Below are 72,089 nucleotides of genomic sequence, written 5' to 3'. Positions count from 1 at the left end.
ATGATGTAGTTAAGAGCTTGATTCTTAAGGCCTATGAGCTTGTTCCTGAAGCCTATAGAGTAAAATTTAGGACAACTTACAAGCAAGATCAGCAGTCCCATGTTGAGTATGCAAAAATCAAAGAAGATCTGTTAGAGCAGTGGTTAAATTCTAAGAATGTGGATTCTGATTTTGGTAAATTTAAGCAGATGATATTGCTGGAGGACTTCAAGAGGTGTGTTAATAAAGATGTAAGCCTATATCTTGACGAGAGAAGAATAGATAATTTGTCTGATGCTGCAGGTTTAGCTGATGAATATGTTCTCACTCACAAGAGATATTCTAAAGAAAAAGGGAAAGCTGAGAGTAAGTACGTTGCCTCTACTCAGAGTACAGGTAACATGAAAGAGAATAAAGATGATGTTTCTCAGGAAGTAAATACCAGCTTCACCTCTAGATTTCAGAAAAGTAAATGTACTTATTGTAGTAAGCTTGGTCATACTACGGAGAGATGTTTCAGGAGACAGCGTGATGTGAACAAAAAGGAGTCTTTAAATATTCAGTCAATTGGTCTAGTGTCCACTCTTGAGAGTTCCCAGAATTCTTTAACTGAGTTAACTGAACCTGCTTTGAGGGGTAAATTAAATTCTCATGATGAAGCTCCTCTTTTGAGCAGTAACGTGGGTGACACTCTCAAGAGTTCATGTGCTAATTTCCTGTCTGATGGTTTTGTCAGTCCTCTGGACAGTAATGACAGGAAATCAGTTAAAATATATCGTGATACAGGTGCTTGCCAATCCCTTGTGCTGACCAGTGTTCTAGGCTCTATTGTTAATTCCTCTGATGAAACTGTAATCTTACAAGGTGTAGGGAATAATTACTTCTCTGTCCCTCTGTGCAGAGTGAATTTAGAGTCTGGTTTTGTTAATGGTTCCGTTATGGTTGGGTTCGTTGAGACACTCCCAATGTCAGGTGTAACTTTCTTACTTGGAAATGATATTGGTGGAAGTCAAGTGTGTCCAGCTCCTCAGTTGTCTAGTGAGCCAGTGGCTGCGACCCAGGATTGTGATGTCCCTGATGTGTTCCCTGCATGTGCTGTTACTAGGGCTAAGTCTAAAGTTACTGGTGATTTAGAGGATAATGATGATGATGATGTTATCCTAGCTGACACTTTTGCTAATTTGGACCACTCACCAGATGAGGCAGTACCCCGTAGTGTTGATAATTTGTCTCGTCAAGAGTTGGTTGAGTTGCAGGTTGCTGACCCTGAGTTGAAAGATCTAGCTAACTCTGCTTACAGTGAAGAAGAGTCAACCGGTGCTTCTACTTGTTATTATGTAAAGTCAGGAGTACTTATGAGGAAGTGGAGACCCCCAACAGCATCAGCCGACTGTGAATGGGAGGTTGTACATCAAGTTGTCATCCCTCGTGTTTGTAGGCAGGATATCATTAGAGTGGTTCATGATTCCAGCTTGGCAGGACACCTTGGAGTGAGGAAGACTGTGGCACGCATTTTGAAACACTTCTACTGGCCAGGTATCTTCAGAGATGTTTCCTGGTATTGTAAGTCTTGTCACACCTGTCAAGTTGTGGGGAAGTGTAATCAGACCGAAAACGTTGCACCTCTAGTTCCCATTCCTCCTTTTGAGGCGCCATTCACCCGTGTGTTGGTGGATATTGTGGGCCCTCTTCCTAAGACTTCTTCAGGATTTTCTTATGTGTTGACCCTGATTGATATGGCTACTCGTTATCCTGAAGCCATTCCACTTAGAAATATCTCAGCAAAGAACGTGGTTAAGGAAATGCTAGGGTTCTTCACAAAGTTTGGTCTACCCAAGGAGGTACAGTCAGACCGGGGAAGTAATTTCATGTCAAATGTTTTCAAGCAGTCTCTGAAAGAGTTGGGCATCACTCAGATCACGTCTTCAGCTTACCATCCCCAGACCCAAGGAGCGTTGGAGAGATATCATCAAACACTCAAATCGATGCTCATGAAATACTGTTTGGAACATCAGAAAGACTGGGATAAAGGTCTTCCATTTGTTGTATTTGCCGCAAGAGAATCTCCAAAAAGAATCACTGGGCTTCTCACCTTTTGAACTACTGTTTGGCCATGAAGTAAGAGGACCCCTTAAGTTACTCAAGGAATGCTGGCTGTCGGAGGAAGATGACGTCAACCCTCTGGGGTATGTGATGAAATTCAAAGAACGGCTGTCCACTGCTTTACAGCTGGCGAGAGAGAGAATTTAGGAGCTGCTCAGGAGAAGATGAAGACTTGGTATGATAAGAAGTCCAGGTTACGCCACTTTCAGCCAGGAGATCAGGTTTTGATTCTGCTACCAGTTCATGGGCAACCTCTTCAAGCCAAGTTTAGTGGTCCTTATTTCGTGGAGAAGAAACTCAGTGATGTCAACTATGTCATCGCCACACAAGATCGTAGAAAGAACAAGCAACTATGTCACATCAACATGCTAAAGTTATATCACAGGCGGGACGAAAATAATCCAGTCTGCACTGTAGCTGTTCCACCCGAGTCTGCAAGTGAAGCTCTCCCATGCAGTATGAGCCTGAGTGATAGTTTGGGGAAGAATCCTGATATCATGAATGATCTCCAGACTAAGCTTTCTCATCTAGCTCCCGAGGAAAGGCAGGAGTTTTCGGCATTACTGCAGGAGTACCCGCAAGTGTTCCGTGCCACTCCAGGAAGAACTACTGTGTTGATGCATGATGTCGATGTTGGAGACGCAAAGCCAATTAAACTGCCTCCTTACCGTGTGAACCCAGTGAAAGTTCCTCTCATCGAGAAGGAGCTTGGCTACCTGTTGGACCACAAGATGATTGAGCCCTGTCAGAGCGAGTGGAGTTCTCCTGTCACTCTGGTCCCTAAGCCGGGTGGGTCACAGCGGCTTTGCATTGACTACAGACGTGTTAATCAGATAACCAAAACAGACACTTACCCTCTCCCTCGTGTGGAAGATTGCATAGACAAGATCGGAAAGGCTAGGTACATAAGTAAGTTTGATTTGTTAAAGGGATACTGGCAAGTACCTATGACTGAACGTGCTAGGGAGATCTCATGTTTTGTAACACTAGGAAAGAAAATGTTATTGCAGATTGCTTATCTAGACTTTAGACAGATTGTTTTAGAGTAATAAGAAATTTCCTTTGTAAATTTCTTTTTCTTTGTGGGGAGGTGTTACATAGCCTATGATTTCATCATCCTTTGTGTAATATTAACGCACAGTTGCTGCATGTTTGATCACGAGCGTGTTCTGCCTCACTCCCCCCTTCTACCGTTATAGTAAAGTCGTTCTTTCTGTTGTACAGAGCAGGATTTTCAGCTCTTTGTCCCCATGGCTTCATTTGCGCGTCCTTCTTACAAGTTGTATCAAGCTCTCCTGGCCCCTATATAATGAGCTCAGTCTCTGCATCATTGCCACTTAGATCTACTCCTCATTTTGTTCACATCTCTGTCCTCCCCTGTACAGTTATTATTGAGTGCTCAGGAAGTCTCCAACCATCTAGCAGCTGTGTAATTTGAGTATAACTGTTATTGCATTTTTTTCTTGTACTGTGTAGCGTAAGGTGTTGATTTGTAGGCCTAGTGAGTTTTTGTAAATCATGTAAGGTTTTTTATGTCAGTCATCATTAATAATATTTTGTATCAGTAATAATTTAGCTTGCATTAACTGAGCATTATCCAGTGTATTGTCATTTTATCAGGGCTGACTTAGATAACTTTACTCATGCTAATTTCCTGTTAATAGAGGCTATTGCAGTTAACCATATATTTAACCTGTTTTTTGCCATTACATTATCCTTATGAGTCCTGAATGTTTTGTTGTTTGTTTGAGCATTAAACTTTAACTTGTAATTTTACCTAACTCTTTTGTTTTGAACCTGGAACTTTACGGGACAGTAGTGATTTTTAATATTCTCACTTAAAGTGTACATTATCTTTCGCTGTTCCGTAACATAAATTTGGTGACCTCGCCAGGATATTCAGGATATTATCATAAGGATATTGCTTCATTTTTTGTGACTGTTACTTATTCATGATGTCTACTATTACTACACTTGATGAAGCCAAAGATTTTTTGTCAAATGTGCAAACAGTGTGTGATGTAGAAAACAGAACAAAGAATGAACTTAAGCTTGTTGCTCAACAATTGGGAATTGCTGTTCGCTCTCATCATTCTAAAGATCAAATTGTTGACATGATTAATGAAAGCTTGTTTAATGTAACTCCTCCAAATGAGCAAACGCAGATTGAATTAGCTAAGTTACAGCTAGCCCTGCAGGAGGCTCAGGCTAAATAGGCGGAGTCTCGTGTTAAGGAGGCTGAATTTCAAGCACGTGCTAAGGAGGCTGAGTCTCAGGCTCGTATTCAGGAGGCTGAATTTCAGGCAAATGCTAAGGAGGCGGAGTCTCAGGCTCGTATTCAGGAGGCACAGATACAGGCACAAATTGAACTTGCAAGGATTCAGGCAGACCATGAGTATCGCATGAAACGAGGTGGAACTGGATCATCTAGCTCTGATGATTTTGATGTGGCTAAAAATGTTAAACTTGTCCTTCCTTTTAATGAATCTGATTTAACCAAGTATTTTCAGTTGTTTGAGAGGGTAGCTACAGGTTTTAATTGGCCCAAGGAGTATTGGCCAGTACTCCTTCAAACTGTTCTCACCGGTAAAGCTCAAGTAACCTATGCATCTTTGCCTCAGGATCAATGTGATAATTATGATGTAGTTAAGAGCTTGATTCTTAAGGCCTATGAGCTTGTTCCTGAAGCCTATAGAGTAAAATTTAGGACAACTTACAAGCAAGATCAGCAGTCCCATGTTGAGTATGCAAAAATCAAAGAAGATCTGTTAGAGCAGTGGTTAAATTCTAAGAATGTGGATTCTGATTTTGGTAAATTTAAGCAGATGATATTGCTGGAGGACTTCAAGAGGTGTGTTAATAAAGATGTAAGCCTATATCTTGACGAGAGAAGAATAGATAATTTGTCTGATGCTGCAGGTTTAGCTGATGAATATGTTCTCACTCACAAGAGATATTCTAAAGAAAAAGGGAAAGCTGAGAGTAAGTACGTTGCCTCTACTCAGAGTACAGGTAACATGAAAGAGAATAAAGATGATGTTTCTCAGGAAGTAAATACCAGCTTCACCTCTAGATTTCAGAAAAGTAAATGTACTTATTGTAGTAAGCTTGGTCATACTACGGAGAGATGTTTCAGGAGACAGCGTGATGTGAACAAAAAGGAGTCTTTAAATATTCAGTCAATTGGTCTAGTGTCCACTCTTGAGAGTTCCCAGAATTCTTTAACTGAGTTAACTGAACCTGCTTTGAGGGGTAAATTAAATTCTCATGATGAAGCTCCTCTTTTGAGCAGTAACGTGGGTGACACTCTCAAGAGTTCATGTGCTAATTTCCTGTCTGATGGTTTTGTCAGTCCTCTGGACAGTAATGACAGGAAATCAGTTAAAATATATCGTGATACAGGTGCTTGCCAATCCCTTGTGCTGACCAGTGTTCTAGGCTCTATTGTTAATTCCTCTGATGAAACTGTAATCTTACAAGGTGTAGGGAATAATTACTTCTCTGTCCCTCTGTGCAGAGTGAATTTAGAGTCTGGTTTTGTTAATGGTTCCGTTATGGTTGGGTTCGTTGAGACACTCCCAATGTCAGGTGTAACTTTCTTACTTGGAAATGATATTGGTGGAAGTCAAGTGTGTCCAGCTCCTCAGTTGTCTAGTGAGCCAGTGGCTGCGACCCAGGATTGTGATGTCCCTGATGTGTTCCCTGCATGTGCTGTTACTAGGGCTAAGTCTAAAGTTACTGGTGATTTAGAGGATAATGATGATGATGATGTTATCCTAGCTGACACTTTTTTTGCTAATTTGGACCACTCACCAGATGAGGCAGTACCCCGTAGTGTTGATAATTTGTCTCGTCAAGAGTTGGTTGAGTTGCAGGTTGCTGACCCTGAGTTGAAAGATCTAGCTAACTCTGCTTACAGTGAAGAAGAGTCAACCGGTGCTTCTACTTGTTATTATGTAAAGTCAGGAGTACTTATGAGGGAAGTGGAGACCCCCAACAGCATCAGCCGACTGTGAATGGGAGGTTGTACATCAAGTTGTCATCCCTCGTGTTTGTAGGCAGGATATCATTAGAGTGGTTCATGATTCCAGCTTGGCAGGACACCTTGGAGTGAGGAAGACTGTGGCACGCATTTTGAAACACTTCTACTGGCCAGGTATCTTCAGAGATGTTTCCTGGTATTGTAAGTCTTGTCACACCTGTCAAGTTGTGGGGAAGTGTAATCAGACCGAAAACGTTGCACCTCTAGTTCCCATTCCTCCTTTTGAGGCGCCATTCACCCGTGTGTTGGTGGATATTGTGGGCCCTCTTCCTAAGACTTCTTCAGGATTTTCTTATGTGTTGACCCTGATTGATATGGCTACTCGTTATCCTGAAGCCATTCCACTTAGAAATATCTCAGCAAAGAACGTGGTTAAGGAAATGCTAGGGTTCTTCACAAAGTTTGGTCTACCCAAGGAGGTACAGTCAGACCGGGGAAGTAATTTCATGTCAAATGTTTTCAAGCAGTCTCTGAAAGAGTTGGGCATCACTCAGATCACGTCTTCAGCTTACCATCCCCAGACCCAAGGAGCGTTGGAGAGATATCATCAAACACTCAAATCGATGCTCATGAAATACTGTTTGGAACATCAGAAAGACTGGGATAAAGGTCTTCCATTTGTTGTATTTGCCGCAAGAGAATCTCCAAAAAGAATCACTGGGCTTCTCACCTTTTGAACTACTGTTTGGCCATGAAGTAAGAGGACCCCTTAAGTTACTCAAGGAATGCTGGCTGTCGGAGGAAGATGACGTCAACCCTCTGGGGTATGTGATGAAATTCAAAGAACGGCTGTCCACTGCTTTACAGCTGGCGAGAGAGAGAATTTAGGAGCTGCTCAGGAGAAGATGAAGACTTGGTATGATAAGAAGTCCAGGTTACGCCACTTTCAGCCAGGAGATCAGGTTTTGATTCTGCTACCAGTTCATGGGCAACCTCTTCAAGCCAAGTTTAGTGGTCCTTATTTCGTGGAGAAGAAACTCAGTGATGTCAACTATGTCATCGCCACACAAGATCGTAGAAAGAACAAGCAACTATGTCACATCAACATGCTAAAGTTATATCACAGGCGGGACGAAAATAATCCAGTCTGCACTGTAGCTGTTCCACCCGAGTCTGCAAGTGAAGCTCTCCCATGCAGTATGAGCCTGAGTGATAGTTTGGGGAAGAATCCTGATATCATGAATGATCTCCAGACTAAGCTTTCTCATCTAGCTCCCGAGGAAAGGCAGGAGTTTTCGGCATTACTGCAGGAGTACCCGCAAGTGTTCCGTGCCACTCCAGGAAGAACTACTGTGTTGATGCATGATGTCGATGTTGGAGACGCAAAGCCAATTAAACTGCCTCCTTACCGTGTGAACCCAGTGAAAGTTCCTCTCATCGAGAAGGAGCTTGGCTACCTGTTGGACCACAAGATGATTGAGCCCTGTCAGAGCGAGTGGAGTTCTCCTGTCACTCTGGTCCCTAAGCCGGGTGGGTCACAGCGGCTTTGCATTGACTACAGACGTGTTAATCAGATAACCAAAACAGACACTTACCCTCTCCCTCGTGTGGAAGATTGCATAGACAAGATCGGAAAGGCTAGGTACATAAGTAAGTTTGATTTGTTAAAGGGATACTGGCAAGTACCTATGACTGAACGTGCTAGGAAGATCTCATGTTTTGTAACACTAGGAAAGAAAATGTTATTGCAGATTGCTTATCTAGACTTTAGACAGATTGTTTTAGAGTAATAAGAAATTTCCTTTGTAAATTTCTTTTTCTTTGTGGGGAGGTATTACATAGCCTATGATTTCATCATCCTTTGTGTAATATTAACGCACAGTTGCTGCATGTTTGATCACGAGCGTGTTCTGCCTCACTCCCCCCTTCTACCGTTATAGTAAAGTCGTTCTTTCTGTTGTACAGAGCAGGATTTTCAGCTCTTTGTCCCCATGGCTTCATTTGCGCGTCCTTCTTACAAGTTGTATCAAGCTCTCCTGGCCCCTATATAATGAGCTCAGTCTCTGCATCATTGCCACTTAGATCTACTCCTCATTTTGTTCACATCTCTGTCCTCCCCTGTACAGTTATTATTGAGTGCTCAGGGAAGTCTCCAACCATCTAGCAGCTGTGTAATTTGAGTATAACTGTTATTGCATTTTTTTCTTTGTACTGTGTAGCGTAAGGTGTTGATTTGTAGGCCTAGTGAGTTTTTGTAAATCATGTAAGGTTTTTTATGTCAGTCATCATTAATAATATTTTGTATCAGTAATAATTTAGCTTGCATTAACTGAGCATTATCCAGTGTATTGTCATTTTATCAGGGCTGACTTAGATAAGTTTACTCATGCTAATTTCCTGTTAATAGAGGCTATTGCAGTTAACCATATATTTAACCTGTTTTTTGCCATTACATTATCCTTATGAGTCCTGAATGTTTTGTTGTTAGTTTGAGCATTAAACTTTAACTTGTAATTTTACCTAACTCTTTTGTTTTGAACCTGGAACTTTACGGGACAGTAGTGATTTTTAATATTCTCACTTAAAGTGTACATTATCTTTCGCTGTTCCGTAACAATATATATATATATATATATATATATATATATATATATATATATATATATATATATATATATATATATATATATATATCACTAACATAACCTGTAACGGAAAATTTACGTTATCTGAAAGACTGCTGTTGTATTCTCCATGATCTGGAAGAGAGGAAAAGTCATGTAGCCATGTTAATTATACAGCCATGAACGCATTAAATGGGGATTCGAAGCCAGATATCGATACTCGTCCAGTCGATTTTTTAACGTTATAATTGTATTAGCCTACAGCATTTCTAGGCAATTTGTTCTTTATGTTGACAACTCCACTGAAGAAAAAAATGTTTTGCTTCATTAGACTGTAAATGTTTGTCAGTGCATTTATAAACATTAGTTCTAGTGTAATTTGGTCAAATGTGACGTACTTGTCTACTATGAAATTGTCATGTTCCTTCAAAATTGTGTACAGTATACTTCAATCAGATCCTCTCGTAATCTGCGTTTTGATAAGTTAAACAACTTTAGCTCTTCTTATACTGTTTTGTTCCTTGATTTGTGTCTCATTTTTGTGACTCTTCACTTGTCTGTAATTTCTCCAAATCATTCTTGTAATAAGTTGACCAATACCGAACACATTAGGCGACTCCGGGTGGGACTGTACTAAGGAGCTGTACATGGAGAATGATGTTCTCCAGTTTTAATTCCAATGCTCTGCTTATCAATCCAACTAGTTTATTTGCTTTTTTACTGCTTCTGTGCACTATCAACTTGGTTTCAGAGCATTTTTTATGATTCGTCAAAATACTCTTTTTGGTTCACATTCTCGAGATGATTATTATTCCTTTGTATTTTTCATTTTTACTTCCAATATTTAAAGCTTTTCATTTGTCAGTATTTAAGTTCATGTGCCATACTTGATCCTGGCAATTAAAAAAAAAATCTGAGCCATCAGCCTATGTTTGGGTGTATTCGCTTTATTACCTGGATTGTATCAATAGGTATGGAGATATTGCAACACGTTGCAGTATCTCCATATCGTCAATATACACTGAGAACAGAACAGTATCGTCAATATACACTGAGAACAGAACAGGGCCCAAAACTCATCTATGTAAATTACTTCTGATACCATAAATTTTAAGCTTCTCAAGAAGATGTTCATTGGGAACTTTGTTGAACAGCATCTGGAAGTTAAGATAGATTACATCAACTGATATAATTTCGTCGCATTTGTCAGTTAAAACATTGAAAAGGTCAAGGAGATAAGTGAGACATGATTATTTCGGAGTCAGTGCTGAGTCGTCAGAAAATTTTTGCACTTTTCTGACAAGAGTTAGTCTAACAACAACAAATGTTAAATTTAAATAATAGAAGTATCTTAGGAAATTATGGCATAATTAATACTGTTAACTCACCAGTAATTATCTCCTTATATCCTGGCTAGTCCCCCCAATTTGAGGACGGTGTACACCTACGGACTGAAATATCTCAGCAAAGAACGTGGTTAAGGAAATGCTAGGGTTCTTCACAAAGTTTGGTCTACCCAAGGAGGTACAGTCAGACCGGGGAAGTAATTTCATGTCAAATGTTTTCAAGCAGTCTCTGAAAGAGTTGGGCATCACTCAGATCACGTCTTCAGCTTACCATCCCCAGACCCAAGGAGCGTTGGAGAGATATCATCAAACACTCAAATCGATGCTCATGAAATACTGTTTGGAACATCAGAAAGACTGGGATAAAGGTCTTCCATTTGTTGTATTTGCCGCAAGAGAATCTCCAAAAAGAATCACTGGGCTTCTCACCTTTTGAACTACTGTTTGGCCATGAAGTAAGAGGACCCCTTAAGTTACTCAAGGAATGCTGGCTGTCGGAGGAAGATGACGTCAACCCTCTGGGGTATGTGATGAAATTCAAAGAACGGCTGTCCACTGCTATACAGCTGGCGAGAGAGAGAATTTAGGAGCTGCTCAGGAGAAGATGAAGACTTGGTATGATAAGAAGTCCAGGTTACGCCACTTTCAGCCAGGAGATCAGGTTTTGATTCTGCTACCAGTTCATGGGCAACCTCTTCAAGCCAAGTTTAGTGGTCCTTATTTCGTGGAGAAGAAACTCAGTGATGTCAACTATGTCATCGCCACACAAGATCGTAGAAAGAACAAGCAACTATGTCACATCAACATGCTAAAGTTATATCACAGGCTGGACGAAAATAATCCAGTCTGCACTGTAGCTGTTCCACCCGAGTCTGCAAGTGAAGCTCTCCCATGCAGTATGAGCCTGAGTGATAGTTTGGGGAAGAATCCTGATATCATGAATGATCTCCAGACTAAGCTTTCTCATCTAGCTCCCGAGGAAAGGCAGGAGTTTTCGGCATTACTGCAGGAGTACCCGCAAGTGTTCCGTGCCACTCCAGGAAGAACTACTGTGTTGATGCATGATGTCGATGTTGGAGACGCAAAGCCAATTAAACTGCCTCCTTACCGTGTGAACCCAGTGAAAGTTCCTCTCATCGAGAAGGAGCTTGGCTACCTGTTGGACCACAAGATGATTGAGCCCTGTCAGAGCGAGTGGAGTTCTCCTGTCACTCTGGTCCCTAAGCCGGGTGGGTCACAGCGGCTTTGCATTGACTACAGACGTGTTAATCAGATAACCAAAACAGACACTTACCCTCTCCCTCGTGTGGAAGATTGCATAGACAAGATCGGAAAGGCTAGGTACATAAGTAAGTTTGATTTGTTAAAGGGATACTGGCAAGTACCTATGACTGAACGTGCTAGGGAGATCTCATGTTTTGTAACACTAGGAAAGAAAATGTTATTGCAGATTGCTTATCTAGACTTTAGACAGATTGTTTTAGAGTAATAAGAAATTTCCTTTGTAAATTTCTTTTTCTTTGTGGGGAGGTGTTACATAGCCTATGATTTCATCATCCTTTGTGTAATATTAACGCACAGTTGCTGCATGTTTGATCACGAGCGTGTTCTGCCTCACTCCCCCCTTCTACCGTTATAGTAAAGTCGTTCTTTCTGTTGTACAGAGCAGGATTTTCAGCTCTTTGTCCCCATGGCTTCATTTGCGCGTCCTTCTTACAAGTTGTATCAAGCTCTCCTGGCCCCTATATAATGAGCTCAGTCTCTGCATCATTGCCACTTAGATCTACTCCTCATTTTGTTCACATCTCTGTCCTCCCCTGTACAGTTATTATTGAGTGCTCAGGAAGTCTCCAACCATCTAGCAGCTGTGTAATTTGAGTATAACTGTTATTGCATTTTTTCTTGTACTGTGTAGCGTAAGGTGTTGATTTGTAGGCCTAGTGAGTTTTTGTAAATCATGTAAGGTTTTTTATGTCAGTCATCATTAATAATATTTTGTATCAGTAATAATTTAGCTTGCATTAACTGAGCATTATCCAGTGTATTGTCATTTTATCAGGGCTGACTTAGATAAGTTTACTCATGCTAATTTCCTGTTAATAGAGGCTATTGCAGTTAACCATATATTTAACCTGTTTTTTGCCATTACATTATCCTTATGAGTCCTGAATGTTTTGTTGTTAGTTTGAGCATTAAACTTTAACTTGTAATTTTACCTAACTCTTTTGTTTTGAACCTGGAACTTTACGGGACAGTAGTGATTTTTAATATTCTCACTTAAAGTGTACATTATCTTTCGCTGTTCCGTAACAATATATATATATATATATATATATATATATATATATATATATATATATATATATATATATATATATATATATATATATATATATATATCACTAACATAACCTGTAACGGAAAATTTACGTTATCTGAAAGACTGCTGTTGTATTCTCCATGATCTGGAAGAGAGGAAAAGTCATGTAGCCATGTTAATTATACAGCCATGAACGCATTAAATGGGGATTCGAAGCCAGATATCGATACTCGTCCAGTCGATTTTTTAACGTTATAATTGTATTAGCCTACAGCATTTCTAGGCAATTTGTTCTTTATGTTGACAACTTCACTGAAGAAAAAAAATGTTTTGCTTCATTAGACTGTAAATGTTTGTCAGTGCATTTATAAACATTAGTTCTAGTGTAATTTGGTCAAATGTGACGTACTTGTCTACTATGAAATTGTCATGTTCCTTCAAAATTGTGTACAGTATACTTCAATCAGATCCTCTCGTAATCTGCGTTTTGATAAGTTAAACAACTTTAGCTCTTCTTATACTGTTTGTTCCTTGATTTGTGTCTCATTTTTGTGACTCTTCACTTGTCTGTAATTTCTCCAAATCATTCTTGTAATAAGTTGACCAATACCGAACACATTAGGCGACTCCGGGTGGGACTGTACTAAGGAGCTGTACATGGAGAATGATGTTCTCCAGTTTTAATTCCAATGCTCTGCTTATCAATCCAACTAGTTTATTTGCTTTTTTACTACTTCTGTGCACTATCAACTTGGTTTCAGAGCATTTTTTATGATTCGTCAAAATACTCTTTTTGGTTCACATTCTCGAGATGATTATTATTCCTTTGTATTTTTCATTTTTACTTCCAATATTTAAAACTTTTCATTTGTCAGTATTTAAGTTCATGTGCCATACTTGATCCTGGCAATTAAAAAAAAAATCTGAGCCATCAGCCTATGTTTGGGTGTATTCGCTTTATTACCTGGATTGTATCAATAGGTATGGAGATATTGCAACACGTTGCAATATCTCCATATCGTCAATATACACTGAGAACAGAACAGTATCGTCAATATACACTGAGAACAGAACAGGGCCCAAAACTCATCTATGTAAATTACTTCTGATACCATAAATTTTAAGCTTCTCAAGAAGATGTTCATTGGGAACTTTGTTGAACAGCATCTGGAAGTTAAGATAGATTACATCAACTGATATAATTTCGTCGCATTTGTCAGTTAAAACATTGAAAAGGTCAAGGAGATAAGTGAGACATGATTATTTCGGAGTCAGTGCTGAGTCGTCAGAAAATTTTTGCACTTTTCTGACAAGAGTTAGTCTAACAACAACAAATGTTAAATTTAAATAATAGAAGTATCTTAGGAAATTATGGCATAATTAATACTGTTAACTCACCAGTAATTATCTCCTTATATCCTGGCTAGTCCCCCCAATTTGAGGACGGTGTACACCTACGGACTTTGATGCATGGTTGCAGGGAGTAAAGACGTGTTTTCTGAGCTCTCCTCTAGCATAGGGCTGCATCACCGGCATTAGTTTTTTTTCTCTCCGCCACTAGGGCGTTTTTTAAATAAAGTTAGGATTAGTTAGTACTCATTTTCCTCCCCTCTCTGTTAGAGATACAGTAGGTGTTTGTATCTTTTCCTTAGTTTACCTTTGCTTATCGCCAAGAAGGTTCCCCCCCCATTGATCACTCCAGGGCGTGAACTGACACGGTCGGGCCTCTCTGGAGTGGTTTGAGAGGGCAACCTCAGATTTAGGTGTTTTGCCCCTGGTTGTTTGTCCCTTGTTTGTCTTCTCACCTTCTTCCCTCTTCCCCCGTTAGGGGGGAGTGGTACTATGGAGGACGCCCCTACTGCCTCCTCCCCCATCAGGGGGGGAGGTAGTCCTGACCGACCCCCGACTGACCAACGGACGGACTGTCCCCCAACTGAACGGCCCCGGACCCGAACACTTGATATCAGTGTACAAAATGCCTCATTCGTCCTCATTCATGCAGTTAGTTCTACTCCCCTGTCCAGCCTCAATCCCTTCATCATCAAGAAGGTGATTGATGGGTGTGCAGGTGAAGTGGAACAAGTAAAAAACTTGCAAGTGGAGATCTCTTGATAAAGACTGCAAATTCTGCCCAGGTCAAGGATTGGCTGAAACTGAGGAAGTTCCACAGTTACGATGTCCAGACAACGATTCAGCATGCCATGAATTCCTGCAAGGGTGTTATCACCTGCAGGGATCTTATGCTTATGGAGGAGGAAGAAATCGTTCAGGAACTTGCTTAGCAAGATGTAAAAGAGGCCAGATTCATCACAAGATTTTCGGAAGGCATAAGGACGAAGACTGCTACAGTTGTTTTGACTTTTGGAAAAGTATCTCTTCCAACCAATGTGAAAGTTGGATACGAAATAGTAAATGTCAGCCCATACATCCCGAACCCCCTTCGTTGTGCAAAGTGTCAACTCTATGGACACCACGAAAAAGCTTGTCGGGCTTCCAACTTCGTGTGTGGCAAGTGCGCGACTGTGGAACATTGTAGTATCCTGAGTGTGACAGATTTTTTGCAGTTTGTTCATATAATGTATTGTCAGTTTCGCTGGACTGAGCTGGTGGGCGATAAATCAGTCAGAGAGTCACCTTAGGATGTGATTCTTTTCTAAACTGATCATAGATTGCATTATCGATGGAAAGATTTGGAGTTAGTACTGGATGAAGATTTGTTTTAATTTATAGCAACAGTCTCACATTTCTCTCGCTACTGAAAATCGTCTCCAACCATTCTCACTTCAAGAGGTTCCTCTTCTACATCTGCAGGTATCTGAAATTTGTTATATGTTGTTACTGGTATGATTGGCTGCATCTTCTCTGCCTGATAAGTAACATCAGAGGCAGAAGGGGAAGAGATAACAGAACTCCTTTTCAGACTGATTCTGTGGGACACTGGAACAGGGACGGTAGGCTTAGCAGTGATAACGTTATCTGAATCCCCATGAGACGTTGTTAGAAACTACTCAGGCAAATAAAGTCTATGAGAAAGAATTAAATTCTGGTTATTAGCTTCGGCCAACTTCTCCAGTTGGCGTCGCTGTTTGCACGTTCTGCAAACAGGATACAGTGAGTTAGCAAATAATAATAATAATAATAATAAGTCCAGGACAAGTGGTACAGGTGATGGCCGGCATTTAGGAATGAAACTTTTATATGTAAATGAGAATAATACAGTAAATGTAAACAGATAATTAGTGCTAGGAGCTGCAACTACTTGGAGATAATACTGTGTCACTGCTTGACTGTTAAATCTTATAGTGAGATAGCAGATTTATTAGATATATTCTGGAAAAGTAAATAAATGGATAAATAAATTTTCCTGTAGCAAATCACAGAAGACCAGTTATTGACCAATACATGTATGGAAACATGGTCAAACTATGTTAAAGTTAGTAAAATGAAAAAAAAAAAGTTTAAGAAGCGGGAATTATAGTACTGTACATAACTCTAATATTGTTACCTGTATGAAGGTATTTTTACAAACAACTATTCTCATAGAATTAGAAAAAATCAAGTTAAGCTTCATGTCAAAAAAGAAAATAGTTTGTCAGAACAATAATCCAAAATGAAATAGCAAGTTCAGTGCACATAAAACAGAGAATACTGCTCCCCGTAATATATCAGCCCACGGGACTAGCTCCTGCCCATCCCTCTTTGCTGAACTTTTTCATTGTCTCAGTAACACTGAGAGTAGGCCAGCATGCTCCAGTACAAATTCCTCTGTCAGCATTAAACTGCATGCACATTACACATTACACTTCCTATTCAAAATTTTACAAAAGTGGCATCATTTCACCAAGCCTCGGAGTTCTGTTGGGGGAGCATCAAAGCCCTTGCCATGCACCCCTTTCCCGGTGATGACCAAGCGAGGTGCCTGTAGCCACTGTCTGACTCACTTCATTTCTGAAACATTTGAGACCTTCCTTCTAACTTTCTGTTGAACACCACCTCTTCTCCTCCAAACCTTACTCTCTCTTCCTCTCTGAGACCCAGCTGTCTGAGGCGGCTGAAGGCAAACCCTTCTTCTTATCCTCCTACTTTCTTTACACTCATTTTAAAGCAAAAGCTGGTTGTCGTGTTTATATACGCAACGACATATCTTGCTTCCACATTGCTGAACTTGAATCTTCTGAATTTTCTATTTTCTGGCTTCGGCTATCCTGTCATTCTCTGACTAAATATATCTGTGTTATTTGCTTATCCCCTAATTCTTCGACTATCTTACAATAATATGGAACACATCCTATCAATTTCTCCATTCCCTGAAATCTCCCATTCTAGATGATTTCAATGTTCACCATCACCTTCGGCTCTCCCCTCCTTTCACTGATCAACCTGGTGAACAAGCTTACCTTTTACATCTTTTCTATCCTTAATGACATAGATCATCTTGTACAGCACCCTGCTCGTATCCCTGACCGCCTTGGAGAGAGTTCCAACATACGTGACCTCTTCCTTGTCTCTAATCCTTCAGCTTACGCTGTTAATCTTTTCTCTTCATTGGGCTCCTCCGATCACAACCTTATCACATTAATCTGTCCTATTGCTCCATTAATTAAGGTCTGTGGAAACCTCCCAAGAAGCGGCAGCTGTAGCACTTTGGAGATGTCGATTGGAAGGCACTCAGGCAGTGCTTCATTGATTTTCCCTGGAATGATTATTGCTCCATGGTCTAGAGCCATCTGAGTGTGCCTTGTGCATTACAGAGGTTATTCGCTCGGCATGGAAGCATATATTCCTTTCTCATATCCTGTGATTAATGCAGAAAAAAAAAAAAAAAAAAGTTTAACCACGCTTGTTGTAATTCTGTCCACCATAAGGAGAAGGCCTACAAAAGGTACTGGAGCCACCCCCCCCCCCCCCCAAGAAACTCATCTCCTCTATGTTCCTGCCTGGAATCGTGCAAAGTGCGTTCTTCGTGCTGCTAAAGATAATTTCATTCGTACTAAATGTTCTGATCATTCCAACTCAAATTCTTCCCACCCCTTCTGGCGCCTTGCCAAAAACCTTTCTAGCAACTTTACCTCATCATCCTTCCCTCCACTTTTCCACTTTGATGGCTTTGTAGCTATTTCTTCTACTGATGAAGCAGAACTCTTCACCCAGACTTCCTCCTCCAGTTCCACCTAAGACGATTCCGGTGCTGTTCCTCCATCACTTTCCCCCTCTGATTTCCTAATGGCCGACATTAAAATGTCAACTGATCTATTTTCTGCCATCACTGGCCTCAATACTAACAAGACACATGGACCCAGTGGGGTCGCACCTCTTGTACTCAAGAACTTGCTTTGTGCTTACACATTTTTTTTTTTATGTCCGACTCTGGGCATAGGCTTCACAGCCTGCTCCCAAGGCCCAATAGTCCACCTACGTCCATGCACCTTCACATGTCACTACTTCGGCGCTATCACCCACCGTCCATATTGAATACATGCTAGGGTTGTCTCATACAGTACTGATGTACCGGTATTGGCAGGAGTATTTTTACGACATGTCGACAGGTCTCCTGGTAGATCGGTAAAGTCTGATTTTATGAAATTCAAATCCTTAAACTGTTCCCTTTCCCAGCGGGGATTTGAACCTGGGTCCGGTAGGACTGCAGGCCACCTCTCTACCGATTGAGCCACCACCTTTCACCTTTATCTGTCAATTTGTACCTTTCCTTCATGCTGGAAGTTGGTTCTTCTTAAGCCTTTCCCAAAGAAGAGTGACCAGTCCCAGTCCTCTAACTATCGCCCAATTGCCTTAACATCCTGTGTTTCAAATGTTTGTGAGTCTGCTCTTAATTTTAAAACATTTTAAGCACCTTTCCTATCACAATCTTCTTCCAGCTCGTCAGTATGGATTCTGTCAGGGACATTCCACTGGAGATCTCACCTTTCAGACTCCTGGTCATCATCTTTCCGGGACTGTAGCGAAATGTTGCCATTGCACCTGACGTCTTGAAGACTTTCGATCGAGTCTGACATAAATCTAATTCCAAACTCCCCTTTTGTGGTTTCTATCTTTCTATCTGTGCCGTTATCTCTAGTTTCCTTTCTGGTCGTTCTATAGCTGCTGTTGTAGATGGCCATCGTTCTTCTCCTAGAGGTACCAATAGTGTTGCTCCTCAGGGCTCTGTTCTATCACCAACTTTCTTCCTTTTATTCATCAGTGACCTAAGCTGTACATCTAACCCTATCTACTTATACGCTCATGACTCCACCTTTTACCTTTCCATTCGCTTCCCACAGCGTCCAGCTCAGCAGTTACTACAACACGCAAGGCACACCTAATGTCTGACTTGGCTCATATCTTTGACTGGGGTAAAAGTAATCTTGTTGTTTTTAATGCAGCCTATTATATATATCTTTCAACCCAACAAAATCTTCTGCATGAGTATCCTAAAATTTTAAACATCTAATTCAAATCTCCATCATTAAACATACTTGGGGTTTCATTGTCTCGGCATTTACCTTGAAAAGATCATAATACATCTCTTCTAAAATTTGCTTCCAAGAGATTAGGTGTGCTGAGGCGACTCTGTGCCTTCTTTATCCCTGCACAGTTGATGACTTTATATACGGGTTAAATTCACCCCTGTGTAGAGTGCAACTCTCATGTGTGGGAAGGCTCCCCACATACAGCTCTTCTCAGTAAGGTGAAATCAAATGCTTTTCATCTCATTAACTCTCCTCCTTTTATTGGCTCCCTTCAACCTCTGTCTCTTCGCCTCAGTGTTGTATTTTAATCTCTTTTCTCGCGCTCCTTCAATGGTCACTGCTCCTCTGAAGTGTCTTCTTGCATCTCTCCACCATCAAGGCGTGCGCATAGCACCCGTCAGGCAACAAACTCTCATCCATTTTCTGTCCAGCTATCTAATACAAGAGTTATCTGTTACTCCCAGACCTTCACATATGCAACAAGTCAGCTCTGGTACTGTCTCCCTCTGTCTGTATTACTTGCTGCTTATGATCTCCAGTCTTTCAAGCAGAGTGCATCGAGGCATCTCGATTTGAACGGATCTTGAATTATGCTCCGTTATCTTGTTTTTGTTTTTGCTTGGCAGGAACAATCTTGCAAGCTCCTGGCCTTTGGTTCCTTATTTACTACATAAAAAATCTGAAGAAATATCACAGAAATATACTGGAAATGGGATTTTATCACAATTTAGATATTAACCTCGAAACCTCGGTGGCCTTACAAGCTAAGACCTTCTTGTATTTTTTTTTTTTTTTTTTTTTTTCCCGAGAAGTAGGCGGTACTCAGAGAGTCAAACTCCGTAACTACAGCACATAGAACTTCCAGATAAAGACCAGAATACTCAGCAATTCTTCATCTCTCCACTACAAGTTCCCCAGCTCCCAAGGAGGAGGCGTTCTGGTGTTAGGTGGTGATGAATGGAGGTAGTTTGGAGTGTTGCACAAGGCTGTGTTCATTTCAGTGAGTGAGTCAGTGGCTACGGCACACAGCCCACGTGCCTGCCTGGGCCGAAGACGGGATCCCCTGCTGGCACTCGCTCACGCTTCCTCTTGCCCCAGTTGATCTTGACAGTCCCCTCCACTGCCCGTACCATTGATGCATGAATGAATCACCAGCCCTTGTACTTGTACCTAGCTCAGTTTATTCATCCATTTTTTTTTATTTTTTTTTGAGGGGGGGGGATTCCCATAGTGATACTGCGCACTATGGTGTATGGGATGGGAGAGAGAAAAGAAATTTCAAGGTTTATTGCACATTGCTTGTAATAAAAGATTACATGCACCAGTACTTTTTCTGTGTCACGTTAAGATCACGAGTTATCCCTGAGGTCATTTTCTTTTCATACCTCTGTAATTTTCTTATTACCTTAAGCATTTACTCGGGTATATCATTGCACCAGTGGAACTGCACAAAATACATACTACTATAGTTCACTATCACAGGATAGCCAGTTTACACATATATTGCACTTTATTACCACAGCACTCTGTGGCACTTGAATTGAGAGTTGACTTTCACTGTATCATGAGATAGCTTCCTTGTACCTGAAAGTTGCCTTATATTCTAAATTCTTGTGTTGTAAAATCACATACATGACTATTTCTTAGTGTACTTGAGGAGCCACACATGATAAATACTAATTCATTGTCACAGCAAAACCAATTTGGGTGTATGGTGCACTATATTACCACAACACTTATTGGTACTTGTACTGCGAGATCACACTCACTGTATCTTCATATGAATAGCTTTTCTTGCATTCTACGTTTTTATGTTGTAAAATCACTTACCTGGCAAAGTTCTTACTGCATGGGAGGAACTGCTCAAAATATTTTCTAGTTTACCCTCACAGCCAAACTAATTTGCATGAATATTGCACTGTAATACTGTATTACTAGTGGTAGGTGGGGACGCTCACCATCCACTCACTCGATGTAGTGCTGCTCTCTGGTGTCTGCCCTTTCTGCTTCATCCTTCTTTCCTTCCATCTTCTTCTGTCTTTCTTTCCTTCAGTCTTTCCTCGTCTTTCTGCCTACGGGTGACTTTACACTCCCTCTTCTGTCTTTCATTCCTTCATTCTTTCCTCGTCCTTCTGCCTGTGGGTGACTCTACACTGAGTGACAAGCCAAATGGTTTCCTGTACACCAGGAAACCATTTACTACGCTGGGTGGTAACCATATAACCAAATTTTGGCGCCTGGTGGTTTAGTGGGTAATTACTGTGCTCCAATCGGATTGAGCCGGTGAAGGTTTATATCCAAGGGGTGGTTAGGGTCTATTGCTCACGTAATGCCACTCAGGGATGAGTGAGGTTGGTCATTCTCATCTTAAATGTCAGGACCAACTGCCTAGCCCCGGGCTCCTACGCTCCTCATGGGGCATCGTAGGATTGGACGATGATGAATGGATGAATACTGTAATACCGTACTTATTTGCAACTTTACTGAGTTCACTTACTCTGGAACATGAGAATATTGACTTATTCCCATACTTTTCCTTAAATTCAAAATTCTTATGTAGTAATATTATTACGTACGCTACACATTCCCCACACATCAGTGCCCATTACCTCGCCTCAGTGTGGTAATTGGAGAAGTAGTGCACAAGACCACCTTGTACTCACTGCACCCGTAATGCATTTCCTCGTGAACTTGCTGCGGTTGCTGTTTACGGAGATATGGCACCATCTCAACAGATTTTTCCTGCAGGTGTGTACCCAATGCTCACCATGCGGTGAAGCAAGATGTAGTCTCCCTGGACGACCCTGTCACCAGCACTTGACTCCTTGGTGCTGTTGGTTGAACACATCCATATTCTGCCAGCAGCTCATGCACAAGCTCTTTCCCAACTCATGTAGAGAAAGATCTGTGCCAACAGCCTACGCAAATAGTTTGAATGCACTCAGCACTAATATCAAGAAGGTGTAGAAATGCTTTTTTGTACCACATGCAGTTTGTTCCTGAGACAGTTGACACAAATCTGTATATCAGATTTATCGATGAGCCACACGGTTATATTGTAATCATTGACTGGATCAGGCTTGATCATGAGTCCTTTGGTCCTGTGGTGCTGCATCCCAGTGGCCTGCATCTCACTCTTGTGAACTGTGGTAAGCCTATTGACCTTCTGCTTGTCATGCCAGAGAATGGCCAGCTTGTTACCACATTTCCCTGTGTGTAAAACTCCCTTCTCGATCTTGGCAGGGAAGACAGGGTAGTGCATCGTATTGGGCCTTACAGTGCCACAGGTTCCTGTCCCATGTTCAAGGTCAAGCTTCGTCATCGCCAGGGTTGTGTAAAAGTCACTGATGAATAGAAAGTAGTTAGCCCTGAAGTAATTGCCCATTAGCATTTACACAATGGCACTTAAGAAGCTGTTTAGACTATTACTTACGACATCCGCATCTGATGCTGAGTACACCACAAAACCCAGCACATCTCTAGTCTTGCAGTCACGTGACAAAGAATTTGATGCCAGAACGATGACGTTTGGATGACATGTACTAGATAAATGCTAGTCATCCCCAGAACAAAACAAGTGACTCGTCCACCACCACTTTTCAGAAGTGCCGGAAAAACCTGATGAATGATTCCTTTAGCATGGTCAGAATTGGATACATTTTTCATTCATTAGGTGCAGGTTCCAGGTAGGAGGAAAAGTGTAGGAATTATACTATGGCAAGGTACCTGTCCCATGCCATGAACTTCTCAAAGACATGTGTGACTGTGAGATCGTCCTTGAGCCAATAGTCCTGCATGGCATGCTTTTGTGTGCGCTGTCATCATGGTCAGAGCTAGCCGCATGAATAGCTAACTTCAACAGGATATTATTACCTCATGTTTGATTTGTAATGGGAAAGGGGGTTGAGCCTGCATAGAGATTTCCTGGTGAGATGATTTCATGATTTCATGCACCAGGTATTCCATCATGGACAATGAAGAAAAATGCTGAGAAAAAATTTAAGATATGTGAGTTTGCTGTCCCTGGGAAAAATGCCTGAACGCCTGCATGAGAATCATCAAAGGCAAGTACTGAGGGCTCACACCTTTCCCCTTCCTCCAACACAAAAGTTTCCTTTGTCCCCACATGTGGCCTGTGGGAACTAGGGTGATGGGCATGCACGCCTCGGCCTCTTGAATGGTCAACATGTCCATGTGTACACAGTCTCTTGAACGGGAGGGAGAATAAGCTGAGAGGGTGATCATTCACCATGCGGCAACGACTAAGGAATGCTTGGAGGTGATGCTGCCTCCTTCAGCTGCCCACATGGTAACCCCCGTGGTGCTAAGAGTGCAGATGAATGGTCAGGCTGTGGCGATGTCCGTCCGAAGTCCCGGGTTGGGGCGATGTCGGCTGTGGAGGATTGTGTAGGTGGCTGGGTGACCGAAGTGTGGTTTTTATTCAGCAAGTGACTTTCGGCCGCCTGAGCCTCGGCATCAGAGTCCAACGCTTCAGAGGAGTCTCCTGAGGGTCACAAGGGTAGGAGATGTCAGCAGGCACAAGGGGATCATCAGATTTATTCTCAAGTGGCAGCATGGAGCTGTGGGAGGAGGCACGGGAGGGCAGCTGGGTTATATCATTCTTTACATGATAATTCCTGCTCTCAGATGTCGTCTAACCACTTGACAATGACGCTGCAATTTCTAATACCCTGCCAATCGCATTGTCACTTGATCCCCTCCCGGAGCGAGTGGGAGGTTTGGCAGCGATCTGAGGGAAACTTGCTGCAGGGAGAGAATCAGACGAATTGGTTTCAGAACTCATTGTTGTATACACTACAGTTGCAAGTAGAAAACTGGCTTTGGCAACCACGCACCTTTTAGAAGCTTGTCACTCACTGGGTACCATAGAAAATGTGTATGAATTCAAACTCTGGTGGGAAATGCAAAGGGGCTGTAGCCGTCATCTGAGCTGCTCTGAACACTTTTTTATGACAGTTATGGCCGTCACCCGTGCTCTAGGGGTTCATCGGTAAAAGAAGTATGAATTGCACCCTCACTGAGTAACACCAGCTGAAACAAAGCAAAAACCTCACTTCAGAACTAATACTGTATAAAGTTTTTTGATCCACTAACTTGTTATTACCACTGGAGAAAAAGAGATTGGCTTGCTGAGATATTCTTCTAACTTACCATGACATGTGAGAGAAATGCACATTAATTACTGGTTCACGACCAAAACAAAATGGCAGAATATTGGTGGGACATACCCAGAACAAAGAAGCTTCACTCAGCAAACAACTGTTTTGAAGGGCATAACTGTTCCCACTGGTGAAACAACATACAGGTAAATTATCACTCACCCGACTGTAGCTCAAAAACGCAGGGAAATGCTTATCGCTTCCCTGAACACAATGATCACAACCACGTACAATCACATCCGAATGCGCCAAATGTAAACGAGCTGGTCGGGATAAAGCCAAGCACACTTGAGATGCTCAAAATCACTAGTATACAGGCTTGATTCATACTTACATGGAGTAAAACTTTCGAAACACTTAAACACAGAAGTACACAACTCATTCAGAAATTCGCACTACTCCTTCCATTATGTAGAGCACAGTATGCAAGTCCGTCTGGAACAATGTCAGCAGGCCATGTGCAGTTTTTCAGCTGATCTTGTACACAGTCAGCGATCTTCTCCTTTAGCTATCATTAGTGGTGTTGCTCAAGGTTCTTTCCTGTCGCCAACTTTCCTCGTCCTATTCATAAATGATCTTGCAAGCTGTACATCTAACAGTATCCATTTGTACGTTTTGCCATTCCATCCATTTCTTGCAGCGTTCATTATAGAAGTTACTTCATCCAAATATAAGGAATGAGGCAGGCACACCAAATTTCTTGCTTGGCTCATACCTCTGATGGGGTAATAGTAACCCTAATGTTTTTTATGCATCAAAAAGTCAATTCTGACATCTTTTGGCCCTCCATAATCCCTCACAGGAGTATTTCTTTAATATTCAACAATTTTCAACTCAATCCTGCATCATCGCTCAACATTTTGGGGATATCATTCTCTTAGAATTTATCATGAAAAGATCATATTATCTCTCTTGCAGAACTTGTTTCCAAGATTTTATGTGTTATAAGCCGACTTCGTGCCTCCTTTACCATAAAGCAGCTGTTGACTTATACAGGCGTTCTACTCTCGCCCCTATGTGAAGCACAGCTTTCATGTATGGGGGCTTCCCAAATGCTGCTATCTTCTATCTCTCGTTCTTCGCTGCACTGTTACGTGTTTATCTCATTTCTATCGCAACTTCAATTGTCACTTCTTTTGATCACTCTGCTTGCATCCCTCCTCCATCATGTCTGGCAGCCAACTTTCACCCCTTTTCTTTCCAGTTGTCTAAAGGAAGAGTTAGCTGATATTCCCACACCTTCATGTACTCGTATACAACAGGTCAACTCTGGAGCTATATTCCTCTGTCTGCATCTTCTGCGTATGACCTTTAGTCTTCAGTTCCATGTGTCCAGGCATCTCGATATGAATGGATCTTCAGTCTCTCTCTCTCTCTCTCTCTGTTGGGGATTGTGGACCTTTGGCTCCGACTTCCTTGTATAAAAGGAAGAAAAGTGAACAAAGGGAAGTATGCCGCGAAAGAAAAAGGGACTTTTTAGCACGGATTTCGTCTTGTAAGAACAAATTTAAGCTTTCAAACACATTCGGTTTTATGTCAGTCATCCGTCTAAAATGACTGGCCAAATAGCTAGTGGTCACTGCCTTTCCGTTTACCCTACCTACGGTACTATACAGCTTCCCGAAATTAATTAAAACTTGTCTGTTACTTGTTTTCTGCTTTAAAAGAGAGAGAGAGAGAGAGAGAGAGAGAGAGAGACTTTTATGAAAGAACTATGCCCAGAATTTATATGAAACTTTATCAACGCAAGAATAGCAGTAAGGTATGTTAGAAATACTGCATAGTTCATCAGATCAAGAAAACAAGTATGTATAGTGAAATTTCGAGCAGTATGATCGAACACATTAATTACCTTTCCTAATTTTTCAGGGCGACGAGTGGTTAACGTTGTGAAGCTACCTAATAAGTGGCGTTGCATAACTTTGATATGTGCCCATTCATATCGCATGACAGAATGTTGTCTCTGATGGAAACTGACGAATGTACCTCGATGTTCAGTCATGAAACACTTGTCCAGTCTAGGGCCACATATTGGCCTATATTGAATTTTAAAAATCAGAACTTAACTCTGTAGACATCGACCTGAAGGTAGAAAAGACGCACTTTCTTGTTACCATTTGAGCTATCACAACCGGTCATAGCCTGCGGCTTCCTGGGACATGATTGTTGGAGAAATAATTTTAACCGGTCAATACTGGCCAAATTGACAACACGAAAATGCAGCTTTTAGGCTCTGGTAACAAACACCCAACATGACCAGAACTACAGGATACCGACTTTATACTAGAGATATTTAAATATCTTTCACAACAGAGGAGCAAAACTGGGTTTAACGATCTTTTTTTTTTTTCCTTCGGGAAGGACAAGAAACTGGAGTTGAAGGGTTAACAATAAACAAATATGACATAGTTTATTTCCTTGCTTTCTAATCTCCTTCATTGGAGAATCATTCCAGCTGTTTGGTAAATTCGGTATTTAAAAATAATCACGTGCTGCTACACCAGCAGTGACTGCAGTCATGATTATTGTGGTAGCCTGCATTTATTGCCGTACTCGTCATGACGGCTGTCGTCACTGAGATCATCACCTAAAAGAAAAAAAAAAAGTAGGAGACGTCGCTAAATCCTCCATCCTCTAACGCTGACCCAGTTCATTGCAGGAATAGAACGTACACCCATGAGCAGAAGTTTGTCAATCCTCTACCTACATTATGTCCTTCCGTCCATATTTCACGTATCTACCCAAACTACAGATAATATTCTTCCTTCTCATACTCTTTTGTTTTGTTCTTCATATTACTGTCACATAAAAAAAAATAGTACATAGAACACTTTCCATTGCAACAACCAGTGAGCTCTTGCTCATTGTTATACATCTTTGAATCTTTTTCTTTACTGGAAAAAGTCCCGATTGGTCTGACATGACTGCCTCCGAAACGGCAAGTCGCGTTCAACAACACAATGAAAATACATCGCATTTACGACCAGTTGTACATTCCTCGCTGTTAAATTTTAAATGCCAGATTTATCTTTATTATATACGATTAAAATTGCAATCATCAACAATACGTCGTGTAAGCGCTTTAGTAAAAATCGTTTTAAGCAGGAACCGCACAGCGCTTGCACGTAGCACGACTTTTCTTGCAAGCAAATAGTCTTAATTAAAATGCCATATGTTTCCTTGTTTGTAGCGTGATTCTCGTATTAGGCAACAGTAGCTTTGTTATTATGTTACCAAGACTGTCACCCCTCATTTATCTCCCTACTTCCCCAGCTGTGCGAGGACGTTGGGGTGCAGGGTGTGGGGAAGATAGCGTGTCATCGTTCCTCCAAGATGGCTGGGGCTTTGGTGGAGGCTGGGGTGATGGGAGCATTATACTGTCGACGTCTGCTGCAGTATCATAGGTGGAACTGTCCGCTGGGAAAGTCTCGACGTAGGATCATCAGGAGAGGTGAGAGAGAGAGAACATTAGTGTTGGCATCAGTTTTAGCGTTAGTGTTAATTTTATCTTTAATGTTAATGTGTTTTTTTTTTAGTTTTAGTGTTGAGTTTAGTTTTACGGAGTGGTGAATGAGGAAAGAATGGCAAAAGGGTGAGTGGATGAGAAAGAAATGGAAGGGAAATGCTAGTTAAATATGAAGGAAAGGGGATGAATTGAAAGTGAGTGGGACAAAGAGAGGGGTAGATGTGTCTGAAAAGTCACTCTCGAGCAGAATAATATCGACGGACTTAGCAAGAATAAAATATTTAAATACATCATTGTAGTGACGACGTTACGCATGCGTCCGTAAGTAGCATTCGTCTTTGTCCATCTTCACCGCATACACTGAGACAGCGCTGTTGCATGAACTGTCAGCTGCATCAAGGGCAAGCAAACAGCACAGTGTCCCACATGAAAAGTAATCGTAAAAAACTAAGGGTTTGTCTTCCTCTTTACCAATTAAGGTTTAACGGCCGTAAGCTTAAGCAGAAATGGAGAGGCCTTAATTTGGTTCCTAGTTTACGCATTAAGAAAAGCACAAACAAACCCTCAGTTTTTACAGTGTATGCTAAGAGAGTATTGAAGGGAAATGGGGAGGTTGGTACCCCTGCGTGACCATTCCTACTTGCTGGAGGGCACTTGGTATGTAGGAAGGCGTTACCGTGGGAGTCGCCGTGACTGTTCTTTATGAAATGCTTTCCATAAACAACAAAACACGACGATTCCTCGTCATTATATATATATATATATATATATATATATATATATATATATATATATATATATATATATATATATATATATATATATATATATATATATATATATATATATATATGTATGTATGTATGTATGTATGTATGTACGTATATAATTAGATAGATAGATAGTTAGATGTGTGTGTGTGTGTGTGTGTGTGTGTGTGTGTGTGTGTGTGTGTCTGTCTGTCTGTCTGTGTGTATTACCTACGTTTGAATTGATTCAATGACTTTACAATAGCGTACAGAAGTGCCTTGTAGAGTATGAACAGGATCAGTCAATAAACAAGAAAAATATGATTACATTAGTGATAGGTTAGGTTTGGTTACGATAAGTCTGGTTAGGTTAGAACGAAATAGGTTAGTATGAAAAAGGCTGGGTTAACTTACGAAAATATAGGTTAAGTTTGAGTAAATGGACACTGATAGGGATAATTTTGCTCCAAAATGGCCTTCTAAGATGGCGTCCGTCTGTCTTCTCGCACAGGTTAAATTTGGTTAGGTTAAGCATAAAATTAGTTAGGTTAGCCCGGAATTGGTTAGGTAAAGTTAGAATAATTAAAGTTGGGTTGTTGCGAAAATTTAGGTTAGGGTTGGATCAATAGGTACTGATAAGGGCACTTTCGCTCAATAATGGCGTTCTATGATGGCGTGTGTATGTCTTCGCGCGCAGGTCAATGTAAGTTTGGTTAGGTTAGCATAAAATTGGTTAGGTTAGCCTAAGATAGGTTAGGTAAGGTTGAGAAATATAAAGTTGGGCCGTTACGAAAATTTAGGTTAGGGTTGGATAAATAGGCACTGATAAGGGCAATTTCAATCAAAAATGGCGTTCTGTCTTTGCGCACCGTAATATAGTGTCAGTAAGTATACGGCCTTATGCCAAATTCATTTATGCCAACCCTTACAGTCTACTCTGAGACGGTGCTGTTGGAGGGTGAATAAATTTATCTTGCACTGTAAAAATTAAGTATGAAAAGTCGTTATCATATTCTTTTCATATACATTCACCCTAATAAAGTATTCCGTGACAGCCCTGCTTCAGAACCTGTCAGCTGTGTTAATGTCCCTTAAGCGGAATAATACTGCTTGACAATAGAAAATTTTACACCAACGTCATCGCTCGATTCCTCGACCAGTTATGGAAGGGTCTCTTTACCTCAGTCGATCCGGACTTTTAAAGAAATGGATAGTTGTGTGTAGCAGTCTGGACAAATGTTTATTAGGTGCTTTGCTTCTCATTTACGCTAACCCGCCTTGCGACCCTATCGGGGCGATCAGCACCTGCACAAGTGAGAATCGTTTCTGAGCCACTCTTCACTTTGGAGCAAGAGTTTTGTGGCCCTACTGGGCAGCAAAACACTCGCTTCTGTGAAGATGCATGAAACTCCACGCAAATGCCCCGCTGCATATTCCGCGTACGTGTAATATAACACCAATAAAAACAACTGTTAAGGGCGAAAACACCTCTTCAGGAGATTTTGATCGACCTGAAATTGAAACTGGCCCATCTGTGACCCAATTCCAACCATCCTGCCAATTTTCTTTTTTTTTTTCCAGTTTCAGCATATTGCACACACACACACACACACACACACACACACACACACACACACACAGGATTATAGTATATTCTAGTTATTTGTATCCATGCTTACAGCCTGTTTCAAGAAGGTACTGTTACATAGCCTGTCTAGTGTTATTGGCCTATGGCAGAAATTACCGTCAGAGTTGGAGTAGTTTAAGGTTAAAGCATACGAGATGGTCCTAGATCTTGTTCACTTATAAATCGTCTTCATAACCTAACCCTAACGGACTAATATAACTTAACCTAAAACAGAAATGGATGTCATTACATTCTTGTAACATTCTCATAGCCTACCCTGAGACAGAGTTGCGACATAGCCTGTCAGTGGCATCAAATGTCTCATGTTGTCTTCCTTAAGCTGAATGGAACTGATTTGCAGTACTAAGAATGAAACCCAAACGATGTCATCGTTCAGCTCTCTGTCCGTTCTAATACATTCGACTAGAATCTCTTTACCTCAGCTTAGTCACAACTAGAACCTAGATAAGGACCACGATTATTAGATATGTACGCCATGGCTACGTGTTGCAGTCTGGGGAATGTTATTTGGGTGCTTTCTTTGTCAGTTACGTTATTCACTTGTATCCATCTCCCAGGATTGTGCTTTCAGCGGCATCGGTGACCGATGTCAGAAATTATTTTTAGTAATCACTGTGTTGCCTTTCTTTCTGCGATACGTTTTAAGAATATGGTGGTACACATCATATAAATTTTGGTAAGGGGTAAAACATGTTCTATTGACTCCAGTTCATTCACGTATATCCAGCTTCATAGCTTGTCAACATCAGCATCAGTGTATCATAAGAAACTGACTAAAAAGCAGTGGGCGATTTGAGAATTAAACCGATTTATCGATTAAACATAATTATTATAGCCGTAAGTCCAGTTCATATAAATCCAGCCGTACAACCCAACTGTGGCAAAGTACTTTTACCTGCAGTTACCCGCAGTACATTAGACCTTCCCGCAATAGAAAATGCTATCATCTTTACCTATTCATGTACTTGCAGCTTATCCTGAGACGGCGTTATTGCATAGTCTGTCAGCAGCGTCAGTGTGCCACGTTGTGTCGCGGTGGTGTGCGCTGGGTCGCCTGCCTCACTGCACCTGTGACACTGCCTCAGATTACTCACGCTCTGAGCGATTGAAGGCATGGAGATGGGGCGGATGTGGAGACAACACTAGATACGGCAGCAGGTGGGGAAACTCCAGATACCAAACACTTGTTGTCTCACTGACAGCTTTTTACTGTAGACCATAAGTTTTAAGGTCTTCTTCTTCTTGCTCCTCCTCCTCCTCATCATCATCATCATCATCATCATCATCATCATCATTTTTCATCATCATTATCATCTTCCTAATCATCTTCTTGTTTTACTTTTCATCATTAAAATTACCCACATCCCTGTGCGAAGTTTTCTTGTTTCTGTCATTATTATTATTCCGTACATATTACCTCGGACGATCACTTAGTGATGGCCAAGGTAACGCTGCAAAGAAAATGGGTAAAGAGACGAGGGGAAGATAAGAGGAAACAGCTCCTGTGAGAAGAGTGGAGAAGCTGCAAGATAGGGAGAAAATGGCAGAGTATTAGAGCATAGTGGAAGAAAGATTGGGAAGGAATGAGTTAGAGCAGATGGAAGGGGTGGAAGACGTATGTAAGATATTCACGGAAGAGATAGGCGCTGCGTGTGAGGTGGTTTGTGGAGTGAGGAGATGCAGGGGTGTGCAAGGGACAGCATGATGGAATGATGAGGTGAAACGAGCGGTGGAACAAAAGAAGGCATTGAGTGAATGGCTAGCGAGTAGAGGTAGGGGAGAAGATGAGAGAGAGAAGAGAGAGGTATATGTGAGCAGGAGAAGGGAGGTGAAGGGAATGGTGAAAGGAGAGCAAGAAGAAAGTGGATGAAGAGTGTGGGAGGAATCTGAGTGTAAAATGGAGGGAGAGTAAGAAATTGTCTTGGAAGGAGGTAAAAAAAAGAAAGACAGTGTGAAAGGGGAAATGGTAGGGGAGTGAAAAATGGGAATTGTTGGTGGGGAAGAGAGAAATTGAGGAGATGGAAGGAGCACTTTGAGGATTTCTTGAATATAGAGAGTGAGAGCAGTGTGAGTATAAGTGGTTGGGGAATGGCTTGGAGACGAAGCGATGAGAGGAGGCAGGAAGAGATAAATAGCGAAAGTAGTGGAAGCAGTGAAGAAGATCAAGATGGGAAAGAACTCAGGAATTGATGGAGTTTGTGGTGAAATGCTGAAGTATGGGGGTGAGATTGTTGTGGGGTGGATATGAAAGTTGTGTAGATTGGCTTGGGACGAGGGAAGGGTTCCGGAGGACTAGAAATCAGGTATAATTGTTCCTTTATAGAAAGAAAAAGGGGAGAGAGAAGTATGTGGTAACCACAGGGGTATTTGCCTTCTTAGTGTGACTGGAAAAATATATGATAATATACTCATTGATAAGAGCATATAACAGAGGAACTACTTGGAGAAGAACAAGGGGGATTTAGAAAGGGAAAAGGATCTGTATATCAGATATTTGTTCCAAGATGTTTAGTGAAGAAGTATCTAGAGAAGGGAAAGAAAGTGTATGCTGCCTTCATGGACTTGGAGAAAGCTTATGACGGTATAGATAGGCAAGGTATGTGGAAGGTATTAAGAACAGATGGAGTGGAGAGGAAATTGGTGAGTACTGTGAAGAGTATGTACGAAAGAGCTAGGGCTACGGTGCGAGTGGATGGTGAGCTAAGTGAGTTCTTTCATCTCAATATGGGACTGAAACAGAGTTGTGTGATGTCTCCATGGCTGTTTATTATATACATATGGATGGGTTTGTAAAGGAGGTGCAAGGTAGGGCAGTGGATGTGCGGGTGGCCCTAATGAATGAGGGTGAGATGTGGAAGATTCCGGTGTTGCTGTTTGCTGATGATACAATTTGTTGAGTGAAGGTGAATGGGAGTTGCAAGGTTTGGTGAATGAATTTGGGACAGTGTGTAGGAAGAGGAATCTGAAAGTTAGTGTAAACAAGAGTAAAGTTATGGTGTTTGAGAAGAATGAAGTCACAAAGTGCACAGTGAGGTTGGATGGTGAGGATATGCAGAAAGTGAGTGCATTCAAGTACTTTCGAAGTGTGATGAGTAAGGATGGAACTTTTGAGGATGAAGTGTTTGGAAGGGTACAGCAGGGAAGGAAGGTTGTTCCTTCACTGAAAGCAGTGATGAGAAATAGCGAGGTGAGTACGGAAGTTAAGAAGTCACTGCATGATAGTATTGTGATCCCTACCCTGACGTATGGAAGCGAGTCAAGAGTGAGAGCAGTGGAAATGAGTTACTTGAGAGGAGCATATAGAGTGACATAGAGGGACAGGTTGACGAATGAAGAAGTGAAGGAACATTGTGGGGTGGATGCGGATGTGGATGTGGCTGAGAAGATTAGGAGAAATACACTGAGGTGGTTTGGACATGTGGAGGGAATGGATAATGAAAGACTGACTACGAGGGTGTATGTAGGTGAAGTGGAGGGAGGGAGAGGGAGGGGAAGACCGAGGATGTGGTGGAGGGATAGAGTTGAGAGGTATATGAGGGAGAGAGGAGTGAGTTGGAGGGAGGGCAGTTAAATGGTGGGTGACAGAGAGACTTGGAGGCGTTTTGTCTGCTGCCACCCTTTACGGGATTACGGCGTCGGGCTATAGATAAACAGATTATTATTATTATTATTATTATTATTATTATTATTATTATTATAAGTGGTATGTGGGGGCGCTCACCATCCACTCACTCGATGTATTGCTGCCCTCGGGTGTCTGCCCTTTCCTCTCTTCCATCCTTCTTTCCTTCCATCCTCTTCTGTCTTTCTATCCTTCATTCTTTCCTTGTCCTTCTGCCTACGAGTGACTTAACACTTCCTCTTCTGTCTTTCTTTCCTTCATTCTTTGCTTTTCCTTCTGCCTGTGGGTGACTCTACACTGAGTGACAACCCAAATGGTTTCCTGTACACCAGGAAACCATTTACTACGCTGGGTGGTAACCATATAACCAAATTTTGGCACCTGGTGGTTTATTGGGTAATTATTGCGCTCCAGTCGGATTGAGCCGGAGAAAGTTTATATCCAAGGGATGGTTGGGGTTGATTGCTCATGTAATGCCACTCAGGGATGAGTGAGGCTGGTCACTCTCATCTTAAATGTCGAGACCAACTGCCTAGCCCCTGGCTCCTACGCTCCTCTTGGGGCAATGTAGGATTGGATGATGATGATTATTATTATTATGGAAGGGGGCACCCCTCATCCACTCACTCAGTGTAGAGTGATGCCATATGAGCTCTACACTGAGCGACAAGCCAAATGGTTTCCTGTACCCAGGAAACCATTTACTACACTGGGTGGTAACCATAGAACCGGGGTCCAGGGCCCCAACCAAATGGGCATGTGGAATGTGAGAGGTGTGAATGAGGAGAGCAAGAGGGTGGAAGTGGTGAATGTGTTCAAGAGTGCGAGATATGCTGTGATGGCAATGTGTGAAATGAAGATCCAAGGGTGTGAAGTGGAGGAGTGGGAGGGTGTGAAATGTGTAAGATCGGGAATGAATGGGAGAGGAAGATGCAAGGAAGGAATTGCTTTGTTGATGAATGAGGTGTGGCAGTGTGGAATGAGAGACTACAAATGTGTCAGCTTGAGTTCAAGTTTGGGAAGGTGAAAATGGCAGTGATTGTAGCATATGCACCGTGTGAGGACAAGAATGAGAGAAAGACAGGTTTTTGGATGAGCTGGATGAAGAAGAGGGAGAAATGCCCAGGAGCTGCAAAGTGATCATAATGGGGGATATGAATGAAAGAGTAGGCACTGGTCCTGAGGATGACATAAAGGGTTGTTACAGGATACGGGTTCATTTGAGATAAGATCTGAGTATACTGAGAGCAAGAAGCATGTAAAGAGCCTAGTGAAAAGGACAAAGAAGTAGGTAAATGATACCCTGAAAATAGGAAGTTATTCTGGAAAGAGGTGCGGAAATGGAGAAGTGAAAGCGGAAAGAAATGGGATCGTGTGAAGGATGCAGGTGGCAGATTATTAACCCATGGAGATGAAGTAAGGACCAGAATGAAAGAATATTTTGAAATCCTGATGAATGGGAATAGAAAGAGCAGAGTGACTATAAACATGATTGGTTTTGGGGGTGTGGAGAGAAGGAATGCAGTGCTAGGAGACGTGACACTCGCACAGGTGAAGAGCGTTGTGAAACGGCTGAAAAATGGGAAAGCAGCTGGGGTTGATGAAGTGTATGCAGAGATGCTTAAGTGTAATGGAGAGAGTGGAACGAAGTGCTTGTTGGAGATATGTAAGAAGGCATGGCTGAGTGAAACTGTGCCTACAAAGTGGAAAAAGGCTGTGATTGTACCCCTGTACAAAAATAAAGGTGAGCGAAGTGAGTGCAAGAATTATCGTGGCATAAGTTTATTGTGTGTGGTAAGGAAGGTATATGGAAGAATTATTATAGAGAAAGTAAGAGAGATATCAGAAGTCCTAGTAAGTAATGAACAGGGCGGCAGAGGATGTGTGGATCAATTATTTGCAGTGAGACAGATAGCAGAGAAGGCTTGTGAGAAGGACCATAAGGTGTTTATGGCATTCACGGATCTGGAAAAAGGCATACAATAATGTAGACAGAGAGTGATTGTGGAAAGTTTTGCACATGTACGGTGTAGATGGTACGCTGCTAGGTGCTGTCAAGGGTTTTTATGGTGGTAGCAATGCATGTGTAAGGGTTAATGGGCATCTAAGTGAATGGTTCACGATCGATGTGGGCGTGCGACAAGGTTTTGCGATGTCCCCATGGTTGTTCAATATATATATGGATGGGGTTATGAGAGAAGTAAAAACACGAGTAATGGAGAGAGGGATGGCGTTGGTAATGAATGGTGATGGATGGTATGCCTCAAATTTGTTGTATGCTGATGATGCAGTACTGCTTGCAAGTACCGGACAAGTACTTGGTAGGCTAGTGCAGAGTTTTGCTGATGTCTGTGAGCGTCGTGCCTTGAGAGTAAATGTAGAAAAGAGTAAAATGATGGTTATTGAGAAGGTAACTCCCAGTGTGATGTTACAGTGAATGGAGAGAGACTGGAATTGGTGAGAGAGTTCAAATATCTGAGTGTAGTGATAGAAAAGAGAGGAAAATGTGCAAAAGAAGTTGAAAGTAGAGTGACACAAGGAAGAAAGCAGCTGGTGCAATTAAGGCCTTGATAAGAAACAGAGGCTTGAGTGTTGCAGCTGCACGAGGCTTACATGAGGGAGTGTTAGTGCCAACTTTAACATATGGATGTGAGACTATGGTGTGGCATGAAAAGGAAAAGTCAGGAGTAAGAGCAGTGGAGATGGGACTGCTGAGGAATGTATGTGGAGTACAGAAGGTGGATAGGATACTAAATAATGTGATTCGTGAAAGGTGTGGAGTGAGGAAGTCGGTGGACGCCAGAATCGAGGAGAGTGTACTGAGATGGTATGGTCATGTGGAGAGAATGGATAACAATAGAGTGGTGAAAATGGTATACTTAAGCTAATTTGAAGGAGGAAGGAGGCGAGTTAGGCTAACGAGAAGGTGGAGAGATATGGTGGATGAGTGTGTGAGGATGAGAGGTTTGGAAGTCAGTGAGGCTAGGGACTGACAAGAGATCGAGCTGGCTGGATGAATGTAGTGAGAAGTGCATGATCAGGGATTTTGGCACCCCTTTTTAACGTGGCAGCGTCCGGACTGACTCAATTGGATACGTTTATGTGAAGCTACAGAACGTGGTGAATGTTTTTGGTTTATCCGATAGAGCCAGGATTCCGGGGGCTTGAATGATGAGTGAATGGAAGCGTGGCCCATTAAACTGGGCAAATTTGGGCTGTCTGGACATTGCTACTCCTCACCCTGCCCTTATGTGGGAAGGGAGGTCCGGATGATGATTATTATTATTATTATCGTTATTATTATTTTTATTATTATTATTATTATTATTATTATTATTATTATTGTTGTTGTTGTTGTTGTTGTTATTGTTATTTGTGGTAGGTGGGGACGCTCACCATCCACTCACTCGATGTATTGCTGTTCTCGCGTGTTTGCCCTTGCCACTCCTCCATTCTCTTTTCCTTCCATCCTCCTCTGTTTTTCTTTCCTTCATTCTTTCCTCATGCTTCTGCCTGTGGGTGACTTTACATTCCCTCTTCTGTCTTCCTTTCCTACATTCTTTCCTCTTCCTTCTGCCTGTGGGTGACTCTACACTGACAAGCCAAACTGTTTTCTGTACACCAGGAAACCAATAACTACCCTGGGTGGTAACAATATAACCAAATTTTGGCGCCTGGTGGTTTAGTGAGTATTTATGACGCTCCAATCGGATTGTGCAGGTGAAGGTTTATATCCAAGGGTTGGTTGGGGTATATTGCTCACGTTATGCCACTCAGGGATGAGTTAGGCTGGTCACTCTCATCTTAAATGTTAGGACCAACTTGCCTAGCCCCGGGCTTCTACGCTCCCTATGGGGCGATGTAGGACTGAATGATTATTATTGTTATTATTATTGACCCTTGTGCGGTGTGGTGCGGTGAGGATCTGTCCCTTATCTCCTTTAGGGCTAAGTTGCGAATGAATGTGTTTGAATGGATGAGTAAATGGGGAGTGTGTCGTCCTGTCTCGGCTACCTCCCTTTCCTTGGGGAAAGCAGCCTAGGTATATAGATAGAGATTATTATTATTATTATTATTATTATTATTATTATTATTATTATTATTATTATTATTATTATTACTACTACTACTACTACTACTGCTACTACTATTATTACAAGCGAGAGAGCGCAGAGAGCGAAATGATGTTTACGTTCAGCTGAAAAGTAAACGGCCTGACGAAAGCCTACATTATATGACATGGCCCAGCCTGGCCCGACACAACATTGCCCGACCGTGATAGTTTTCAGAGGCTAATAACTTTTCCACTATGTGGGTTAGAGAAGTAATTCTTTCAGCAGGTGGTAGATACATTCAAGAAATTTTGTTTTTAGCTATATATTTCATGAGACCAAAGAAACCCCTTGGAATCCCAGCTTTCCAAGGGAATGTACCAAGGGCTTCAATTGACAGCTCCAAGAAGAAATCGAATTAAAAAGAGTTTCCAGTTGTAGCACTATGTTTTCTTGCATGAATTCTAACAATTAAATATCGAATATTACGCTCATAATTTTACATGAACGTTTTTCTACAGTATGTTAAGGGGGTTAAGTCAGCAAGAGTAATCGCGTTTACTGACGCAGTTCGTTGACAAGGCAAGTGGGGAACGGAGAAATGAATATTGTGCGTGTGATAAATGCTACGGCGCCTCGTTATATGCACATCCAGTGATAAAATGTGATAGAGGGAAAACATGAGAAGGTAAATAGTTTAACTCAGTTATTCTTCTGCTATTGTTCAGTTGCCTCACAAGAAATGTTGAAAGTTTACACCAAAATGAAATTGTGATGATAGGCTTATGTACAAACGCTCGCTCGCTCGTTACGCACTCACAAAGCACACTTTACTGGTTATTATTACTTATTTTAAAATTGCGATATTTCAAAGGCTATTTGACTTTGAGCCTTCAAACTTGGTCAACTTAGTTGGAACTCTGTCTGCTTCTTTGGGCCAAATATGGTGACAGTTCATCAACCGGATCTCTGGATGTTATCCAGAATACCGAAAAGTGAGTCAACCACGTTGTCTCAAGAATTACTTCAGCTAGGAAGCTGGAATTTTACCATAATTTACTCTTATGACGGACACAGTGCAGAAAGAAGTATGGTTCTACTCGGTTGATTATTCGCTGAGATCACCTGGGGTAAAAATTGGGACCTCTCCGGATGTCACCTGATTTTCCATGAAGATTAAAGCTAGAGCCACCAAACTTGGTGTGATGATCTAAGGTGACATGCACAAGATCAGTGACCGTGACCTCAAGGTCCCTTTATAGCTCTGCTTCCAGCAAGCAATGGCTGTGGCAAGTTTTTATCAGAATTGTCCATGGACAGTTTTACAATGTTCTGTTGTTATTATTATTATTATTATTATTATTATTATTATTATTATTATTATTATTATTTTTGTTTTTGTTAATATTATTATTATTGTTATTATAATTATGATGATGATGATGATGATTATAATTATTATTATTATTATTATTATTATTATTATTATTATTATGATTATGATTATTATTAATATTTTTTCACTATCATATTATTCATTACTGTTTATCATTATTATTATTATTATTATTTTTATTATTATTGTTGTTATTATTATTATTATTATTATTATTATTATTATTATTATTCCTTTTCTTCTTCCCTCTTCTTTTTCCCATCGTTCTTGTTCTTCCCTGTGTGTGTGTGTGTGTGTGTGTGTGTGTGTGTGTGTGTGTGTGTGTGTGTGTGTGTGTGTGTGTGTGTGTGTGTGTGTGTGTGTGTGTGTGTGTGTGCGCTCACGCGCTATTTCCTTAACGACTGGTAATTTTATTTTTACAGGACTGAGTCTATTGTGCTGTTTTATGACACTGATCTTTAAATGTCTCTTTGTGCGATATATGGTGTAGGTAGAAAGGAATTGTAGGCAGGCTGGAGTGAAAGATGGCATTGCAGTTAATCAGGGTACAGGAGATTTATGAGAATGTGGCCAGCTGACGGAATGGCTATGTCGTGTGTGATTATGACTTTTCACATCTGGTCTGAGTAGGTATGTGGATGCTGATTTTGACACGTGAGAGTACCATAATATTAACTGATGATGGTGGTGATGATTCTGATGCTGCTGATGAAGGCACTTATAACCGAACATTGATAGATCACCTAACTACAACCATTGGATTAAGTACAGATTCCGAAGAATGATTTCTCCATTATTTTCATTTTTCACTTAAGACTAATTACATAATTTTTAAGGTTGCAAAGTCAGGTAGATCTGTCCTAGCAAATACTGCAGGAAACTCCAGATTAGGAAGCAGACATTAGGAGGGGAAAAGGGGCTGACCCACTCATGCACAGAGCATTGATTTATAAAATATATTCAGGCTAGTGTGTGTATGAATACTGTATAGTTCTTTCACTCTCATCTTAAATGTCAGAACAAACTTGCCTAGCCCCGGGCTCCTACGCTTCTCATGGGGAAACATAGGACTGGATGATGGATGGATCAGGCACTATTAATGGCTTGACTGATGAGCCTCTCAAAATGAATTACTATGAGAACTGAGTGAAAATATATCAGAGACAATGTGATAAAAAGAAATTCTGAATTTGTACAGACTGGCCAAGAGGTTCTTCACTGGAGGATCAGAGAGGCAGAGACAAAAAAGTGGAAAGTATGAGCGGGCTTTCCCCTCCATCCCGCCCCCTTCCACACTCACCAGCAGAGATTTTAAGTCACAGATTGATGCTCACAACGCTCTAGTTGGCATCAAGGTAGGCCACTGAATTTTTATTTGTATTTTACTTCCACTGTAACGAGTGACAGAGGGTGGCCTTGAGAGAGGGAGAAAAAAAATGCATGGAACAAGTTCCTTCAAAGAACTGTGTGTGTGTGTGTGTGTGTGTGTGAGAGAGAGAGAGAGAGAGAGAGAGAGAGAGACCTTTAAACAGACCGTTAAACGGAGAATGAAAGAATCCAGCACTGGAGTGGATGATGAGAGAGAGAGAGAGAGAGAGAGAGAGAGAGAGAGAGAGAGAGAGAGAGAGAGAGAGAGAGACCTTTAAACAGAGCGTGAAAAGGAGATTAAAAGAATCCAGCAGGGGAGTGGATGATGAGATAGGAAGAAAGATAACTGACAGGTTAATATAAAGGAAAAAATGCTTTAAGGCCATAAAGAAACCTAGAGGATTGAATATGAAAGGAGGAGCAAAGTTAAGTACTGAACCTGGATGATACTGTGTTAGAAGATGAGGATGATATATTTGAGATGTGAAGAGAATAACTTTGCTCTAGCAGTAGCAGATGAGAGAAAAAAGTACCTGTTAGGACATAGATAAGCTAAGTGGTAGATACTGTCGTACTGTGTTTGATGAGGATGGTATATTTGAGAGATCTAGAGAATATTTTAGCTCTGTCAGTAAAAGATAAGTGAAAAACAATAGCTACTCGTATTTCTAGGAGCATGGATAATCGAGGTGATATACCAGTAGAAGTGAGACCTCGTAGTTATTATTATTATTATTATTATTATTATTATTATTAGTGCTAGTAGTACTAGTATATCAACCTTGGTCTGTGTTATCGAGCAGAGCCATCAACCGAAGCAACCAATCTCCCTACAGAGCTTTCCCATGCAATTTGTGGATGTTCCTTTGCTATGGACAGCTGCAAGGAATCGTGTAGAGGTTTGGTTCCCGGATGGACGGCGCATTTCCGTCTCTCCATCCAGTTAACTGGAGAACCAGAGTAGACTCCACATCACCTCGTTATTTTGTTATATGCTTAACACCCATTGTTGTAAATGGTTTTCTGAGAGGAAACCATTAGGCTTGTCACTTAGTGTGAAGTCATATAAGGAAGAGGCAGGCAGCAGTCACCTAAGGAAGAAGTAGGCAGCAGTCACTTTGGAAGAAGTAAGCAGCAGTCATCTTTGGAAGAGGTAGGCAGCAGAATACCTTTGGACGAAGTAGGCAGCAAATTCACCTGAGGTAGAAGTAGGCAGCACTATATAAAATGAGGCCTATTAGTAATGGGGAAATACAGCAGCTGCTGTATAAGCAGGAGCAACATAAGGCACCAGGAGCGGAAGACATTAGTGGAGAAATTTTGAAACATAGTGGTGATGAAGCATTCGGCATAATGCAAAGCGTGTACAGAGTGACACTGGATACGGGTAAAATACCGGAAGAATAGTTCCATTGTATATAGGACGAAGTAGTAAGACTGTGTGTATGAATCACAGAGGGATTAGTTTATTAAACATACCAGGGAAGGTGTTGTTATTGCAGTTGTTGCTCAATCGTGTTCATGCCTGGCCCTAGCAGACCATCGATCGCAGATAAGCAACTGCCCCTGTGGGGTCATCCCATAGGATCCCTACACAGTTGCTGTGTCTGCGCCTCAGTGTAGCATGTGCTGTGATGTGCCCTGTAATGTGGGTCATGTTTTTGTAAGAGGGACTCGTGTCATCTGCATGATGTCAACCTAAATTGTTAAATGGGTAGGGCTGGATGTCCTGATCAAGGCCTGGCTAGTTGAACTGGATCAGTTCTGTTATAAGGATACCTCTGATGCTTGGATATCAGGGGAATAAAAAATAGATACACCAGATTATAGGTGCCCTTCATTCATTAAAAAAAAAAAAAAAAAAAAAACTAACAGTTGAATTTGGATTGCTGTAGGTTGTAGCTTGAGGGGAAACTAATCTGGGGGATCGGGTTCCAAAGAGCGGCAGTTCTGGTAATAAATAAATTCTCAGAGGCACAAGTTCTGCAATATGGCAGCGTCACTCAATCATGAGCGCTACCAGATGCCCGTGTAGCACGGAAGAACGTGTGGATAGGTGGCACAATGGATGCAACCTCGTCTGAGCATTTGCCATAAAAGTATGGGTGAAATAATACAAGCCAGGCAACATTCTATCTTCCTTATAGGGGGGGTAGGTCATTTTTAATTGCTGGGTTATTGAGTCTTATAGCTTTTTTTCTGAATTTGTCCAGTTTTTTTAGTGCAATCTCTCCACATCCACTCCACAAGTGTGAGCAATATTAGAGTTGAGAGAGCACATGACATTTGTCAATTACAGTTAACTGTTCGTCGGTGAAGAAAGTATTGATTCTGTACAGTAGTTCAAGTTTCTTTGAGGTGATCTGGGGGGGAAGCGGTGGTTGAATCGGTAGAGAGGCGGCCTGAAGTCCTAATGGACCCAGGATCGAATCACGGTTGGGGCAGGGAATAATTTAAGGATCTGAATCTCCTAAAAGCAGACTTTCCTGATCTACCAGATGACCCGCCGACATGTCGTAAAAATACCCCCGCTGATACCAATACACCAGTCTTGTAGGAGACAGTCCTAGCATGTATTCAATATGGACAGTGGATGTTAGCGCCGAAGTGGTGACATGTGGTGTAGGAGGACTACTGGGTCTCGGGATAGGTCACTGCCCCGGAAAAATAGGCCCTGCTTGCCCGGAGTCGGACACACACACACACACACACACACACACACACACACAAAAAGTGATCTAACATGGTAGGACTAACTGAGGGAGTTGTTAAACGAAACACCGAGAATTTCAACACTTTTAGAGATAGGAATATTGGTTTCATTGAAGGTAATACAGTAATCAGGTAATACCTGTCCTTCAGAAAATTGATATATATATATATATATATATTTTTTTTTTTCCAGCATTAAATGAGGCAATGTTATTTTCTCCCCATTCAGTGACCTTAGATAAGTCTTCATTTAGAGATTGTTGTGCCAAGTTGTGTGTCAGAGGTCAGACTTTATGAATGGATGTTCAAGTGTGAAGGAACTGTGAAGCGTTGTCATCTGCATGTGAGTGAATGGGGTTATGAGTGACAGACAAGAGATTATTAATATGAGGAACAAGGTTGGAGCCAGGACTGATTCTTGTGGCACGCCGGCAATAACTGAATGGAAATATGAATATGCATCATCTACCTTTATTCGTACCTTTCTGTTTCTGACATATGAGGAAATCCGGGGGGCAAAAGATGATAAGGCTGTAGCAAGGGAGTTTGGACAACAAGGAGTGGTACCACACTCTGTCAGAAACTTCAGAAATTTCGAAGGCTGCTACATGGGTTTCTCTATGTTGGCCAATTGGCTGGCAAATGGTATGAGTAAATAGACTGAGTATATCAACCTGGCGAAAACCATACTGTCTGTCACTAATGAAGTTGTTAAATTTAAAATGTTTAACAATGTTATTATTAATGATAAACTAATACTTTACCAAGAGAAGATGTGATAGCTATTGGTCTGTACTCATAGGCAGCAGACGAGCTTCCTGTCCTTGGAATTGGGTAGATGTTGGCTTCATCCCAAGAATTAGGCAATGGAGAAAGCACGTATGAATAGTTTGAATAATTTAATTAGAACAGGAGCAACTTCTCGAAACACCTTTTCAAAACAATTTGAGGAATTTCTTCTGGATCTGGAGCTTTGTTGTGGTATAAGGTCTAGGATAGGTTTTACGTATATAGTTTGTATCTTTAGTGGAGAATTTTTGGAAAGTCAGATTCTAGAACAGGAGCGGGCTGAATGACTTCCTCTGAGGATGAATTTCTGGCAGACGTATTGGCAAGAATACTGGCTTTTCCACGTGGATCATTTAGAGTGTTTTCCGTCGGAAGATTTTAGTGAGGGAATGGATGATGACCAGAATATTGTATTGTCATTATGATTATTCAATACTGTAGTTTGGATGCTTGGTTATGAAGAAAGTTTGATTTGACGAGATTTATTACTGCTTTTGCGTGGTTCCAAGCAATTTTAAAGTGATTCACGAATCCGGAAATTTTTGACTTTGAGTTATAATTTAAAGGCTCAGGTTGTTGCTCTGACAGAATTTCTGTCGAACCTTTTTGGAGAGACCGATCTTTTAGTAAGTGGTTGACAGGATTTGAACAATTTCATTCCAACTTGTATTAAGTTGTTTAAAGAATTTAAGTACGAGTTATATGTTAAAGACTTTTGGGTCGTGGCGCTGGCACAATTGGTGTCGAACCATTTTGAAGAGTCCGATCTTTTAGTAAATTGTTGGCAAGGTATGAACAATTCCATACCAACTCGTATTAAGTCATTAATGTGGGACTAGGTAAAAATTATGTCAGTGGAGAAGAAAGACTGCCTTAGAATATCAGGAAAATAATTTCTAAATGCATCCCGGCTTGCTCTATCAATCCTGGGAGAATGCAATAGCCATTCTACATTATGGATGTTAAAACTACCCAACACAGTCATTTCAGTAGTAAGGGTGACGTTAAAGTTGGTCAACTGTGTGGATATGAAGCCAAATACCCTTAGTTCTGATGAGTCATTGGGGGAGTGATAAACTAGACAGACATATTTGGTTATATTGATAATTCAGTTTGTTTAAGGATGTGGCCACACTTACTCAAAACATGTGATCGACGAGATGAAACGAAGAACCAGGTTAGAGTTGCTGTAGTATTCGAGTCTGAACGTTGGATGGACTACAGCCTCGTTTCCTCATGGCGATCGCATGTTCGGGGGCAAGTGTGTCCTGGCCTTAATGAGTAGTCAAAATTAGTAAAAGTGTAGCTCACGGTAATGTCAACTGCATATTCAGGTTTTATACAGCACCAAGTGCCACCCGCGCTAAGAAAGTTAGTGAGAAGATGGTAACCAGGTAGAACGAGAGATTTGGGTTTCTGTGAGGAACAGAGCGAGACGGGCTACGGATTCAAGTAAAACATGATCAGAGTTTTGATTGGTACTAAGACCACAGATGCTGATAAGATATAAGGTCGAACGCGCATGTCTTTGCTGATAAGCATGATATTTGGTAGCAATAACCGCCGCTGGCACAGTCGCTTGATGGCCACCAAGAGAGCCCTATGCTGCCAACCCTACCCTGTAGTGGTGGCAGTCCGAGGTACCGCCGCATTTGCTCTTAATACTGCAGTGGCCGTTGTTAAGGGGGGAACGGAATAGAAGGTGTGATGTTAATTAAAGCATTGAAAATGTTCAGCAAGGGCGGTGGTCAGGAAGAGGGCCTGAGGGCTGAGGGCTGGTGAAATGGGACCTCCAGTTCTCCCTGTTACCAGTTTGTCTTCTTGTATATGGTTCTTGGTGAACCCAGTGTCGTATGTCACTCCAAGGATCTTGTGGAGAGATCGTATGAAAGTGGTACATTGTTATGTGTGGCGTTAGGGGTGTACGTATGCTCTTTCTGCTGGTAATTACTATAGAGATGGATTTGACTGCAACAATTGTCAGTCTGTTGTCCTTGACCCATGGCTGCAGTATTTTTAGGTTGTCTTCTTAAAGTGTACAGGCAGTGTCTGCAATATGGTGTATGGTTGCCATTGTAATGTCATCTGGATATGAGGCAATGGTTGTGGTTGACTAGGGTGTAGGAATGTTATGCATGTATAAGTCAAAAAGAGCGTGTGAAAGAAAGAAACCCTGTGGCGCTCCATTAGAGATGTTTCATATTCACGATTATTGTCCTGAAGTATAATATGCATTTATCTACCAAATAAGTAGTTGGCAAGCCAGGATTTGGTGTTGTTCTCCATGTCTGTGTTTTAGAGTTTGGTGATTAGCTTGAGTCAGAGGATGGCACCAAATTCTTTACTATTTTTCTTTGCGGTACTACTCCCCTTGGGGGTAGGGGGGTTTCAAGAATACTCTCCCAGTATCCCTATTTGTTGTATGAGGCGACTAAAAGGTTTGGTGGTGGGTTAGTGCCCCACCCCGTAAATAGAACTAACTAAACAAGCAAATAAAACGCCTCGGACCAAGACGGACCAAATGTTGACGACTAAGGAACGGACAAAGGACATTGTGAGGGTGGGGACATGGAATGTGAGAGAAGTGAATGATGAAATGAGAGAGAGAGAGATTGTTCAGGTGCTTGAGGATGTAAGAGTGGATATATGTGGATTGACTGAAACGAAATTGGAAGGTGAAAGGGTGAGAGAATGGGAATACGGTTTAGGAATATGTGCGGGAGTAAATGAGAACGAGAGGGCAAGAGAGGGAGTATGTCTGATGATAAGCAAGAAATGGAAGGAGAATATAAGAGAGTATGGAACAGTGGGTGCAAGGATTGTATGGGTGAGGATGAAAGTAGGTATACAAGCGTGGGCTATTGTACGTGCGTATGAGCGACAGAGGACCGAGTGGCAAAAGTGAAAGATGAGTTTTGGTCAAGTGTAGAAGCATGTATAGACCAATTTGAGAGGAGCAAGAGAGTGTTTTTGATTAGAGACATGAATGGCAAAGTTGGGAATGTGCGAGTGGATAGAGTGGTTGGTCAGTGGGGTGTGCCAGCCGAAGTAGATGGGAATGGTAGTGCTTTGGTGGACATCTGTGCTGGTAAGGGGTTGGCAATAGCTAACACCTACTTTCGGCATAAGATGATCCACAGGTTAACATGGAGAGTTATGAGGAGGATGGATGGTGAACATGTTGAACGAAAGGCAATGATAGACTACGTGCGTGTGGATGAGCGAATGAGACGACAAGTGTTGGATGCAAGAGCGTGGAGGGGGTGGGGGAATGGAATCTCGGACCGCCAAGGTAAGGCTGCAAAGAAAATGGGTGAAGAGGCGAAGGGGAAGACAGGAGGAAACAGCTCCTGTGAGAAAAGTGGAGAAGTTGCAAGATAGTGAGAAAATGGCAGAGTATTAGAGCATAGTGGAAGAAAGATGGAAGGGATGGAAGATGTATGTAAGATATTCACGCAGCGTGTGATGTGGTTTGTGGAGTGAGGAGGAGATGCAGGGGTGTGCAAGGGACAGCATGGTGGAATGATGAGGTGAAACGAGCGGTGGAACAAAAGAAGAAGGCATAGAGTGAATTGCTAGTGAGTAGAGGTAGGGGAGAAGATGAGAGAGAGAAGAGAGAGGAATATGTGAGCACGAGAAGGGAGGTGAGAATATTGGTGAAGGAGAGTAAGAAGAAAGTGGATGAAGAGTTTGGGAGGAATCTGAGTGTGAAATGGAGGGAGAGTAAGAAATTGTTTTGGAAGGAGGTAAAGAAAGTAAGGCAGTGTGAAAAGGGAAATAGTAGGAGAGTGAAAGATAGGAATAATAGATTGTTGGTGGAGAAGAGAGAGAAATTGAGGAGATGGAAGGGGCACTTTGAGGATTTGTTCAATGTACAGAGTGAGAGCAATGCGAGTATAAGTGGTTGGGGAATGGCTGGTAGAAGAAGCGATGAGAGGAAGGGGGAAATAGTGGAAGCAATGAAGAAGATCAAGATGGGAAAGGCTCCAGGAATTGTCGGAGTTTGTGGTGAAATGCTGAGGTATGGGGGTGAGATTGCAGTGGAGTGGATATGGAAGTTATGCAGATTGGCTTGGGAAGAGGGAAGGTTTCCGGAGGACTGGAAATCAGGTATAATTGTTCCCTTATACATAGGAAAAGGGGAGAGGGAAGTATGTGGTAACCATAAGGGTATTTGAATTCTTAGTGTGTCTGGAAAAATATATGATAATATACTCATTGATATGGTTAGGCATATAACAGAGGAGCTAGTTGGAGAAGAACAAGGGGGATTTAGGAAGGGAAAATGGTGTGTATATCAGATATTTGTTCTAAGATGTTTAGTGAAGAAGTATCTAGAGAAGGGAAAGAAAGTGTATGCTGTCTTCGTGGAATTGGAGAAACCTTATGACAGAATAGATTGGCAAGGTATGTGGAAGGTATAAAGAATAGATGGAGTGGAGGGGAAATTGTTGAGTGCTGTGAAGAGTATGTACGAAGGAGCTAGGGCTACAGTGCGTGTGGATGGTGAACTGAGTGAGTTCTTTCATCTCAGTATGGGACTGAAACAGAGTTGTGTGATGTTTCCATGGCTGTTTATTATATACATGGATGGGGTTGTAAAGGAGGTGCAAGGTAGGGCAGTGGATGTGCGGGTGGCCCTAATGAATGAGGGTGAGATGTGGAAGACTCCGGTGTTGCTGTTTTGCTGATGATACAGTTTTGTTGAGTGAAGATGAATGGGAGTTGCAAGGTTTGGTGAATGAATTTGGGACAGTGTGTAGGAAGAAGAACCTGAAAGTTAATGTAAACAAGAGTAAAGTTATGGTGTTTGAGGAGAATGAATTCGCAGAATGTTCAGTGAGGGTAGATGGTGAGGATATGGAGAAAGTGAGTGCATTCAAATACAATGGTATTGTGTTGAGTAAGGATGGAACGTGTGGGGAGGAAGTGCTTGGAAGGGTACAGCAGGGAAGGAAGGTTGTTGGTTCACTGAAAGCAGTGATGAGAAATAGCGAGGTGAGTATGGAAGTTAAGAAGTCATTGCATGATAGTATTGTGATCTCTACCCTGACGTATGGAAGCGAGGCATGGACCTTGCAAGAGGGGAACAAGTCAAGAGTGAGAGCAGTGAAAATGAGTTACTTAGGAGAAGCATGTACAGTGACATGGAGGGACTGGTTAACGAATGAAGTGAAGGAAAGTTGTGGGGTGGATGTGGATGTGGTTGAGAAGATTAGGAGAAATACACTGAGGTGATTTGGACATGTGGAGACAATGGATAATGAAAGACTGATTGAAAGGGTGTTTGTGGGTGAGGTGGAGGGAGGGAGAGGGAGGGGAAGACCGAGGATGTGGTGGAGGGATGCAGTTGAGAGGTACATGAGGGGGGGGGGAGTGAGTTGGGAGGAGGGTAGTCAAATGGTGGGTGACAGAGCGACTTGGAGGCGTTTTGTCTGCGGTCACCCTTTGCGGGATTAGGGCGTCGGGCTATAGAATAGATTAGAAAAAAAACTATATTTTAGGGTAGGTCTTCACTGAGTGGCAAGCCAAATAATTTCCTGTAAACCAGGAAATCATATACAACTCTGAATGGTAACCATATAATCAACCAACACTTGTTCCCTAAGTGACAGCAGGTCGGTTGGTGGAGGGTTAGTGCCCCTCCCCAGAAAACAACTAACTAAAAATGTGAACAAGAAGCCTTGGACCAGGACTGACTAACAGGTGACGACTGACTGAACAAAAGACATGGTACAGACTGCAACATGGAATTTAAGGGGTGCGAATGGTGAGGTAAAAGAGAGATTGTCCTGGTGCTTGAGGATGCAAAAGTGGATGTATGTGGAATAACTGAGACAAAATGGAAAGGTGAGACTGTGAGAGAATGGTAGTATGGATTGGGTATATGCGCCGTAATAGGTGAGAATGAGAGGGTAAAAGAAGGAGAGTGTATTGTTGTGTGCAGGAGATGGAAGGAGAATATAAGAGAGTACAGATCCGTCGGCTCAAAGATTGTGTGGGTAAAATTGAAAGTTGGACTACAAATGTGGGCGATTGCGTGCGTGTATGCGCCAACGCAAGATCGTGCATGTAGAGTGAAAGAAGTTCTGGACAAATGTGGAAGCATGCATGGAAAAGTTTGAAAGGAATGAGTGTTTTTTATTGAAGATGTGAATGGAAAAGTGGGGAATATGATGGTGAATGGAGTAATTGGTGAGTTGGGTGTGCCTGCATAAGTGGATGAGAATGACAGTACTCTGGTGATTATTTGTGCAGGGAGGGGGTTGGTGATAGCCAATACCATCTCTAGACACAATATGATCCACAGGTATACGGAACGAATGATGAGAAAGGAGGGTGGTGAACTGAATGAATGGAAAGCAATGATTGTTTATTTGTGAGTGGATGAGAGTACAAGTGTGTAATGGATGCAAGAGCATACAGAGGTTGGGAGAAAGAGAGTGCAAGGAACAGCATGGTGGAATGAGGAGATGAAACAAGCTATGGCACAAAAGAAGAAAGCATATTGTAAGTGGATGAGAAACAGGCGCGTGGAGGAAGTTGAGAGACAGAAGAGTTATAATTATGTAGAGAGGAAGAGAGAGGTGTAAAGTTTATTAAGAGAGTAAGAAGAGGGTGGATGAGGATTTTGGAAGGAATTTGCGTGTAAAGTGTAGGGAATGTGAGAAAATGTTTTGGAAAGAGGCATAGACATGGTGATAAGGAAGTAAGTCGGGGAGTGAAAGATAAACATGGTAGATTACTAGTGAAGAAGGAAGAAAAAGTGAGCGGGTGGAGAGAACACTTTAAAGAATGGAACTCAGTGAAAGTAATGCGAGTATAGGTGGCTGGGGAATGCTGGGAGGAGGAGGGAGGCGAGAAGAAAGGAAGAAATCAGGAGGATGGAAGTAGTGGAAGCGATGAAGGAAGTCAAAATGGGGAAAGCCTCAGGAATTGATGGAGTGGGTGGCGAAATGCTGAAGCATGGGAGAGGGATTGTAGTAGTATGGATATGGAAGGTATGGAAATTGGCCTGGGAGGAAGGTAGAGTCCCGGAGGAAGAAGGGAAAATGATGTGTTTGGTATTTTTAGGGGCATTTGTCTTCTTAGTGTAAGAGGAAAAGTTAATGGTAGGATACTTATTGACAGAGTTAGGGAAATAACAGAGGAAGTAACTGAAGAAGAACAGGGAGGTTTTAGGGAGAGAAGAGGTTGTGTAGATCAGAGGTTCATTCTTAGGTCTTTAGTGGAAAAGTCTCTAGAGAAGGGAAAGCTGTTGCATGCGGTCTTCATCGATCTGGAGAAAGCATATGACAGATTTGATAGGCAAGGAGTGTGGAAAGTATTAAGGATATATGGAGTAAATGGGAAGTTCTTGAATACCGTAAAGAGTATGTATGAGGGTGCTAAGGCTGCAGTACATGTGAATAGTGAACTGAGTGCATTTTTCTATGTGAATGTTGGATTGAAACAGGGATGTCATGTCCCCATGGTTGTTCAGCCTGCATGTGGATGGAATTATAAAAGGAGTACAAGGTAGGGCAGTGGATGTTGAAGCGACCCTAATGAAAGAAGGCAGTGTTTGGAAACTCCCCATACTGTTGTTTGCAGATCATACTGTATTGTTAAGTGATGAATGAAAACTGCAAGGCTTGATGAATGATTTTGGGAGTGTGTATAAGAAACTGAAAATAAAGGTGAATGTAGGGAAGCGTAAAGTTATGGTTTTTGAAAGAAACGAAGTCTCTGAATGTACAATGAGATTGGATGAGGAGGAAATGGAAAATGTGTGTTTAAGTACTTGGGTAGTGTGATAAATAAGGATGGAAGTTTAGTGAGTGAAGTGCTTAAAAGGGTAGAGGGGAAGAAAGGTTGCTGGTTCTTTGAAAGCAGTGATAATGAACAAAGAAGTGAGCATGGAAGTAAAAAAGTTACTGCATGACAGTATTGTAATACCAACTCTAGCGTATGGAAGTGAAGCTTGGACCTTGTTGGAAGGACACAAGTCAAGACTGAGAGCAGTGGAAATGAGCTATTTACAAGGAGCATGTGGAGTTACATGGAGAGACAGACTGACAAGTTAGGAAGTGAAGGAGCCCTGTGGTGTGAATGTGGATGTGATAGCGTTAGGAGAAATACATCGAGGTGATATAGCCATGTGGAGAGGACGGAGAGCGAGACGCTAAAGAGGAGAGTGTATGCAAGTGAGGTGGACGGGGATGAAAGGGAGGCCGAGGATGAGATGCAGGGATGGAGTGGAGAGGTATATGAGAGAGGGGAGGGTGTGAGCTGGGAGCAAGGCATGAAGTGGCATTGGACAGACCGACATGGAGACGATTTATTTGTGGCCACCCCTCGCGGGACTGGGGCGTCTGGCAATAGCTAGATTTTTGTTGCTGAAAAAAGTGTATGTTATGGAAGTTGCGTGGAATTGATGCCATCAGATGAGTGTTGTTTGAGTTTGGTTAGTAAGGTTTTTGCGGAGTGTTGGTTCAAGGGAGGCATGATGCTTGGCTTCGTTTGGATGTAGGAGTTCAGTTATTTTGAGTGATGTGCCACAAAGTGTTATGGGTCATTACGAAGAAGGATGTACTGGTCCCTTCGTTTGTTTAAGAAGATAGATGATTCCATGTTGCTAAGTGCTGGGAATGTTACAGTGTTTGTACGAGTAGTTGCTGATGTTTGTGAGAGCATTAGTAGTTGCTGTTGTTTGTGAGAGCATAAGTAGTTGTTGATGTTTGTGAGAGCTTGGATGCCGTGTGAGCCTATCAATTACAGGTGTAGGGTGCTGATGCCATCCAGCCTTGTGTATGTATAGTTCCCTGTTTTCCTGGTAGTTAGGTCTCTGCGACGGGGGTTATGCTGTGGCTAGATGGAAAGGATTGCCCATGCAGAGACGACTGTTTTTCGGACTCACTGAGTGTTGATGAAAGATAACTTATGTTTGTGTAGTGGTTCACAAGTATATTCGTTTGCTCTTTACAAAAGAGGATGTGTTAAGTGTTGGAGGTGATGGCATGGGTCTTTGATAGGCATGTTTGTGATGTAATCGTGCTGCTACTGTTTTGTAGAGTCAGGAAAGGTCTGTGAAGTGGCTGTGGGTTGCAGCAATGAGTTTTCAGATATAATGTATTTGGTCTTCACAGATAGGGTGTATTGCATAAGAAAAGACAACACAGATATATGACAGCGTAGGATTAGAAAGGGCAAAGGATATATAGATAATATATTTACAATGAGAATGTTTGTGAGAAACATGTTGGAGAGAATGTGAAACTAAGTTTCATTTATGGACTTGTGAAAACATAATGATAGGGTTGATTGGGAAGGTCTGTGGAATGTGTTACGAAAATATGGTGTGGGAGGGATTACTTGATAAGTTTTCTGTATCTATAAAGCTACCTTTGTGAAGTCATTTAAGTAACAGCTCGGCAATTTTATTTTCTCGAAAACTTAAGTTGATGGCACTCTGATGAATGATTACAGGATAGAACAGGGACGCCATTCTGATGCACTACTACTGCTGCTACTACTGGTACTACTCTTGATATTTAAGAACTCCACATTCTGCGGAGTTCTTATTGATATGGTACGGTAGATTTTTCTTTTTCTTTGGGTAGAAGGGGGGGGTGGATATAGAAGGTTGGCATTCCAAGACCGTTCGAGGTAGAGGCTTGAAATTTCAGGAGTGATGCAACTTGGTTGCTGGCTTCGTTTGGCACATTTTTTTTTCCTAACATTAACGCCGCACTAGCACCCTCTAAGTTATTTTTTTCAATTCTTGCTCTCCTGCGCAGCAAAAACTATTGATCTGATTGCTTTGCAATCGAATCAGTATGTAGTCGTCAATATACTATATCCTAGCGCACCTGGGTATTGCTATTGAAATCCAACAAATACATTTTGAGATATTGAGGAAAATCAAAATGGCAGACTCATACCTGAAAGTGCTAAATCGAAAAGTGTTCGGCCGATTTAGACCAAATTCGATGGAAATGTAGTGAGTCATGAGTGAACATGATTTGCCTAGTATGAATGACTTTGATCTTGATCCCAAGGTCACAGGTCAGAGTCTGTAAACATTTTTTAGTCATACCAAAAGTCCCTTAATATTAGGTATACAGTGAAAAAAGTATTTTTATCTGGAATGTGGTTCTTTGAATATTACTTCAGCAATTTCACAATTCTAGTTATTATTGTTATTATTAAGCTTCGTCATATATATGGCGAAACTTTTTGTTTTGACATTACTATTATTTTCATTGCCCTTATTTTCTTAGATCTTGATGATTTTATACAGGAAGGTATCTTCACCTATTTTTTAAGGTCATATATTTATTTTTGGTTCAAAAATTGCATATTTGAAATTGAAGTATCTCAGAAACTAATTGAAATACAGCTATTTGGTTTAAAATTCCACGACAAAATCGTTTGCTGAGAATTTTGACTGAATATTTTGCCATTTAGCCTCGTGGAAAGTACCAAATAATCTGCTCAGTGTTTTCCATGTAACAGGTTTTAGAGAAAACCACGAAAGCTGCAAAGCTGTAACTTTGCAGAAATACAGCTGTGGTCCCTATCATTATCAGAAAGGAATATAGTTACACTTAAGCATACAGCTAGCCAGTTAAAAGTATATAGATATCTATGATGTGTTCATATGAAGTTTTTAGACAGTGAACACAGACGCTGCATTTGCATAACTGCAAAAACAGGGAAGTGAGCATGGAAGTGAAAAAGTTACTACATGACACTATTGTGATACCAACTCTAACGTATGGAAGTGAAGCTTGGACGTTGTTGGAAGGACACAAGTCAAGAGTGAGAGCAGTGGAAATGAGTTATTTAAGAGGAGCCTGTGGAGTCACATGGAGAGACAGGCTGGCGAATGAGGATATAAAGGAGTGTTGTGGTGTGGATGTGGATGTGATAGGAAGCGTTATGAGGAACACACTGAGGTGGTTTGGCCATGTGGAGAGGATGGAGGGTGAAAGACTGACGAAGAGAGTGTATATGAGTGAGGTGGAGGGGGCAAGAAGGAGGGGGAGGCCGAGGATGAGATGGAGGGATGGAGTGGAGAGGTATATGAGAGAGGGGTGTGTGAGTTGGGAACAGGGCAGTGAAATGGCGGGGGAACGGCCAACTTGGAGGCGATTTGTTTGTGGCCACCCCAAACGGGATTGAGGCGTCTGGCAATAGATAGACAGATAGATAGCTGTGGCGAAGCTTCCTTACTGTGGCTACACAGTAAGTAAATAAGTAACTAGTTACTAGTAGTTGCAGTAACTACTACTAATTGTAATTGGCGTCCACGCTGAAAGTGTGGAACATTGTCGAGAGAGCGAGCGAACGAGAGAGCAAGTTAGGCAGTGCTGAATATTGTCCCATGTGTCTCATCATCTTCCTCTGATTTCCTGACCTGAAAATACTAAAAAGAACTTATTAGATTACACCAAAAGTATTCCCTCACACTTCCTATAACCAGTACTCTTGTACTGATTTTAGGTCTAGGGCTTCGGACCTTGCAGGTTGATAATGACTTAGCTTTTTGCTCACTCACAAAAATTCCTCTCACCAAATCTCTCGGTGAGCTTCGATTCGAATTAGAAATCGGAAATTCAGAGTTTCTTTGGTTGATCACGGTATTGTATTAGTTTGACTCGGATTCAGTCAAAAATTCCCCCCCCCCCCCAAAAAAAAGGCCAGCAGAAGGTATTATTTGATATGAAAAGGCAAAATCGGGTTGCTCTCAGCAATCGTAGGAAAATACTTGCAACTCACGCAGCCTTAAACCGTTACTTCTTGCGCAGCCGGCTGTTGCGCTAATCTGCCTTAAAAAAAATAAATAAATAAATAAATAAATCGTTTCCTCGATACGGAAAACTATTGGGAATTACGGGTTGTCTATAAAATGAAAATAACTGATGATTTTTCTGCAATTTCCAAATTGGTGTCGATCTTTCTTGTAACTTCAAAATTGGCTGAGATATCCAAAAAAAAAAAATAAAATAAAAGTTCTCTACTGTACTACAGAGTTTTCCTCCCAATCCCTTCCCCCATTTCTTGCTCATTCGGTAAATCTATTGCTCGGATACATATGTCAGGAGTCCAAACTGGGACTAAATTTGGCGTTCTCGCTCGAACAATTATTTTTATTATTATAAGTATTATTATTATAATCATATTATTATTATTATTATTATTATTATTATTATTATTATTATTATTACTACTACTACTACTACTACTACTACTACTACTACTACTACTACTACTACTACTCCTACTACTACTACTACTACTTATTATTATTATTATTATTATTATTATTACTATTATTATCATTATTATTATTATTATTATTATTATTATTGTTACTACTACTACTACTACTACCACTACTACTGTTAACTGTGTTGTGTTGAATTTTTATAGTCTGTCCTGCCATATGGAGGATTTACATATACTGTATTGCTCTTCATATGTTGGATGTATTTTTTCCCGTCATGTGCTGCTTAGGCTTCTGTATCTTTCCCTGGTACGTTCTGATGGGCTTCTGTGTTTCTTCTGTCTTGCTCTAGACAGGCTTCTGTAATTTTCCCTCATGTTCTGAACTGGCTTCTGTTTTTTGTCCTGTGTTGGATAGACTTCTGTATTTTTCCATGATATACAAGCTGGATAAACTTACCGTGATAAGTCGTGGATATTTCATCATCATCATGACCTCTTTTTCTCCACCTAAGGATGGAGTAAGATGAAGTCCAGAAAATTAAAAGAGAATGCATAAAAGAGAAGCATTTAATCTCTTAAACCTTCTGCATGGTGCATGTATTTCAAACCTTCCGTATGATGTATATATTTTAACTCTTCCGTATGGTGTATATGTTTTAAACCATCCCTATGGGGTCAAGTGCTGGATGTTTACTTTCCATTAAACTTTCCTTTTGTTGTCATGGTTTGATATTATACTTTTCACTAAGCTTTCGGTATTATGTCATGTGCCGGTTATTAACTATTCGTTAAACTTTCAGTATGGTGTCATGCTTTGGATATTTACATTACGTTTCCCTTTCCTGGTGTTCTTCAGGTTGTGGTGGAGGGGTCGGGACGCGTGTGTAAGTGCCATGGTGTGTCAGGGTCGTGTAGTGTCAGGACGTGTTGGGTGCAGCTGCCTCCTTTCTCCACTACGGCAGCCACACTCCTACAACTCTTCCTCACACCCACCCTCGGCACAACCACCAACAGGGCTCAGGTACATTGCGCAGGTTTCAATTTCATCATCAGCATCATCATCATTGTCGCTTTCATTCTATCAGTAGAGAGTGGAATCTGAATCAGCTGCTGTTTGCGGATGATACTACACTTGTGGCTAATTCGGAAGAGAGATGAAGACAGCTGGTGGAGAGTTTGGAAGGGTGTGTGTGAAAGGAGGAAATTGGGAGTAAATGAGAATAAGAGTAAAGTGATAAAAGTGTACGAGGTTGGTAGATGGTAGAAGGATGAATGTAGTTCTGAATGGTGAGTTGCTTGAGGAGGTAGAGTGTTTTAAGTATTAGCGTCACATGTTGCTGTGGATGGAAGAATAGATGTAGAGGTGAAATTTAGAATGAATGAAGTAGAAAAGGTGCTGGGAGGAATGAAAATAGTATTTAGATGTCGTTCGCATAGAATGGATGTAAAGAGAAGGATGTATGAGGGTACAGTGGTACAGACTGCATTAGCTGGGGCTGAAACATGGAATAAGGGTGTTGTAGAGAGGAAAAGTTAATTAATGATAGACAATATGGTTTTTGCCACGAGAGATCCACCATTGACATACTCAATCTCCTAACTCATACCGTCCATCAAACAATTGATCTACATGGAGAAACTCATGCAGTAGCTCTTGATATTTCTAAAGATTTCGACAGAGCATATCACCGTTCCCTGCTGTCCAAACTCCCTTGCTATGGGTCTTTTGTTCCTTTGATTTCTTCATATCATAGTGACAGGAAAATAACAGTAAAAGTAGATGATGTATATTCCAATTTCCACTCAATTAACGCCGGCGTGCCGCAGGGGTCAGTTCTGGCGCCAACCTTATTGCTGGTTCATATCTGTAACCCACAATCCCATCCACTCATACGCAGATGACTCAACACAGGATAGTTCATTCACACTCAGACACCCATTTACAAAGTCTAATATTTCTACCTCTCAACTCACTACAGCCATCTCCACAAATCAAGACCTATCTACGATCAGTGAATGGAGACAAAACAACCCTGTCTCTTTCAATGCTAGCAAAACCATATATATACAATTTACTGAGAGACAGATATTGCCAGATTCGTACATTACCTTCATTGCTACTAATATTCCCATCTCCAAAAGTATTGAAATTCTTGGCGTCTCACTTAACAGTGCCCTCAGCTGGACCTCTCATGTTAGATCACTTGCTAAAACCGCCTTAAAGAAACTTGGATTATTGTACAGAGTCCGTAACTTCTTCGCTGATGAGCAGTTAGCTATAATTTATAAGAGTCATGTGCGCTCTCAGCATGAATATTGCTCACCCTTGTGGAATGGATGTGGAGAGGCTGCATTAAAACAACTAGACAAAATTCAGAACAAAGCTGTTAGAATTATTAACAACCCTGCCATTACAAAATTTTTAAACTACCTCCTCTGGGGGTAAGAAGGAATGTTGCCTCCCTTACATTATTTTACAGATATTTTTTTGGCAAATGCTCAGACGAAGTTGCGTCCATGGTGCCACCTCTCCATGCCTTCCCTCTTGCAACACGGGCATCTGGTAGCGCTCATGACTGGAATGTCACTCAGCCATATTGCAGAACTGCATATCAGAATTCTTTCATTCCCCGAACTGCATCTCTCTGGAACTCGCTTCCTCAGAGTTGTTTCCCTCCAAATTTCAACCAACAGCTGATCTGGTGTATGAATTATTATTTTTTATTCATTTGTTTTTCCTTCCTCCGTTCCGTTATTTTAAAAAAAATGTATTGGAGATGAGGTGTCTGAGGAGTATGTGTGGAGTGACGGATATGGATCGAGTAAGAAATGATGAAGTACGAAGGAGAACTGGAGATGCAGGAGATGGCTGAACGAGTTGAACAGAGTGATGCGATGGTTTGGGCATATGTAGGGAAAGGATGAAGGGCGATTGGTGAAAAAGATAACTGGATCAGATGTGAGAGTTGTAAGACAGTGAGGAAGACCACGAATAGGATGTATACAGTGTGAATAGAGCATTAGATCGAGAGGGATGTCTGTAGAGCAAGAAAGAGTGGCTACGCGTGATACGGATGATTGGATAGAAATTGTGAATGAATAAATATTGACGCGGCCACGAAGGGATATTCTCTCACATTTAGTCTGATCAGTTGATCAGGTCAGGTGCAGGTAAGGGTCCATTATGTTGTGGCAGGAGTTAACCAGCTCTGCTGACGGGTCCTGCCGTGGATGTCCCTGATTGGACTGTGCAGTTGACTCTCGTGTGGTGTGGTGCGGTGAGGATCTGTCCCTTCTCCCGTTGGGGCTAACATACGAATAAATGTGTGTGTGTGTGTGTGTGTGTGTGTGTGTGTGTGTGTGTGTGTGTGTGTGTGTGTGTGTGTGTGTGTGAATAAATGGGAGTCTGTTGTCATGTCTCGGCTACCTCCCTTTTCTGGGGTAAAGCAACCTAGGTATATAGATGATACATAACCTAACAGTTAGATGGGAAGTATCCAGGCACAGTGGTGATGTAATGGGAAAATGCAAAAAGCAGTCACGAGCGTCCCCAGTGAAGCGAGCCACAGAGCATTTTTCATGCTTCTGCATTAATTTCTGAAGAGAGTTCGTGTTGCATATATTCCAGTAAATGAGCATAGATGTGCCTGTAAAATTTTGTTAAGTATGGCATATAGCATATAGTAATAAAATTATCTTTTTGTTAAACCTGATATGATAAATCTTATCACATGTAAAGCCAGTAAACATTTACATGCATAAATACTGGTCTTGTAGCCCTACTGAAATTATAGCTGAGGTTTCAGTACGGTGACACCAAGGGCAATAGGTTGGTCACCCACTGTTCCCTAAAACTATAATCCTTGGATCCTTATGTCTCATAGGGGGTAATGTCGGACGGTATTAACTGTTACAGTTACTGTAAGAAGATCTCTGATGCCTTTACTTTACGACTGACACAGTACTTGCAGGTGACGATGGGAAGGCGGCAGGGCAAGCGAAAGCAACACCGTGTAACCTGGGATGCAGGAGGTCACCAGAACCTTGTAACATTGCCCAGATCGCATTGGGGTCATGCCACACCACAGCGAACTCACTTCACTCAAGTAGCAAGATACCGGACACGCTCACAGCAAGAACCTAGACAAAACACACCGCTCCCCTGGCCTCAAGAGACTCAAGGATCATACAGGAAAACTCGGCGCAAAAAGTATGGATGGAATATGGGTGAGCCTGGTCGCTTGTTGTATCTTGACCGCTCGCCTAACTTTTGCCGGCAGTCTAGGTGGTGGAGTGGCACAGAGGGGCGGGAGTGCCTGACAAGTGTGAACTGTGATGAACTGTGTTGTGGGCGGGGTTATAACACAGCACTAGTCAAAGTGACACAGCCCTGCAAGTGTCGGGTAGAGTGGTGCTGCTCTGTTCACTGTCAGACTTGCTCTAACCAGACCTACAAACGCACCTGCAAGTGATTAGACATAAAGTCTCATTTACATGTGATTTGTTTTCACACATACATACTTGTATAGACACCAGCTCTCTCTCTCTCTCTCTCTCTCTCTCTCTCTCTCTCTCTCTCTCTCTCTCTCACACACACACACACACGTACAATGAGCATGCAGTGATTCTGACAGTATCGAGAAAGTGTGCACTAAATTAATCTGACTGAAGCAGTCTTTCCAAAATCCAATCCGGTCTTGGGCTCAGAAGACAGCTCATTCTCTTAGAAGCAGGTTTGTCAGGAGCTAGCCTAAGTAGTTGTGTAATATCTGTTTTTCCTATTGGGTATGTCGGTGAGAATGAGGGGATAGAGGAAGGAATCTGAACACTAACATGCTTATTTTATATATATATATATATATATATATATATATATATATATATATATATATATATATATATATATATATATATACATATATACCGTTTAGGTATATCATCATCATTATCACCATCAGCTGTTACAAGTCCACTGCTGAACAAAGGCCTTCCCCAACCTTCTCCACGAATTCTTTGCGTGAGCTGATCTCTGCCACGTTTTCCCTTCAAAAATCTCTATCTCATCTCCACCTCCCGTCTGGACTTTTTCTGCTACGATTACAATCTCTTGGTGTCCAGTCAGCCAGCCTCTTGCTCCATCGGCTATTCTTTATTCTTGCTACATGGCCTGCCCAACTCCATTTTTTTTCTTTTATAACTTCTATAATGTCTACGATTTTAGTCTTCTCTCTCACCCATGTTGATATTTTTCCAGTCTCTCAAAGATATTCTGAACAATGACCTTTCCATTGCTCTCTGAGAACGTATTAGTTTATTTTCTATCGATTTTGTTAGTTTCCAGGTCTCATATATATATATATATATATATATATATATATATATATATATATATATATATATATATATATATATATATATATATATTTATATATAACGTGTATATCTATCCATCCATCCATCATCCAATCCTATGCTGTCCCATTAGGAGCAGAGGAGCCAGGGGTTAGGCAAGTTGGTCCTGAAATTTAAGATGAGAGTGATCAGCCTCACTCATCCCTGAATGGCATTACGTGAGCAATAAACTCCAAACACCCTTGGATATAAACATACCTAGACTTAATCCTACTGGAGCGCCTTAATTACCCACTAAACCACCAGGCGCCATAATTTGGTTATATGGTTACCACCCAGTGTAGTAAGTGGTTTCCTGTTCTGCAGCAAACCATGTGGCTTGTCACGCAGTGTAGAATAATTCACAGCCAGATTGAATGGGGACGAGTGAAGGAAAGCAAGACAGAAGAGGGAGTGTAAAGTAATCCTTAGGCAGAAGGAAATGGACCTAATGAAGGAAAGCAAGACAAAAAAGGAAGGAAGGACGAGAGGAAAGGGCAGGCACCCAAAGCAGCCCTTCATCGAGTGAGTGGATGGTGAGCGCCCCCACCTACAACATAGGACTAATATTCACACACACACACACACACACACACACACACCGCTCGCTGGCTCAGTGGTAGCGTTCTCGCTTGCCATCTGGCAGACGGGAGTTCGCGCCTCGCTCAGGCTGCGAAAAGTTTCACTGACGAAGTGGGCGGTTACTGTCCCCCTTGAGCAAGGGGACGGGTGTGTGAGTGTGTGCAGGTCACAGCCTTGCCCTTAGATCGGACAATATGAGCTCTCAGCTTCCTTCCGGGAGGGTAAAAGCTGACGATCACGACCATCAAGTGATTCTGACCGCCCAGGTGAATTACACACACACACACACACACACACACACACACACACACACACACACACATATATATATATATATATATATATATATAGATAGATAGATAGATAGAATAGATAGATAGATAGATAATAGGAGCCTCAGTGGTAAAGTGTGCGTTTTCAGACATGGAAGAACGAGGGTTCGCGCCCCGTCAGGATAATAAGCTTTGGGAGCGTGTTTCCGGCAACGTAATGCTTTGGCGGAAGGGCTGCTGTGGTTTAACCAGTGTCGCATACTATGAAGTATGCATGCACCTAGTCGTCTTGCGCGGGCCGATTACACTTGTTTCACAGACTACACACACATCTAAAGACTAAATCCACTCCAACACTACAATTACACTTACAAGCACTTCTCACCCTACATACAAAATCTACGAGACAGCCTAAGCCAATTGGTAGAGATACATAGGCTGTATCGTCCCCACTTCGGTCGGGATAGGCCGGTCCTGCAGTGGACACTCAACGGCTGATATATATATATATATATATATATATATATATATAGTCAGGTATGTCAAAAGTTTTCTTGTAATGTTATGCCTTGTTGTATATCAGAAATTTTAATGTATTTTGCTATTTTTTCCTGAGTACATTGCAGGAATATTATCATTTATTGTTTTGTTGATACTCCTACAAGCCGATTCGTCAGTTTCAACATTGTGCAATACGAAGAGTATATGGATTTTTTTTTTTTTTTTTAATAGACTCCTGACCCATGGGGACCTTGATATTATACTGTATATTGTGAACTCGTCTGTTCCCCAGTGAGTTAGGTACTGTTTAGTTTTACTGTAATTTCAGTGTTATTAATAACATTCGTCACCATGACATTATCAGAATAATATTACCATGATCCTAAATGTGAAATACTTTTCGTATCAAAAGCAACTGGTGAATATTAAGTGTATGGGAACGATTTTCTTTTTTTTTTTTTTTCTTTTTTATGCAGAGTGCAAAGTGAAATATCTTGTAGACTCGTCTTCATTCTTTGTTACTCAGAAATATTCCTTTGTTCTGTACATATACTTATTAGAGCAATTACTTGTTCGTCATAAAATAGTTGATTGCGCTATGGAAAAATGAAATTCTCCACAGTGAGACCAAAATGATGTAAATGTCATATCTCTTTCGTGTAAATTAACCAATCACCTTACAATGTGGCCAAGGAAAGTCTTACAGCCTGACCAACTCTTCGGTGTAGGCTAGGTGGGGAAGACATTTTAGTTCATTGAATATTTACAGAGGAATATTTGATGATGATCCTATCATATTGGGCAGCTCATTTTTAAGGAGAGACTATCAGATGGTGGCATGAATAAGTATGGGATGTTATAGGGTGTTATATGCTTGCAAATGGGTGTAAGGTTGAACCGACTTCTTGCACTTCATCAAAGTTGAATTTTGAGGAAGGAGCCTGTGATTATTGTGCAAATTTTCTGCTACAGTAAGAAAACAAAAAAGAAATAATGACGAGAGTAAGAGGAAACGTATTCTTAGTGAATGAGTGGACATAATTATAAGCTGGTTATTGAATGCTTAATAATTGGAGAAAATAAGTGGAGCACGATTCAGTCGAGAACAGACTGAAATATGTGTCACACATGATATGAGACTGTACATGAATCACGAATAAAAAAATTACACGTGATTCTGTTCGACAGGTGCATGTGAAGTGCATCTACAAACGAAAAAATTGTGCGGAATGAAATTAGGATCCGCAGGCTTGAAAAACGTGTCCCCATATCATTGGGTATGCTGCTGAATATTTCTCTAACTTTCATCCTTTCCATCTCTTTGATTTCAAACTAGACTCACCCCATATTTTTAGAAGACAATAAGAATGTGGATGATGATGATGATGATGATGGTGAAAATGATGATGATGATGATAGCTGTATAAGGCAGTTTTAAATTAGGACTAGCTACTCTAATATTCTACCATACCATGTTGTGACAATTTACAGTATCAACAAAAATAATCACATAGTCCATTGTTCACTTTTTCCCTAACACGTGTAATATCCCACTTGAATATTCCAGAACTGAAGTTAGTTTTTTGTACATATCATCAGTAAGAATTAAATTAATGGATTTAGATTTTCATCTATTTCTACTAGCTTTGTACTTTTTTTGTCATTTCATCTCTTACTATAGTCTGAGATTCATTATTAAATTCGTTCTAATGTGGTGTTCGTGTTCTTTCATTTTAAACACTTATCCCACTGTGACATTATCGATGAATTTGTTTCATAGTCTGTCTGGCGATTTTGATTGATAATGACTGTTTTAGCAAACTTATACCGTACATCGTCGTACTTTTGCATCACTAGCACCTGTATGGATGCAACATGCTTAACCACTTCAGCATAGTGGCGGCTTCTGTATTTGCTTCTTGCTGCCGTCAGACTATTTTAAGATTAGGAGAGACTTTTCGAAGTGGAGGAGTTTAGTGTAGCCTATAGTAATCCCTTCAGTATGAGAGAAAACCCCTGTGCAGGTAATTTGTCTGGTAGCAGCAAGAATAAACCTCCAAAAGATGTCGACATACTTATTGGGTTAATCATTTCCTGTAGGCTGAATAATAGCAATGAAGATGATAGTGGCCATGTTTAATAAAAAGTAAAAAGGGAGAGTGTCGTGTAATCCAACGGTTATCTCAGTTATGTCCAGTTTATATCATAGTGTTAGGCAGCCTTCCTAACACACCATGAGCAAGTGACTGCCAAGTGAAGAGGCACAGAGGAGCGAACAGTATGATGCGAGCCACTTGATATCCTTAAACAACCTGCATACGTCGGTTGCGGTTATTTTCCTAGATTTGTGAGCTTGAACATTACTTTAACGTTGGTAGTGAACAAGATTATGATCTACCTAAATCTGCGGCAGAAGCTGAAGAAATGTTATGTAATGGGAGTATCAGCAGTCCTGTCTCTTGCTATCTGTAGGATAGTCATGGGATTGACTAGATCTTTCTTACTTAGAAATGAGTCTTGGGTCTTTGACATTTCGTTTATCCTTCTAGGTAATGGAATTTGTGTTAACTTACTACTTTCCTGTACCTTGTAGGGAGGAGTTTTTGTTTCCCATTTAATCCCTGTTCACACAAGTGGCAGACACTGCACGGAAGAAATGCCAAGAACATATTAGAGTTTGTTGTTCCAGAGGATTGACTGAAGACAGCGATAATTAATGTCGAAGGGGAAAGGTGATGCCCTGGAAAGAGGAGATTATAGGGGCATGAAACTTTTGGATTAGACAAAGAAGGTAATGGAGAGAGTCCTGGAAGGTATGATAAGGGAAAGAGAGAGTACTGACGAGTTACGTTTTGGGTTTATGCTAGGCAAAGTGGTCACTGATGTATTACTCATCGCCCAGAGGAATGAAATGATTTTTTTTTTTTTTTTTTTTTTTTTTGGAAAAGGCCTTTGACTGAGTTCTTACGAAGGTAACGAAGAGGACAATGAGAAAACTTGGGGTCGATAATGGTTGGTCAGAGTAGTTATGGCTATGCAAACGGGTCCTCGCAAGCAGGTGAGAATGAAATGAGGTTTGAATGATGAGTTTTCCATTCATGTTGGCGTGCATCAGGGATCACTTTTAGGCCCCTTTTTCGATATCATTGTTCTTAAAGCTCTCTCCCGCGACTTCAGAACTGGACTCCCATGGGAGGAGTTGTTTGCTGATGATGTTGATTGATAAATATCCAACTTAATATCCACCACTACTTGGTGGTGGCCAGAATTAGGATGCAAGTGAGATGGAGGAATAGAAGAAGGGAAAGACGAGAGGAAGGAGTAGTTGCAAGGAGAGTGGAAAGGTTACAAGAGGATGAGAAAAAGGCAGAGTATAAGAGAGAAGTGGAGGAACGATTGGGCAAATGTGAATTGGAGCAGATGGGAGACGTGGAAGGTGTGTGTAAGATATTTACAGAAGAAATATGTGCAGCATGTGATGTGGTGTGTGGAAGGAAGAGAAAGCGGAGGGGGGTACAAGGAACAGCGTGGTGGACTGAAGAGGTGAAACAGGCTGTGGCACAAAAGAAGAAAGCATACAATGAATGGGTGAGGAATAGGGGCGTGGAAGAAGTTGAGAGACGGAAGAGAGAGTTATATGTGGAAAGGAAGAGAGAGGTGAAAAGATTAGTAAGAGAGAGTAAGAAGAGAGTGGATGAGGAATTTGGAAGGAATTTGAGTGTAAAGTGGAGGGACTGTAAGAAAATGTTCTGGAGAGAAGTGAAAAGAGTAAGACAGGGTGGAAGTGAAGTTAGCAGGGGAGTGAAAGATAAAAATGGCAGATTACTAGTGGAGAAGGGAGAAAAAGTGAGCAGATGGAGAGAACACTTTAAGGAATTGTTGAACGTAGAGGATGGAAGTAATGCGAGTATAAGTGGCTGGGGAATGGCTGGGAGAAGAAGGGAGGTGAGAAGACAGGAAGAAATCAGTAGGATAGAAGTTGTGGAAGCAATGAAGAAAGTTAAATCGGGGAAAGCCCCAGGAATTGATGGAGTGTGTGGTGAAATGCTGAAGCATGGGGGAGAGATAGTAGTAGAATGGATGTGGAAGATGTGCAGATTGGCCTGGGAGGAAGGTATGTCCCGGAGGATTGGAAGTCAGGTATAATTATTCCCTTGTACAAAGGAAAATGGGAAAAAGAAGTGTGTGGTAATCATAGGGGCATTTGTCTTCTTAGTATAATAGGAAAAGTGTATGGTAGGATACTTATAGACAGAGTTAGAGAATGAACAGAGAAATTAGTTGGAGAAGAACAGGGAGGCTTTAGGAAGGGAAGAGGTTGTGTAGATCAGATATTCATTCTTAGATCTTTAGTGGAAATGTTTCTAGAGAAGGGAAAGAAGTTGTATGCGGCTTTCATGGATTTGGAGAAAGCATATGACAGGGTGGATAGACAAGGATTGTGGAAAGTGTTAAGAATATATGGAGTAGATGGGAAGTTGTTGAATGCTGTGAAGAGTATGTACGATGGTGCGAAGGCTGCAGTGCGTGTGGACGATGAACTAAGTGAATTTTTCTCTTTGAAAGTTGGTTTGAAACAAGGATGTGTCATGTCTCCATGGTTGTTCAATCTGTACATGGATGGGGTAATAAAAGAGGTACAAGGTAGGGTAGTGGATGTTGGAGTGGCCCTGGTGAGAGAGGATAGTGTTTGGAAACTCCCTGTACTGTTGTTTGCAGATGATACTGTGTTGTTGAGTGAAGACGAAGGGGAGCTGCAAGGCTTGGTGGATGAGTTTGAGAGAGTGTGTAAGAAACGGAACCTAAAGGTGAATGTAGGGAAGAGTAAAGTGATGGTCTTTGAGAGAGGTGAAGTTAGTGAATGTACAGCGAGGTTAGATGGTGAGGAATTGGAAAATGTGAGTACGTTTAAGTATTTGGGTAGTGTGATGAGTAAGGATGGAGGTTTGGAGGGTGAAGTGCTTGAAAGGGTACAGCAGGGAAGAAAGGTTGCTGGTTCCTTGAAAGCAGTGATAAGAAACAGGGAAGTGAGCATGGAAGTGAAAAAGTTACTACATGACAGTATTGTGATACCAACTCTAACGTACTGAAGTGAAGCTTGGACATTGTTGGAAGGACACAAATCAAGAGTGAGAGCAGTGGAAATGTGTTATATAAGAGGAGCCTGTGGAGTCACGTGGAGAGACAGGCTGACGAATGAGGATATAAAGGAGCGTTGTGGTGTGGATGTGGATGTGATAGGAAGCGTTATGAGGAACACACTGAGGTGGTTTGGCCATGTGGAGAGGATGGAGGGCGAAAGACTGACGAAGAGAGTGTATGTGAGTGAGGTGGAGGGGGGAAGAAGGAGGGGGAGGCCGAGGATGAGATGGAGGGATCGGGTGGAGAGGTATATGAGAGAGGGGGGTGTGAGTTGGGAGCAGGGCAGTGAAATGGCAGGGGACAGGGCGACTTGGAGGCGATTTGTTTGTGGCCACCCCAAACGGGATTGAGGCGTCTGGCAATAGATAGATAGATAGATAGTTATATAGGGCAGGTGAGAAGTTTCGAATACTTGGGTGCTGTTATGCCAGATGACAGAGGAAGTGAGAAGGAAACTGTAAGTAGAATTGGTATTGCTAGAAGAGCCTTCAGACGAATCAGAAAAATTTTAACTAATATAACTATGGATATGAGGACACGAATAAGAGTGTTGAAATGTTTTGTCTAGTCAACGCTATTATACGGGTGCGAAACGTGAGCAGTAAAGAAAATGAGAGATTAAAAGCAGCTGAGATATTGTTCCTGAGAAGAATGATGCGAATATTATGGATAGAAAAAGTAACAAATGAAGAAGTTCTGAGAAGGGCAGGAGTGGAAAGAGAAATGATGAAGACTATAAGGAAAAGACATGGAATTTTTGGGACATATTATAAAAGTAAAAAAACTTGAAAATGACTGTTTACTTGGAAGAATAGAGGGAAGAAGAGCAAGAGGAAGACAACGATTAAAGTATATGGATTGTATAAGAAGCGATTTACAAGAAAGAATCATTAATGTGGAGTTAATCAGGATAGCTGAGGATAGAGGAAGATGGCTCTCCATGGCCGCTAGCCAAAAAAGTCGTGTCTTCGTTCCGAACCCCGCAAATATTCGAAGAGATAAGTCTAAGCAGAAGGGATAGTTTCACAAGTCTGGCAACTGTGTCAGACCAGACTGTGATGGGGGTGAGTTGTTTGGGGGTGGAGGTGGAGTAATGAAGTATGTGTGTGCTGTAGTTGTTGCTGGTAATGTAGTCTAGCATTACACCTCAGAGCAAAGGTGCTAAATGTGATATTACGCCTGATTTCATACCTGCAAATGATTAAATGTATCGTCAACCTGAAATAATGCCTAGATCGTGTAGCCAATCAAACAAATGAAACAACGATGTCCAACCCCGCCCCCTCTCCACTTTCCTCCCACACCTCCTCTGCCGGGTATCAACTAGCCATATGACATCGGAATAAAGGACAGAAAGCTGTGTTTTTACTGTATGTTTACCTTCTAAACATAGCAGGATATATGGTATTTATACCATGTTTGGTGTGGCATAGGCATGCGGTGCCTTCACAGAAATAACGAGAAAAGCATTCCACAGGTGGTTAGTGTTTTGGTAACTGGGTAAGGGAAACCCATAGATATAAATAAGCCTAGATGCCGCATGACACTGGACTTTGATGGATGGTTGCGAAGAGTGAGGACGTGTTTCTGAGCTCTCGTCTAGCTGCAGGGTTGCCTCACCGGCCTTAGCTTTTTGTTTTCCTCGCCACTAGGGCGTTTTTCAATAAAGTTAGGTTAGCTAGTACTAATTCTCCTCCCAGCCCTTTAGAGATATAGTAAGTGTCTATATCTGTTTCCTGAGATTGCCTTTGCTTACTCACCTCTGGAGTGTACCCCCCACTGATCGCTCTGGGGTGTGAGTTACACACGGGCGCGTCCTCCCGAGAGTGGTTTGAGAGGGTAATCTCAGATTAGGTGTGTGATCCCCGGGCAATTTCTCCCTTGGTCGATTTTCTCTCTCCCACTTCCCCCGTGAGGGGGAAGTGGTAACTATGGCGGACGCCACTGCTGCCTCCCCCCCCTTCAGGGGGGGAGGTAGTCCTGACCGACCCCCGACTGTCTCACGGACTGACTACCCCCAGACTGAACGGCCCCAGACACGTACCCGCCTTGACATTCAAGCAAACAATGCCTCTTTCGTCCTGATTCATGCGGTTGGTTCTACTCCCCTGTCCAGCCTCAATCCCTTCATCATCAAGAAGGTGATTGATGGGTGTGCAGGTGAGGTGGAACAAGTGAAAAAACTTGCGAGTGGAGACCTTCTCGTAAAAACCATAAATTCTGCCCAGGTCAAGGATTTGCTGAAACTGAGGAAGTTCCACTGTCACGATGTCCAAACAACGATCCCGCACGCCATGAATTCCTGCAAGGGTGTTATCACCTGCAGGGATCTTGTGCTTATGGAGGAGGAAGAAATCGTACAGGAACTTTCTCAGCAAGATGTAATAGAGGCCAGATTCATCACAAGATATTCGGAAGGCATAAGGACGAAGACCGCAACAGTTGTTCTCACTTTTGGCAAAGTATCTCTTCCAGCCAATGTGAAGGTTGGATACGAAATTGTAAATGTTAGACCATACATCCCAAACCCCCTTCGTTGTTCAAAATGTCAGCTCTATGGACACCACGAAAAGGCTTGTCGGGCTTCCAACGTCGTGTGTGGCAAGTGTGCGACTGTAGGTCACTCTGCTGACAACTGTACATCCGAGACTGAGTGCTGCTTTCACTGCAAGGATGCTCACTCCACTTCCTCGAGGGCTTGTCCCAAGTGGAAGGAGGAGAAGGAGGTCTGCACGGTAAAAGCAACACAGGGCATTTCCTTCTACGATGCTAGGAAGAAGGTGAAGGAGTTGCATGCAACTCCCAAGCCTAATATCTCCTATGCATCGGCGGTTGTGTCCCGTCCCGTGATGTGCACCGTTGAGACACAGACTGACCTAACATTCGCTCCACATGCCCCACGCCCTACCTCTCAGTCAAAGCCTCCTGTACGTTCCAACTCTCTGACAGACATCCCTATTGCCACTTCATACTCTCAGGCTGCCGCTGCTCCTTCGCAGTCAGTGCGGTCAAAACAGAAGCCTGACAAGTCAGATAAAATTAACTTGACCACCCTCACCAAACAGTCACGTCCTCATGTCCTTCCCGCTCCTGGTCCAGCGAGGGAGGGAAAGAATAGCTCTTCCTAGAAGGAATCTGGGAGCCTCGTTATTGATGAGACTATGGAGATCTCCACAAACAAGCACCGGGATAGGTCCCCCGGTAGCCACTCGCCTGGTCGCGGGGGGCATAAAAAACTAAGCACACTGGCCACCCTCGAAAATCTTAAACCGCCGCATTCACTATACTGCAGTGGAATTGTAGAGGTATTGGGAATAAGTTACATAATATAGCTATCTTGCTTTCACTACACAGGCCAGACGTTGTTTGTTTACAGGAGACGCGCCTGGAGGATCATCCTGATCCTTCACAGTTCAGACACTACCACTCGTATAGAAGATATGAAGGTCACGGAGTTGCCATTTACACACACAAATCACACCCACAAACGGAAGTGATTCTAAATTCTACTCTGGAAGCTGTCGCGTGCAGAGTAAAATTCAATAACACGTATCTGTCTATTTGCTCTCTGTACTGTCCCCCACATGGCCCCATTGATAGTGATGCTTTAAATTCACTAGTTGAACATCTGCCTGCAAATAGGTTAGTGTTGGGCGATTTTAACGCCCATCACTATCAATGGGGTAGCTTGAGGATTGATGGTCGTGGGGAGCAAGTAGCCGACCTAATACTACAGTCCAACCTCTGTCTTCTGAACGATGGTAGAGCGACTCGTGTAGATGATCGTACTGGTAACTTTTCGGCCATTGACTTATCTTTGGCCTCCCCTGGTATACATCAAGATTTCTCATGGGACCCTTACGACGACTCCTTGGGAAGTGATCATTTACCCATCTGTCTTTCTTATACACGCGACATCATTTCGGACCCTCCACCTCCAAAATTTAACTATAAGAAAGCAGATTGGGGATCCTTCTCAAGGATCGCCAATTTAGATATATCTGGGGAGACCATAGATGTTAAGGTCGAAAATATAACCCAATCCATATTACACGCAGCTGAGGCTGCTATTCCCAAGACTTCTACAGTTCATGCGAAGCATAGAGCACATTGGTGGACGCCGGATTGCCGACAAGCATTAAGAAAACGCAATAGGAGATACAGGATTTTTGATAGTCAGCCCAC

General features: G+C 41.7%; 2 protein-coding genes across 2 annotated transcripts; one reads left to right on the top strand and one right to left on the bottom strand.

The window, feature by feature from the left end:
- Nucleotides 1–21,774: 21,774 nt before the first annotated feature.
- Nucleotides 21,775–22,618, bottom strand: LOC145402610 (uncharacterized). The gene is made up of 2 exons (XM_080274602.1): nucleotides 22,548–22,618; nucleotides 21,775–22,189 (listed from the first exon to the last, which is right to left on the bottom strand). Exons 1-2 carry the CDS (start codon nucleotides 22,616–22,618, stop codon nucleotides 21,775–21,777), a joined length of 486 nt encoding a protein of 161 aa, XP_080130728.1.
- Nucleotides 22,619–25,715: 3,097 nt separating this feature from the next.
- LOC145402608 (protein Wnt-9a-like) lies at nucleotides 25,716–60,488 on the top strand. The gene is made up of 6 exons (XM_080274601.1): nucleotides 25,716–25,763; nucleotides 27,275–27,452; nucleotides 30,836–31,022; nucleotides 40,133–40,289; nucleotides 56,873–57,037; nucleotides 59,901–60,488. Exons 1-6 carry the CDS (start codon nucleotides 25,716–25,718, stop codon nucleotides 60,486–60,488), a joined length of 1,323 nt encoding a protein of 440 aa, XP_080130727.1.
- The last annotated feature ends 11,601 nt before the right edge of the window (nucleotides 60,489–72,089 follow it).

The sequence above is a fragment of the Coenobita brevimanus genome, chromosome 58, assembly GCF_032717465.1.
Source record: "Coenobita brevimanus isolate Jiangsu-jjx chromosome 58, ASM3271746v2, whole genome shotgun sequence".
Classification (NCBI taxonomy): Eukaryota; Metazoa; Arthropoda; class Malacostraca; order Decapoda; family Coenobitidae; genus Coenobita; species Coenobita brevimanus.
Note: the sequence above shows the minus strand (reverse complement) of the source record. Positions and strands in the feature narration are given on the sequence as shown.

Coding starts and splice junctions, on each gene's coding strand:
- LOC145402610 (XM_080274602.1), bottom strand. CDS start 22,618: ATGCAGGACTATTGGCTCAAGGACGATCTCACAGTCACACATGTCTTT. Junction 22,190..22,547: donor AAGTTCATGGCATGGGACAG/GTACCTTGCCAT, acceptor CAATTACTTCAG/GGCTAACTACTTTCTATTCA.
- LOC145402608 (XM_080274601.1), top strand. CDS start 25,716: ATGCCCAGAATTTATATGAAACTTTATCAACGCAAGAATAGCAGTAAG. Junction 31,023..40,132: donor AACACTAGATACGGCAGCAG/GTGGGGAAACTC, acceptor GAATTTGTACAG/ACTGGCCAAGAGGTTCTTCA. Junction 57,038..59,900: donor CAACCACCAACAGGGCTCAG/GTACATTGCGCA, acceptor TATGTCTCATAG/GGGGTAATGTCGGACGGTAT.